This window comes from Mercenaria mercenaria, chromosome 7 (genome assembly GCF_021730395.1).
Source record: "Mercenaria mercenaria strain notata chromosome 7, MADL_Memer_1, whole genome shotgun sequence".
Taxonomy (NCBI): domain Eukaryota; kingdom Metazoa; phylum Mollusca; class Bivalvia; order Venerida; family Veneridae; genus Mercenaria; species Mercenaria mercenaria.
The window spans coordinates 27,808,481-27,880,569 of record NC_069367.1 but is presented as its reverse complement, the minus strand read 5'-3'; the positions used below and the strand labels follow the sequence as shown (position 1 = coordinate 27,880,569).

Sequence of the window (72,089 nt, the reverse complement as noted above, 5' to 3'; positions counted from 1 at the left end):
AAGCGTACTAGGTTGATACGATAGTTCCGCTCTGTGAACCGGCCTCATTTTTCATTGTTTATTGACATACGAAATGAGAATTCAATCCTGATTGATCAAGATTTGTCCAGTGTTTCGCAACATGTGCGTTTTATTACTATCGATATACGATGTCAGTGTATTGTTCTGTTACATTGACATTTATCACGGCGACTATTTGTCTGATTGATGGACCGTTGTTTTGATATATGCATTAAAATGAGTAATTCACCCTAAATATAAGATTATAGATTTCCATTTTATTTTATATACAATGCTTTGTTTGTCTTAACTGAACTACATGTATTATGTTTATAAGAAAGCACAGTTAACCAGATACCACAGACTTGGAAATTTTAAAATATATTGATTTTACTGTTTATTATTTCAGACGATAGGTAACTTACAAACTGTATAAATATCGTTAAGGAGTTTAATAAAAGTAAATATACTGTGACCGTGTCAAGGGAAGCAAAACAAATTGTATGTAATATTTTTACCAAATATTTACTTTAGCAATATTATTACAAAAATATTTCCTAAAAGCAAGGTATTGTTTTAACAGCGGACGAAGGTAAAGTAGCTGAATGTTATTCTTTCTTGCATTACGAACACTTAAAAGTAAGTCCTTTAGAACAAGTATAAAACGTATCTGTAATCAGAAAATCAACTTGTCGTAAAGCTTAAATAAACATGTTGATATTTTGTTATAGACTTTTGTTAAACGAATGAGACATGATATAATTCAAACTGCGTTTATTTATCTACCCTAACATACACTTTTTTAAATCTATGTCCAGATTTCCTAATTTCATTTGAACGTTGTTTGTCATCCATTCAGCTAAAGATCGGCGCACACGTATAATGTAAAAAATAAAAAGACATACTTTAAGTGCGTAACTTTACATATTAACTGATATAATTTTAATTGGCTGCATACAAAGATCGTAACAAAAAGTTGCATCATTCTTCATCGTTCATGCCAGTGGGTATTTATTATTCAATCAAGATATCTCAGTGTTATAAGAAGGATGGTGGACGGTAAAAGACAGTTATCAGTGCGTAACTTAAAACGCTGTTGGCATATAAAAATGCTAAACGATAAGTGAGTTTTAAATGAATGTCAACGCTAGTAGCTTCTAGACGTAAAACAAAGTTTAAAGATTACAGTATTTTTTGTGAAAACTCAGCCGTTTCAGAAATATTTAACGGCAACAGATACTTATGAAAGCGATATTGTCTGATCAGAAATTTATAAACACTTATAATAATAAAAAGTATCGTTTTATGGTAATAAATTGTTCCATAAGATGATACTGTCTATATTCTTCGATGATGGAAGTTTTATTACAGAAGTAAATCTGATTAATTAAATGCAACTTGCAATTGTTTTCATCATTTGTCTAAGTTAATATAAGATAACTCAAATCTGTTCTATGTAATATTTCAATAATGCCTAATAAAAAGTTCAATGACTGGTGCAGTGGCTTCCTAAGGGTTCAAAAAGGCGTCTGTCTGACCTACAATTGAATGTTTATTGCTCTGATATTATTCAATAACACAAGAAAAGCTACATAATTTATAATGTTGTACAGAGAAATGTCCAATACTAATTGAATTGTAAATGTTTCATTATTAATAATTATAGTACATGCATTTTACTAACTAATAAAATCTGTAAGAAAATGCCTACATAATACTAATTGAAGCATACAATTCAACAAGCACTAGTTGTCGGTTATACACACAAGTGGCGTCCGTTGCATCACACGCGCTCATATGTCGGTAGCAACAGCTACCATCAGTGATAAATCACTTGCACGGACTTATGTAGATATCAACACTGAAACGAATTTCTTAACTTGAATTTGAAACTGATTTCGAATCACATCTATGGGACGCGTACATTGAACGCGACATGAAATTGTACAATGTACATGTTCAGCTAGCTATTTTGTGTTCATTTTTATTCTAACACTGTATTTTTTCTCCAGCTGATGCACATGGGAATTGAGTGGTATCACAAACAAACAAATAGCTATTTGTCATTAAATTTAGATAATCAATTACGTTAATAATGAAACTTTTTAAGCTCAAGGTTATAGCCAAATTTACTATGTCATCCATGTTTTACGTTTGTAAAAATCTTTAACGCGAAAATTTCTTTTTTTGTAAAGAATGACATATGAGCTGTACATAAAATTAATGTTTTATAATACATATATATTGCCTGTTATGTACTACTGTTGTACGATATGGTGTTTAAGCAACAACAATGTTAAACAAGGTTTTCAAATTATAAAAATGAGTGCTATAGTCATTTTAGACAAACCTCAAAGATATCCGTCAACTTAGCTATATAAATCACTTAACTGGTTACCTCTCCTCCGCACGGCAGTACTACATAATGTAGTTTTCGAAACAATATATAATATGGTACCGAGTTATATATTGGAATTGATGACTGCTCCAAACAATAAGATGCACAATTTGAGGTCAAGTTCACGGGATGTACAAGGCCTAAGACGAACTATCTTAAAAATACATTTTCTTATTATAGTGTAAACGTTCGGTATACTGTACCTTTTGCTATTCGCAACGTAAACATTCTTAAATGTTTTAAAGAGACGTACAAGCCATATCCTAATAGTATTGTAAAGAATAAGTGATTGTTCCTTTTTTTAATATCAGTAGAACGAATTTGTTACACAAAGTGTTTTTCGTTTTTCGGCTTGAAATACGAGTTTCTGTCATTAATTATATGCAAGAGTCATCATTTGACATGATCATAACATGTCTAAATGATGGATGTAGTATCTGTTCAGTGACTATACATACTTTATCTTTGATGGTACATGTATAACTGTTGTTGTTGTTGCTTTATTTTAATATCAGATGGCTCCATTTGAAATATGATGTGTATAACATTTTGTATATTTCTTAATTTGTTACCTCCTTTAAAGATATTATTATTTTTATCATTATTATTACTATTATTGTTATTATTATTATTATCAGTATTATTATTGGAGTCAATATAGGATATTTAGGTTTGCTAATTGTACTGTGCTTGTGCTTGTGCGAAATAAAATTCGTATACTTTTAGAGACTCGCGTTATGTAATGTTCTACAATTTTTCAGCTGATCTGCATTGAAACAACACTCATTTTGTAAATATACTCTATATCTATAACTAGTCGCCGTGCCCGACCTTCAATTAAAAGTAACCTTTTGAGTCAGTCTATGTAGTCGTTATGACAAGTCAATCAAATTGACATATTTGTTAGCTTTTACGAATGTAAATGCAACTTCCGCATATAAACACCTACATGGTACAAATGTACGATATCACTACCTATATTGTATACTTTTTTCAATGTCAAATTTTTAAGTGGTACTGTTACGCTTAATTAGTACAGAGCATATCATCTGTACTCGCTGCCGTTTTACGAGTGCGTGCACATTAGCAATAAATTATCTTTATTCCAATGTATCAAAGACGGCGAAAAATAACATAATAATGGATGTTATGACGTTCAAGTTATTTTGCTCGACTTTACAAATACATATTCAATTTAGGACGTCAAATGTTTTATTTGTTCCTAATATGTTCCTATATGTTCCATATCGTTCACACTGAAGTCAAAAATTAAATATTGATCATCGAAATTTGTAAATTGTATAATTATTTAATTAACAATACTATTTTCAAGCGAATAATTCTATTCCCTGAATAGTTTATTTTGGTACTGAGGTTTAGTGTTCTACTTAGTATAACAAATTACAAATGTATACTATTCTTTGAACCTGTAGAACAACTACGGACGGTATGAGGTATATAATTTAAAAAAAAAGTGATGTAAGACTGGTCATTTATAGAGCCAATTGAAAAAGGAAAAGGTACATCGTCTTTTCTTCTTAAAATACTGTGAAATCATTAATATTCGTGGGGGACTAATTTTCGTGGATTTCGTGGTTGAGTCAATCCACGAAATTAAATCCCAACGAACATGTGAAATTCCCATTCATTTTATGTTCAAAAGTTCCGCGAATTCATATCCCCACGAAATTGCCGTTTAGACCAAAACCAAGAAATTTCATGCCCACGAAATTAAGTGATTTTACAATTTACAGTATTGTATTTATACAAACGTTACATCTTCAGATTTTCGTTTCTTGTCTTCATGGTTTTTCACATTAGTATTATTTGAATAAGTGACCCAGTTACAATGACAAAAGCTTCCAGCTTGTTTTACTTTATGCTTTGATAACTGAGCTTCTCAATTTCAACATGCTCAACACGTTGAAAGACTTATTTCGACATCTCCTTTATCATCTTCCATTTTATTTTTCCTCATTTTGACAGCGTTTTGTGTTTCGTACACATTCACACACAATGTTAATTATAAAATTTCAATAGTTTAGGCAAATGTTTACTAATCAACAGTTTCTCTTTTAATTTGTGCAATGTCTGCAGTATAAATTCTCCAATGTTTTCAGTATTAGAACACAAATAAATTGTCTTGTAAGACAGTTGTCAACCTTAAAAGAAATAATGCCAGTCTCAAATGATAGTGTTCTCCTTCAGCTGGAATATTTGTTGTCCCTAGCAAAGCAATGTCACATAAACAATCAAGAGGTCATATAAATGGGTGCGTTAAGATGGTTTGCCGATAAGAAGGAAAGACGATTAGTTATAGATTTGTTCCTTAACACCCTGTGTTTAATCACTTTGACAGCTCATCGAAGCTTTAACAGATTATACTCTTTTCGTGGCAATGCGGCCAAGCAAAAATCAAATTAGAATGTAAGAAATGTTTCAAATGTAACTTAATTTATTTCGAAATTAATTTAATCACTTGAGTTACATAGCATGAATTTAATTTAGAACTGAACATACAAGGTGGTCACGAGAATTAATCGGTTTTTTTTCTGTACAAGCTAAATATATAGAATGAATATTGAACGTTAGTAGTAAATGGGTTTTCAGTGTTTCGATAGCAGACAGATTGTTTAAATCACATATTACATATATTGTCAGACACATATGAAGCATAGTTTTCTTGCCAACAGTATTGCTACGCAATAACGATAATTATACTTGCTAAACGTAAATAAGAGACCACCTTTTGAATATAAGACATTTAAAAGAACATATAGCAAGTATTGCAAGCTATAAATGTGTAAATAAAAACTTGTTTAAAACAATAATTGCAGAATTTAGAATTAAAAATGTATAGATCATCAATTTTGAAGCGATGTGTTACGGTTTATTCTTCATATCATTCTACTAATGAAAACGAAAGAACTTCGTTTTTCAACATATTTTGTTGTTTTTTTTTCATAATATTAAAAACTGCTTGCTTTTTGAACAACTTACATCTCGAGAAATCAACAAAAGAAATATACTTAACAAAGGTAAAATAACATATTTTCTAAAGGCAACTAGAGCAAAACTGGGTAGTATTTATATTGTAAGTCCAGATAATAAGGTACCTAATCTGTGCATTTAACATAACTTGTACCTAAAATACATGTTCATGAATGAGTTCATTAGAACGTCAGTTGGATGTTTGCGAAAAGAAAGAAATGAAAAAGCACATTTGGTGTGTACATTTCAAAGTATCTAACTAAGGACTTAATGTTACTTTTTCTGCGTTTAGACGGGTATAACCCATATCAAGACTTCTTGCAAATTCATAAATAGTTCTAGAGACTTTTTTTACTACTCCGCCAGAAGATCCAATACAGATTATTCTCTTCTAAATGCGAAATATTACATACAGTCCTTACTTCAAATTCTCGTTCAAATCAATGTCAGACCATCGATCTTTGCTACATCGAGATAGAACAGCCGAAAAGATCATTTTCACGTCGAATCGTAATTTGCCTTCCAATAACATGACAGGTCCAGATTTATATCAACATTATTCTACCCTCCTCCCCACTCCCTCCCCCTCCCCACACACACACACCTACCTCCCCAAAAAATCAAAAGAAAACAAAAAAAAAATCATTACAAAAGAAAAACAGACTGAATCTAGAGAACTAGAGAACTGCGCGAGTAAAAAAAGATTTCATGAATAGACCGCGCATCAAAATTCAATATCTGTATGTCGGATGCAAATTTTGTGACGGAACCTATACTTCAATCATATAGCTTGACAAAACAATCGCTTGTATTTAAGTTAAAATTCAAATTTCCATGAAATATTCATTTTTTTTGTGTGTAATATCTCTCAGATAAGAGCTGTTTGTCTGGAAGATTTGCATACATTTGTTAATACACTTAATGTTATAAAACGCAAGTTTAATATTCAAATGTGTCATTATGGTGATATTTAAGAGGAATTATTTCACGTCGCTGCAAATGATATTCCACTTAATTCATCGATATTTCAGATAACTTGTTTGATAGTTATATAAACATTTTACATTATGTTTTATTTGTTTTCTTTTTTAAAATATGACAGCAAAAACAATAGGAATTAAAAGCAATATTTAAACAGGATGCTTTTTATGCTGTACGTTCAATTTTCTATGCACACGTTAAGTATAAATAATCAGCTGATATTAACATTTCATATCCCGGAGCATTCTGTTACACTATGACTTTGTATTTTCGAGCCTGCTATATCTATTTCCGACGTTTCGAATTATTTAAACATTTATTTTCATATTCTATATTTTATTCATGATAAATAATGGACTGAAGCTTCTGCAAACATAAGAAAAACACCAAACTATTCACAGTAGGGAGAAATACGACTGTCATCATGCAAATACATTTATTTTACTCTAAGTCAACAACTATTTAAATTTCCGAACATCAAATTTTAGTACATCAAAACATAAAGATCAAGTAACGACATGCTATTCACACATTGCAATTTTGACATTCGATTTAGGGCCGTAAAAGTCAGACGACCTGTTTAGCAATTTGTTTTCCAGGAACGCCGCTTCTCCAAGGTCTACCATATCAGTCTCTTGTTAGCTTTTTACAATATTGAAATTCAATATAAAAGAAACAGGATTTAGACATCCTTTTTATTTAATCTAGATACGTTAAAGATCCGTCAATCAAAGTGATTGAGGGGATATTCTCTGTAAGCTGATTCTTGAATAAAAATAATTTGTACAAAGCTAGTAGCATTGGCCATTCAATCAATGTCCAACGTGGTACAAGTAGAAGGTAATATGTAAAATCTGAAAGTTATTTCGATCTTTTATGTAAAATTAAAACAATGTCCATTTCAGGCCTTTTAAATGGAACTAAAGAATTCTGCATTATTTTTCAATTACAGTACATCGTTTCCCAAAACTTTCAAGCAGCTAGTTACGGCATTATCGAAATAAGGCGACGATGTAGCGGTTAGGTCAGCCTCAACAAGTATATCAAAGAAGATTATTCCTGTTAATTGTACTGTGCCAGGCCTTTGTTCATGGGTCTTGATAGTTGTAGTGTTAACCATATACTTTATGTTACATGTAGTGGTATGTTGACATCTATCTGAAGCAGTGACAAAGTTCAGGCAAAAATCAAATCTAAATCCAACTAAGTAAGTGATTTCAAGAAAAACTAAAATGATTCTTATCAAAGTCTTGACTTGCTCCTGTTTTATTATTCTCCCTTACCTTACCATCTACTGTTAGGTGGTTGTAATTGTTACCATTCTAAACAGATTACTGATGGAGAGCAATTATGATTATACTGTATAAATCTCTGTTTGAATATAGTTAATGTACGATTCGTTCCTTTGAGCTCTTATCAAAACACAACAAGATGGTATCACATGTTGATAACAAAAATGGATGGAAAATATAAAAAGAATTGTAGGGGGTCGCATGATCGTGGTGGTTGGGGAGACCGGGTGGAGGAACGAGGTGGGTGGAAGGATACATCTTTGCGTGATAAATATGCATGGAAGGTTTAAGGTTAAAAAAAAAAACGAAATTCATTTTGTGGGGTGATGGTGTGGAGGGGAAGGGGGTGTGACCAGGGCGATGGGGGTGAACGGGTGTGGGTACGAACTTCACATGTTGATAATAAATGTTCATGGAAAAAAATGAAAGAAGGTCTACCAATTGGTTTAACTTAGTTTGTAATGTACAAATATGTGGATTTTTAAACAATTTAAGGGCAATTACTCTAATGTTACTTAAGACATCCTGTCGAAATTTTGTATGCACTACAACATTAAAGTGATCTAAATTCAATTTAAGATACATAGTTCTAGGTCAACTATGTCAGTAGTTATGAAGCAGAAATTGCCATATTTGTAGCAGCATATTAAACTATTAAGATTTACTAACTCTGGTGTGTCTTTTGTTTAATCTGACTCAAACTTGACGGGCCGCATTCCCTATAGTGGTGAACATGCAAACAGAGTTTTATTTTCACTTCCTAGATATGGCTCCGGACAGAAGGACGGACGGACAACGCCAAAACTAAGGCAAAATCTGATTGTTCAATTTATACTTTTGCTAAAATAACGCGAACTTGGCTGGACAACCAGGATAGGAAAATCAATATTGGCACGCATTGTCAAAACGAAGGCGTTGATCTTTCTCAATCCTTTGAAATTGGAGATACCAAATATTCGACTGTTACATATTATAACGCTTGAGGATATAAATAAAATAGTTAAAAAAAAAAACATTTCCGTTATTACGTTCAAATTATTATTACTCACACTATGATGTATATTAAATAATATGGGTAAATAATAAAGAAAACATTTACCAGCATAATTTAGATAATGAAACAGTAGCAAGTATAAATGATCAAGTGGATAATCTATGTAGACAGGAAAATGTTTTCCAAGAACAAACAGAAAAATGCCTAGATCCAATTTAATTATTATTTAATATACTAGTATCATGTGAAATAACATTTGGAGAGTCTAAACAATTATGTAAGATGATACAAATATCTAATACCAAAAGCTGCAAAATACCGTGAAAACAAATACCATGTATATAACTAATTTATGATAGGAATAAGAATGGGATAAATACTACAGAAATATATAAGCAAATAATATAATGGTGATATAGATAGTGCATACAGAAATCATAGAAATAACAGAATAGGTAAACTGAGAAATCTAAAAGTACCAATACACGAGCTTATTGGAAAATAATATACCTTAAGATAAACAATAAAAAAAGACAACCGAAGGAAGTCTAGATGATTTATATAAACTTTGCGAAATATAAATAGAGACCTTAGGAAGGAACATACTGAGGACACTAATATTCATGTAGAAATCAATGAAACAATAAATACAGAAATAACATAATTGGGGATAATTAATGCCGTTAGAACTCTTAAGAATAACAAAAAAAACCAAAAAAAAAAAAAAAAAAAAAACAACAACAACAGAAACTGACAATACTATTTATTAAATAAACATATACAAGTAGCACTTGATAAAATGCTCCCAATTATGAAAAGCTATTCAACATCATATTTGACACAGGCCGTATACCATCAAGCTAAACCAAAGGTACGTTATTATCTATATATCTGGGAATAAAAATCTACAGACCAATTACTTTATTATGCTGCCAGGGAAACTATTCACAGCAGATCTAAATAACAGAATCATAAAATATACTGATGAAAATGATGTAATTTCAAATTATCAGGCAGGATTTAGAAAAGAAAATCAGTCCACCATAGATAACCTACTTGTATTACAAAGTTTCATAGATATTTATGACCCCCCCCCCCCCCCCAAAAAAAAAAAAAAAAAAAAAAAAAAAAAAATATATATATATATATATATATATATATATATATTGCGCCTTTATTGATTTCAAACAAGCATTCGACACTGTTTGGCGACAAGGTCTGTGGATTAAACTGACTTAATATTATTCAAGAGGTATTTTTTTAATAATAGTCAAAAGCATGTAAAGTCACTATGAAAATATTATATCCTGTATCAAGACATCTCAAGGAACCACTAAATTCTTCGCAAGTATAATTGGGGCCAGAAAAGGGAAAATCTTGTCTCCAACACTTTTTTCTTAAACGACCTTGAATCTTTCCTAACAGAACACAATGTAACTTGCAACATTAATACGGATCAAGATCTATCCGGCATATACCTGAAATTATGTGTTATATTCTAGGCAGATGACACCATTTTAAAAAATGATACCATAACAAGTTTACAAAATGAATTTTAACTATTTGAGTTATATTGCACTCAATTGAAATTATTTGTAAATACTTCAAAAACATGTACAAAGAGTTACTTTTGGATCAAGACTAAGAAACAACATACTATAGTTTACATAAAAAAAGAATGCGAAATAGTAAATGAACATAAATATTTTGGCATTCAATCATCAAAAACAAGCAGTCATAAAAACAAAGATCATAAAGCCCAACAACCAACTAAAGCAATGTACATGTTACTACAGAAAATAAAAAATTTGGATCTATCTCTTGATATCCAAATAGAGCTATTCAATAAATTAATTAAACCTATCATACTTTATGCAAGTGAACTATTTGTTTAAAACTAGAGCTATCAATAAAGGTGATGAATGTATCCCCAGCACGCACTGACATAGTAAATTGCAATTTGACGCACATAAGATTGCACAATTATGTGGACTGTATGTATATAGACTGTATATATACAGTATAGTAACAAAAAACGTTATTAGGTGAAAATGTGTATCTTTTGCGATTTCAGGGCCATAAAAATAGGGGGTGGAGTCAGCCAAAAAATAGGAGGTGCGTAAGTTTATATCATAATAAAGACTCATGCCAGGTTTAATTAATAAATATGAAATACTTTTTGAGTTAGGTGCGTCACAAGGTGAAAATGTGCATTTTTGACTATTTCAGGGGCCATAACTCTGGTAATAGGGGCTGGACCCAGATGAAAATTAGGAGGTGCGCAAGTTCATATCATAATAAAGACTCATGCCAGGTTTTATTAATTAATATGAAATACGTTTTGAGTTAGGCGCTTCACAAGGTGAAAATGTGCATTTTTGACTATTTCAGGGGGTGGGGGCATAACTCTGGAAATAGGGGCGTAGGCAGTCAAAAATAGGAGGTGCGCAAGCTCATATCCTGATATAGACTCATGTCAGGTTTAATTAATTAATATGAATTACTTTTTGAGTTAGGCGCGTCACAGGGTGAAAATGTGCATTTTTGACTATTTCAGGGGCCATAACTCTGGAAAAAGGGGGCGGACCCAGATGAAAATTAGAAGGTGCGCAAGTTCGTATCATGATTAAGACTCATACAAAGTTTAATCAATTTATTTTAAAGACTTTTTGAGCTAGGCGCTTCACAAGGTGAAAATGTCTATTTCTGACTATTTTAGGGGCCATAACTCTGGAAATAGGGGGCCAGCCAGATGAAAAATAGGAAGTGCGCAAGTTCATATCACGATGAAGACTCATGCAAGGCTTCATGAATCTGTATCAATACTTTTTGAGCTAGGCGTGTCACAAGTTGAAAATGTCCATTTTTGAAAATTTCAGGGGCCATAACTCTGGAAATTGGGGATGGAGTCGGATGAAAAATAGGAGGTACGCAATTTCATATCATGATAAAGACTCATGCAAGGTTTAATCAATTTATATCAAATACTTTTTGAGCTAGGCGCGTCACGAACTTCGGACGGACGGACGCACGGACAAGACCAAATCTATATGCCCCCACCACTCATGGGGAGGGAAGGGACACAAAAACACATGTTCAACAATAGTAAAACATCTCTTGACTGTAACAGAAACCTTTTCCACTCAAGGGCTGATCATGTTCTTGGAACCTCAAACACATTTTCCCCAAGCATTATAATAACTACACAATTAAATGCCTCCTAAATCATATGTTAATTTCACTTACCAATTCTTCTAGTTGTTGTATGTTGAAGAAAAAGCGTGAGAATATGACACTCCTTTTTCCAAAATCACAGACTTAACTAATCCATCCAATATGAATAGTAAATTATGTTATCTACTTGTAAATTCCAACCACTTTTCAAAAATAAAAATTCTGAATTTTATAGAGTACAAAACTGTAAAATTACAACAAAATGACCGTCTTACTTGTCGACCACGTGCAAACGTCTTACAGTCAGTTATCACACCTTTCCGAAATTATTGGTTAATAATGACCTATTTTAATATCTGACATAATTATTTCACACATTTGACCCATTAACATACATATAATAATTTTCACGAATTGTCCAAATAATCTGACCAATCAAATACCTAGGTAGACTATTACATTCTAACCATAGCTTGGGTTTCGGATCTTTAGAAAGCACAGGAATATTGATACTAAATTAAATATTTTCTCAATGACCAGTTATATGTCTTTTCGTTGGCAAAAAAGTGATCATGTGTCTTTTATTCATTATTTGAATTGGTTCTCATGTTTATGTTTAATTGCATACTGAAAAATTGAAAATTAACTCGGAAACTATGCGTTCCATAAATGAACATTTTATGTTCCTCGTCAAAAAGTGTTTTATTATTGTGCGTTTTAATGGATCTGGCGGGGCGGGGTTTTGCGACGGTCCACTGCATTATTGTGTAGAATATGAAGTATATTCTTCATCCTGATTTCTTAGTCAGTGGCCATCTACCTTACATGGTAACCAATGTAGCGTTGAATTCTAGTCGTTGGTTACCGAAAGATTATGGAATTAAACAATTATATTGCTCTACCTATTTTGCTCGTTTTTTGAGATTACCATTATTTGCATATGTCAAAGGTTAACTCCGCCCAGCCAGGTCGAATAAAACGCTCAACAACATTTGAGTGTATTATTAATTTGTTTGTTTACTTAAATATTTTATTACCCTAAACATTTTATAAAAGCGATGTTTATGTAGTTGTTTGGGATATGCTTCAAATTTTGTTGTAACTTTTGGATTTTTTGTTCAATGAATAAGCAAACCGTCAACGGTAAAATTGTTTACATTCGTCATAACTTTAAACAAATTGTTGCATTAATGTAGAGCATTAATTGCTTCGCTTCAGTCATCAACCTGCTTGGTAATGATAGAATACCCCTTCTGTGACAGGTACATCCAATTATCGAAGTGTGCAACATGTCGGTTCAAATGTTATTGCATATCATAGCAATGAGCTTGTCAGTTCGAATTAGATTCCCTCTCTTGTATGTCAAGGGAAAGGGAATTTAGCAGGCATTACAAAAATGATGTTTTTCTACCTTCACTTTTATATATAATGCTTAACCCCTCGGTAGCCTTTTGGCCGCGTCATACCAAAGACGTGAAAGTGATAGTAATAACTTCCTTTTTGGATGATAGTACTACAACTGGTTAGCCCGGTGTTAGTATAATTGACTGATTAGGATTTCATGTCACGTGTCTACGTCTATGTTAGAGTAGGCAACATTAGAAAGTTGAAGAATGTGCTCACTGCTACAAGAAGATCCAAACACGAACACACCTTACAATGCAAATCCGGCCAATCATTTTGACATAATTTAGAATAAGAATGAAATTATCTCAATTTTTTAATCTTGAAATTAATATTCAACACGATTCTTGATACGTGTACGTCTTGACGGGAATGGCTTGTCTTACTGGTCAAAACAGTTTTAAGGCGGTTAAGAACATCATTTCAAAGTGTTCACTGCACAGAATCGTTTCCTGCTATTGCGAATTGAATTGCACATCAGCACATATTTCAGTTGTATAAAACACGTGTAGTAGGTTGAAAACTGTTGTTGATGTTAACATATTTTAATTATACGAGCATTTTCGTCCATTTACATGTAATTTGTTTACGTTGGATTAACTACATTTTGTACACTAGGACTTTGATCAGATAACCTTTTCCTTACATCGACAATCACTGTGGCAATGAAGACCAATCTGATTGTTGTTTGAGATAAATAGTGTCCAATATACCGACAATATACTGTAACAGTTTGTTATACAGAGTTCTTATATGATTGGTATTGATAAGTGCATTCGAGTTTTAAACGCTTATTTAAAATCTAAACTGTAGCTCTGAAAAATCGTATTAATATAGTTAATGTAAACGTCTTAAACCAAATGACTTAATAATCTGTATAAGACGCATGCTATTACATAAATGCCCATATAATGGCTGTACGATTTAGTTACGGTCGTGGTAAAGATATAAAACTGTTCCGCGTTTTCGCTTTGAATGCCAACAAATGTATAAGGTTTTTCAGGAAAAACATTGATTGTGAAATATTATCCTCAACATAGTTGATCGTGTGTTCTTCCTGACACGCATATTAGCTATTTCGAAATGAGACAAGCCTCTAATAAAAAACAGTCTTAAATCAGCCTTAAATCTTGAACGAAAGAACATGTTCAAATGACAAAAAATTCACTTGACCAAAAATGAATTATCAAGTGTCGTTTTGGTTGAAACGCATTTTGCATCATCCACTCAAGAGCGGAAAAAGAGCACATCTGTTTTACTTAATATAAAGAATATTGTATCGCGGTAGATAAAATGAACATTTTGTAAGAGGCAGTAGATGGAACTTCCCGTTCAGGAAACTATATGGTGTTTTACTTACTGTCCGAACGGAAGCTTGATATCAAATATAGTAACTTGCCTCCTGTTCGGGAAGCAAAGTAACCATATTCTCTGTTTTCTTTAATAAGGTCCAGTGTATATTAAGAAGATATATGATACCATTAAATAAAATATACTATTCTGAACCTGAGAGATTGTTCTAAATTGCCACCGTTCAATTTCTTTTTTAAGTCCTAATAGATTTTTATTCAACTTTAGATTTCTAAATTTCAGAACTTCAAGAAAGCTGACTACACAAAATTTAATGGGAAAATGAGAGAAAAATATACAATTACATAGCATGCAAAATTAAGGGAAAAGTCGGTGAAATTAAGACTTCATACATTATGAAACTCTGCTGAATAAAATCACTAGTAAGATGTAGAGAAGCTGTCAAGAAGAGGGGGAAAAAACGGACTTTGTTGATATAGGCTAAGATCAGAGGCTTTGCATAAAGATAGTACCTATTTTTTTCAAAACGTAGGTATGAAGTAACAAAGCTTTGAAATGCATGCAATTTTTCTCAAATTCTTTGTAATACTTTAACCATAAGTGTATAGTTACAATGTATGCACGGGTAATATTTTCATATAAAAGAAAAATTTGTGAAAATATAACTCTTCTTGGACATGTAGAGAAGAAACATCAAAAGGAATAATATATTGGATTTAAGCGTTTTTCATTTACATTGAATTGCTACACAATGATTCATTATACTGTTAGCTAAACATATATAAAAACTTGAATAGTAAAAACACACTTCAGATACTGCAACAGAATGCCAATATTCTAGCTCTGACCTAGACTCGAATCCAGGACATCTAACAACTAATACAGACACTCTTACCACTTCCCTATGGCAGTGTAAATTACGTGAACTGGAACAACTTTGTGACAAGGTCATATTCGAAGTAATTTTCGTGTAAAGAAACATCATAATATAATTTTTCCAATATTTTTAATCAATCTTATTTTCTCTGACTTGTTTTATTTTATAGAGTACGGACTTAATAACGGCCAGTAACATTGAAGTATTTATTACACCAAATATCTGATATTATTTGTTTAGCAGCAGGTGATCAGTGAAGACGGCGAGCCTCGTCCTAATTTCCTAAATAGTTTTACATGTTTCAAGGAGAATCGATAGAAAATAACGGTTACAAACTAAATACCTCTCTGCATCCCAAAGGTCATTAGCATTCGCTGTCAATCAGTATTATGACTAAAATCGACCGTCATTCATTGTTTCCAATGATTCTTAGACATTGCTTTCATTTTTACTCGAAACCGGTGCATGTATAAATTCCATTACATTTACAAAAAAAAAATCAGAGTACGGAAGAACTCTCGTACGGTCTATACTTCGCAATTAGTATTTGATATGTCAAAAAAGTGCGTATACTAAACTATACTGGCACATGTCTTTAAATTCATCTCAGTATATTTTCAGCTACTTACTAACTTAAACATAACGCAACATGTGAATTAGAAATTCGCAAAGCTAAATAAACATGACACATAAACTTTCATTACATTAATCAGTACATAAGGTTTAAAAGTAACGCTAATGAATAGGCGGGCCTAAACGTTGTTTCGAAAGTAAGGCATCTTTTATAGCATCGTTTTATTCCTTTCAAATGGTTCACTTTAATGTGAATGGTAAACTAATATATTTGCAATTTGTGTAAATGTTATTTTGGCATGGATGCAATGACTCTCTTATATTGGCTATGAAACTGATTAAAGCCAGATTTATAATTTGAACAACACTGTAGAGAATGCTTACATGTAACACGAGGTAACTTTCCATGGCATAACCTTCCACAGTATTCTTCAAATAGGCACAGACTATGTTTTTCTATTGTTATTTCTACACACGGTTGCCATACTTAATATTTTAATAAATGATGACGATATAGCATAGTAAAATACCTACCTGTGTTTCTGATATTCGATCCATTTACACAATAATCAAGATGTTTTAAAAACATCCCAATGTTTTTTTTTCTGTTCAGGTTCATTTCGAATTATTCTTCTGTGATTTTTCAATATCGTTTTGAAGCGGTAAAAAAAAACTGATATCAGCATAACACATTTTTAATCCTATTTACACCGAATTCTTTTCTTTTTTCAAATATGTTTGACAAATGAAAATGTTTTTCAGATATTGCCAATGAAGTGGCGTTAAAAATCATCAGACGCAAAAATGGCACATCCGCAACAAAATAATTGCAGATTGATTTGGTTTTATTGAGCGTTCTGTTACATGTAAGTATTATCTGCTTATCTAATACATTATAGTATGTCAGATTGATCTTCATAGAATAGCCTTATGTTAGCCAATTAACTACAAACATCATAGAAATTTAAATTAAATCAACTTCAAAATCTGGAGTTAATAATATCCCATACACAAATCGAATATAATCGCATCATTATGCAAATTATGTTTCTCTAATGCATGAAGATTAGCATAATCTGTATTTCAATATCAGTCTTGATCGAATTAGGAGAAAATAGTAAAAACGAAACTTTTCTTTTAACTATGCATACAATTGTTGACAATAATACATTTCATACATTCTGATAAACCTTGAAATTTAATAAATATAAATTTCATCGATTTATAACAAGGAATTTCCGTGAATTTATATCCCCCGCCGAATAAGTTGTTTTGAAAATGATGAGACTATATTTTGAAAGATATTTAATTTTCAGATACACAGATCATGGGGAAATACTCTGCTTAAGAGTGATGCATGTTTGTATTTAGTGTCATGTAGATTAATCAAAGGGTTACTTTGATTTGAGGAAATATATGAATTTTAAATCAATTTAAGGGCAATAATTCTGCAGTTACTGAAGAGATTCTGATGGAAGATATGCATGTACCGCCACCCTACAGTTATATCTGTTAGACTTCATAAAAATCAATCAATAGACAACTTTGTTATATGGGACTAAATAATGTTAGCTTAATAATGAAGATCAATAACTCTGACGTTAATGAAGTGATATTGTTGCACAACCGCCATTTTTTATCTATATTTGTGTAAAGTTGCATGCAGATCCATCAGAACGTTACCTAGAAGCAGTCAAAAATCCATTTTCCCCAAAATAAAGGGGAAAACTCTGCATTTACTTAGTCAATCGGGACAATACTCTATGTGAACATAGGTCATGTGTTAGTTAATTCTTATGTGAGGTTTGATGATTGTAGTTAAATTTCTTTTTGAATTATAAGCATTTTCAACTATATTTGCCGAATTAAGGGTTCAAACTTAGCTTTTACTAAGTCATGTGAGATAATACAATTTGTGAGCAAAGGTCATGCGCTAATTAATAATTATGTGAGGTTTGGGGATTCTAGCTGAAATACTTTTTTGAATAATGAGCATTTTTAATTTCGGACGCACGAACAGCCAGACGGACAACGCCAGTAGAGGGATAATGATCAACCCTTTGAGCTAAACAACCCATTATGAATGGAAATCATAATATGCTATTATTATGATGTATTATATATTGCGAATGATACGTTTAAGGTCTTGTCGATTTACCGGCAATGTTTCGTGAACTACAAAAATGAAAAGTATATTAAATTAATTACATTTATATACAGTAACACATGCCTAATGAAATTGCTATAGCGTTCTTAATTTTATAAATTGCATGATTGCTGACGACGAACAACATTCGTCGCTAAAACGTCCCTTTAGCTATTTTTACAATAAATACTAAAACTGCTTGACACCAACAATCTGATATTTTTTTATTGAATTTACTAACATGAAAACTCAAATACCATAATCGAACGATTTTCCTTACAAGCATGCTTAAAATGAATCTAATGTTTGTCAACATTCTAATAATTCAAAAAGATATATTAATCGAGAATAAAACGTTTTGACAATATTCCATAGTTCTAGCACATTTAGGCATAAATCAGGACATTAATCATTGACCAACATGACCATTAGTTCACTCGTGAAAAGTATTATACATAAGATTAAATTAATTATGGTCTTTGTTCAGCGGAGCGATTTCTAAAATGCAGCACTTTACTATATTGCACTTAATTTTCGCTCTATGATACTCAACATTCCTTTTTGATAGTTTAAAGCCAAGGTATAGGTGTCTTGTGGTAAATAAGTTTATGACTTGGCGAAGGTCTAGAAAGTAAACCAGAATGAATATGAAGTGACAGATTTTTACATGTACAAAACAAAAAAAAAAACGTACCGATATACAGCCAGATAATTTAATCTTCTATTTTCTCCAGTCGAGATCGGATCGGTAGAGTTACAGTCCAGCCTGATAACCAATGCGTCACTGACTCTCTTTAGTATACAAATACTATAAAGTATAATGTATATGACTTTTCTCCATTAAGTTGTATTTACATTCAAAACGCAAACTATAAAGCTTGTCAATAAATGATCTGTTTTGAAAATATTGTAATAAGGAATGCATAAACAAAACATAAACGCTTCAAAATGCAAATTTTGTTTGTCTGCTGCCATGTTATTCATCTCGTAAACAAGATAAATTAACGATTAAGTCAATGAAAACTTTTAAAAGAGGCGTTCAGCCTTTTTTGTACTATTGTCATAATGCCTCAGCTAAATTTAAACAGACACAAGAATGACCTTTAAAAAATGAAATATTAAATATCTTGAAGTCGTTGATTTAGTTCAAACGACGTTCAAGAAAAGTTGATACGGATCGTTGTTCTAATGTTATATTAAGGTTGGAATAGTTTAAATTATGTTTCCGTTGGGCTTTATGTGACATCAACACAATTATAGGTCATGTGGAATGTGGAGGAAGACATTATGTTAGACACGGATGGGAACCTAAAAAGAACCATCGGCCTGACAGAGGAATGGTTTCCTCATATTATGAAAAATACACCCGAATAGGTCTCGAACATACAGCACTGACAAATAAGTGATTCAAAGACATCATGTGAGATGAAACATTACGACATCTATTTGATAACTTCTCCAAAGATGTGTACCTTTTTATGATATATATATTTTGAAAATCTTACATATTTTAACCGCCTTTTGAGTCTCATCTCTTGTTAGATGTAAGATAAAACAGAACTAGTCATAGGTCTTATGTATACAATAAAGTTTAAGTCAATATTAAAACGAATGCAGAATTATATCCATTATCAATGTTTACTCGGACTAAGCTGGTTGAACATTTGTCTTTTGTTATGTTAAGTATGGCGTCAAAAATATATTATACTGAGAAATTTAGATCTTTAAAATATCTTTTTGAAAGATTGCTCTATTTTCACGTCATGACTAATCAAATGGAAAATATAGCTATTCAAACTGTTAAATATCCCGCATTGGGCTATGAATTTCTTAGGATATAAAGACAGAATTGATTGAGGGATTCCTGTTGAAGGATTTATTAGTTGGTGTGGGAGCATTTCTGAATAAATCATATAGGACCCAGCTATTTACACTTTTCCCGTAATCACACGCTCTTTCAGATGATATATATTGAAAGGCAATTACTCTCGACGGTCACCTTGAAACCGCATCAGATTCTATCGTTACGCTTCATAGACGATGTAGATATGCAATGGACTCATGGTCGGGAATCTTTACAAACATTCCTTGACCATGCAAACAACTTTCATCCATCTATAAAGTTCACCAGCGAGGTTTCAAATGAAAGACACATGTTTCTTGACACAGTATCAAAGCTTGAAGATAACAAAATTGTTGTTGACCTGTATTCAAAACCTACCGACACCCACCAGTATCTTCTCACCACAAGCTGTCATACGAAACACTGTTGCCAAAACATTCCCTATAGTCAGGCACTGCGAATCCGCCGAATATGCTCAGACACAGAAACGGATCAAGAAAGAACAGAGGAGCTATCAAAACACCTTCTAAAAAGAGGCTATTCCTCAGATTGCATTCTCGCTGCTACCGAAAAAAGCACATGCATTCTCAAGGGAAGAACTGCTACAATACAAACACAGAAGAACTGAATCAAACAAACGCACACCTTTTGTGGCCACGTACTATCCAAATCTGCCAAATATACGTGCAACTGTAGACAGACACTGGCCTACAATTGAGTCATCACAGAGGCTCAGTCGAATGTTCCCTGAGAAACCTCTCATTGCATATAGAAGGCCTAAAAGTCTGCGAGACATATTTGTTCGGGCCAAAGTCAAGTCGGCTACAGACACAACCAGTTCAGGCCAGTCAGGTCCTTGTGGTGCCCCAAGATGCCAAACATAAACTACCATGCCAAGCACCAGCACCTTCCTTTCCTCCAATGGAAGTAAATCTGCAGTTAAAGGAGTGGCTAATTGCAAAACAGAAACTGCCATATACCTTATGACATGCAAGAAGTGCAACAAAAAGTATGTCGGGGAAACAAAACAGACGCTAGCAAAGCGAATGAACCTCCACAGATCTAACTGGAAAACACGCAAATTCAATCGGTCGCCGGTAGCTGAACATTTTAACATGGAGGGTCACACCTTTGTGGATATCCTACTATGTTGCATTGAATTTAATGACAGATGGACGGATAGCAAAGAAAGGAAAGAGAAACCTACTGGATCCGTCGTCTCAACACCTTACAACCTATAGGCATCAATAAGGAAGAATAGATCAGCCTGCTAAAGCATTATTTTCCCTACAGAGATTAAATAACACAGATACTAGTATTTCATTTTAGCAGATATATAAATCTCTTTCATCACTTCAGGCAATTTGACATAGTTTTTAATTAACCTCGACCATAACATAGATTTTCTTTTTCCACTGCTTTCTCTGTTGAAAACGGCGTTAAACACAAAACAAAAAAAACAAAATCCTCAGGAAAAATGCAGGGAACCAATCAAAAACGCTCTATTTTTATAAAACCGCTATTTTCATCTATCATTCAACCTGTTATCAATTCACCTGATCTGATCGATATGTTCATTTAGCATTTATATATCGAACTACACAGGCGGTATTTACGCCGTCATTGTGTTGTTTTGATTTATGCTACCCTTGAAAAAGGCTTTTTTAAAAAGCCGAAAGCGCTCGGGTTTATAATTAAACTTTTGACACTGATTGAACATATATTTTCTCATACTCTCTCTCTCTCTCTCTCTCTCTCTCTCTATTTAATGTTTAAAAAACTGGTGAGATACACTGTATCGAGTAAATAAATAGGACAATATTACAAATGAGTATAAATAAGTTTCTTAAAGATGAGTACTTGAGTTTTAAGTCAGAAGTATTAACGTTGTTGATTTTCATCTTCGTACTATATATGTATTATATAATATGTCGTTTAGGCTTGGATTTTCGTCTAAGTCAAGAAATTGAAATTTGTAGTTATAACTTAGATATTTTAATTGAAAAATCCCTTAAAATCCATAAAGATGTGAGTACTCTGAAAGTGACTAGTGGTACAAACTTACTGGCATACGATATTTGAAAGGTATTCTTAAATATAACCACAAATATTGCACAGAAGGTAGTAAACCGTTGCAACGCGTATGAATTAATGCAGAAATTTACATTTTTCTTTCATTTTCAATAATATCTAAAGTCTGTTTTCACCTAGTTTATCATCTTTAGTGTCTTAATATATAAATCCTATGCCAAACCTGGTGGAAATGAAAATTTCACTCAAACTGTGGGCGTTTAGCTTTACGTTATTCTTGTTTTGAAAAAAAAATTACTTCCGTACAATTATTATCGTAACAAATACATTACTTATTTGTAAATTAACACTGAAAACAAAGGTAATTTTTGGGAGGGAATGTATAATGAATCAAACATGAAGAGCTATTATGCAGTATTTTATTGGAATGCCTTGCCCATAAAACTTAACATGTTAATTTGTAAATATTGTTTGTTGTTTCTTTGGGTTTTACGCAGTCTTTCAACAGTATTTCAGTTATGTAACGGCGGGCAGTTAATCTAGCCAGTGTTTCTGATTCTGTACCAGTACAAACCTGTTCTCCGCAAGTACCTGCCAACTTCCCCACATGAATCAGAGGTGGAGGACAAAAGATTTCAGACATATTGTCTTTTATCAAATCGTCACACAGAACATACGCCCCGCCCGAGGATCGAACTCACGACCCCGAGATCCGTAGATCTGCGCCCTCCCTATTGAGCTAAGCGGGCGGGTCTGTTAATATTGGAAGGCACTTAAGTCATATAATAAATGATAATGCATACGAAATTCAGACTGTTTGTGGGAAATGTGAATGACAAATGAGGGTTGGATTTAATTCATCCCGGTATTTACTGGAAGAGTGAGACAACGGAATAAAACTTTATATTGCTTTGAATTTAAATATTAAAGATTATTTTACCATCAAAAATTTAAATAAATCAGTTCCGTAAAGTATTACATTTATCGACAAAACAATTGATCATTTATTCTAATACAAATGCGTTCTGTCAATGTTTCGATAAATGGTATCTCGTGTATAAAACATCGGTGATACTCAGCTGAAACAGGTTATTGAAATTAATAAATGAGATAAGCGTGCCTGACTGGTTTAGCGGCTGTTCAATTTATGTGATTTGCCAAACCTTCCTTCTTAACGTTATTTCGCTTCCGTTTATCTTTTGCAGGCAATATGGACCCCGAAACTTATATAGGGAAGCTGTAATAATATCATTACGCATTTCGTGTACTACAAATGCAAGCCCAGTTCTACTGTGGTGGAGCTTGGGCGATTTCTTGGTTACGAAACACGACATTGAATGCGGTCTCTCATAGTCATGCAAATGCACTAGTTCTGGTCAAAAACGTAAAACCAGTCACTGTTCGCAGTATATATGAGTCTAAAGAACTTCATCCTCAGTCGATTTTAAATAAAGGTTAATTTTGAAACAAGAGGGTCATGATGACCCTGGATCGCTCACATGAGTAATATGAGCCACATGTTTCAAATGGCAAACTGATGCTAAAATATTAAGAAGGTAGATCAGTAGGTCACATTCATGGTAACTAAAAGTCAGTTTTAAGATTGGTGAGCAAAACTGTACATGTCATGCAAATTTCAGGGCTGTATCTTAAAAAACAAGGAAGTAGGTCGGTAGGTCAAGGTCACAGTCAAGTGATCCCTAATCACTTGGGGTCATCAGGTAATTATGATTAAACTGTCTTGGAAATATGATCTGATAATTTCTGAAGTATATTTTCCTACATAACTCATAATTATAACAAGTGACCCCTAGGGCGGGGGCTCTTTTCACCCAAGGGGCATAATTTGAACAAACTTGTGAGAGATCTACCAGGCAATGCTACATACCAAATATCAAAGGCCTAGGTCTTGTGGTTTTAGACAAGAAGATTTTAAAAAAAATTTACTATATAAATCTATGTAACACCTGTGACCCCCGGGTCCTCTTTACACCCCTGGGACACAATTTGAACAATCTTGATAGAGGACCATAAGATGATGTCACATGCCAAATATTAAGGCTCTACGCCTTGCGGTTTTGGACAAGATTTTAAAAAATTTCCCTTTCGGTTGCCATGGCAACCAGAGTTCTGCATGGAATTAAATTGTTTGAGCAATTTTGAAAGGGGGCCACCCAAGGATAATTCATGTGATGTTTGGTGTAATTCGGCCCAGTGGTTTTCAAGAAGAAGATTTATTTAGAAAATGTTGACGGACGGACGACGCACGACACACGACGGACATTAAGCGGTCACAAAAGCTCACCATGAGCCTTTGGCTAAGCTAAAAATCCAAACCGGTAGTGCCAATGTATTGATTTTTATTTAATATGTGGCATTTATTATAAATCTTGACAATCTCATCATATACTCTGTAAAAACCGTCGTTCCGTATTCATTATTTTAATATCACATAATATTAGCAAGAGTTATTCTATTATCTTTATTCAGTTACATGTTTTTTGTATGATATAGTTTTCATAGCTTGATTTTTCGACGGTATATCAAAGAGTTAGTAGTGTTTTGAGTTGAGTGAGTAATTCAAATGCATGCATTGACATGTAATTTTCATATAAAAAAACATCTGATATAGAAAAGTAACAACAGAGAATTAAAACCGACATTAAAGTTTTATAATGGTGATTATATAGCACATTCCAGAAGCTTTTGAGATAATTTAACTGTCTAAAATTAAATTTTCTGGAATAATGCTTATACATGTACCAAATAATATTTTACGTACATGTTTTACGAGGAATATGGATATGATAACAGGAAGTCGTTAAAAATGCACGGATCGCTTTAAAAGATTGACTGTAAAACAATGTTTCCGTGTAGACAATTTAAACAGCATAAAAAACAGCAGTTTCTATACAGTTATGACTTTTCAAATGATATGTTGTTACGATCGCTTACAAATAGCTTGTACGTTTAAAGTCAATCTCTGACATCTGCGTCATAGAGGCGACTCTTTGTTATGGTCGCTTACGCATAGCCTGTACATTTAAAGCCAATCTCTGAAAGCTGCGTCTGGCAGTCGACCCTTTGGCTGAGTTGTTAGAGCATTAAATTAGCACCCTGAGTGACCTAGGCTCGACTCCCGCCAAAGGCAGTTGGGATTTTTCGTCATAAAATGCTATGCTGTTAGATTTGTTATGGCTTAAAGTCGTAAGAATGTGCACCAAATGACATAAGCGTGATAAATAATAATGCGTAGACTAGGAATATTCGTTATTTCAAAAGAAAAACCTTAACTTGTTTTGCCAAGACATAAATTGTTATACACAGCCTTTGAAGAAACGTTAATTGTTGGTTAACAGCGTTTACGAGTATTTGATTGGCGTAATTATGGAGATTACCTATAAGTAAGCGATAATGACTTTTAAAAATTAAGACCTATTAGTTCCTTTAATTTGATTACTTTGGAATAGTTATTGCCATTTTGGATGTCGAGGCTACATGCTTGCAACTAAAATGAATATTACTGTGTTGCAAGAATGTATCTTACATATACCCTCTGGTAAGTAGTGAAACATACATCAGTTTGAACTGAACCCCGATATGTAATTTATCTTATACTAGTTCATTCCATAGCATTATCAAATCAGGGAAATATACTTAAGTTTCAACGCTTCTTTGAGGATTACAAAAGATTTATTTTATGAAAATTACTATAAATTAACGTTTTACTTTAATATTTCGCTTTTTGAATTCAATTTGTCGTAACTAGAGAACTGATGTTAAAAGGTTGAATATCTATTACTTTTTATACGCCCGTCTAAATGACGTATTATTGAAACGCCCGGTGGCGTCCAGAAACTTTATCCGTAGCATTTCTTCTTCATACATGGAGGTATTTTGATGTAACTTGGCACAAAATTTAATGTTCACCAGCATGAGTCGGAGTGTCATGCGCAAGAAACAGGTACCTAGGTCTAAGGCCAAGGTCACACTTACAGGTCAAATGTCAAATTCAAAAATGACATTGTCCAGAGCATTTTCTTCTTCACGCACAGAGGGATTTTGATGTAACTTCGCATCATTATGAAACGGAGTGTATTGCGCAAGATCCAGGTCCCCAGGTCTAAGGTCAATGTCACAGTCAATGTCACATTTCCTCTTCATACATGGAATAGAGGATTTTGATGTTATTTGGCACAATTGTTCACTATCATAAGAGTGTCACGCGCAAGCAACAGGTCCCTAGTTTAGAATTGCTTCCCTTTGTTGTTACTATAGATAGCTTATAAGGTAATATTTTTATTACTTGCCGTAGGGAAATATCAAGACCAGTAGTACTACATGCATATTATATCCAATTTATAGGTGTATTTTGACCTATCGCTACCTGGTAAGGATTTTTGTGAGGACTAAGATTTGTTTTTATTAACTTCCCTTTGTTGTTATTATGAATACTCTATATTATACCTTTTTTATTTCTGACCGTAGGGAAAACCCAAGACCACTTTTACTTTGGAACAACAGAGATGTTACTTTCAAATTTTAGGTGTATTTTAAGGTATCTCTACCTGGTAAGGGGTATTGTCGTGGTCTTAGAAAAACAAAATATACATTTCTTGTGGACTTACTCCCCTTTGTTTCTACTATAAATAGCTTATTCTTGAAAAATGTCAACCTGGTTGTTAGATTTGGATATTTCATTGTTTGGGCTTACTGTCTACCAAACTTATACAGAAGATGTTTTACTGTAACATCTACATGACGGGCGTATATTGTGACATTCTGACACTCTTGTTTATTATGGACTTTCGGACAAAATACATCCATTACGACACATTGTTAAAGCAGGCAAATTCTTAACTTACGAAAATTCCGTTTGAAGTTTAGGATATCGCTTAGCTATATTCTGCTCTCTGTGTTTGTAACTTTAGAGATGACGACATTCTTATAAATAAAATGACAGTTCTTTAGCAGCAGAATTAACAGATCGAAGAACAGGGCCGTGAGTTCGATCTCCAAAAATAACTGAAATTCGACTGAAGTACTGTTGAAAAACGGCGTAAAAACAAAACAGACAAACAAACAACCGACTTAACAATCTTACATTTTGCTGGTGCTTTTCAGTAAAGTTATTGCCGTAGCACCATACATATGTACAGAGAATGCATAGTAATTTGAAATTCATTTTGTTTATAGTTTTAATGTATTTTATATATGACGGACGGAACTTCAAATTTACTTTGACGCAACTGAAAAAGCTGTATGTGGAATGTGACGGTGTGAATGTAATTTCACGAGACTTTCAAAATGCTTCAAGATAGCCAGAATTTCAAGTCAAGCAAGTTTGGTAAACTGAATGTTGACTGTATTTCAAATTTAAACAGAAATTGTAATAAACACATATAAGGTCACCAATGACGATATTCTTAAGAACAGTATCCGACAGACAGCTTCTTTGTGCACCAGTGTAAAGTTATTTGTAATCAATAGAATCTGAGACTAATGGTAATTGTAATAAACAACTGTTATCGTCAGTTATGATTTAATTACACCTAATACAAAATATAAAAAAAATGCTGTGTTTTAATAATTTCCCATGTCAAACAAGTGGTATTTGCATTCACCACGCAAACAAGAAAAGCCGAACTGGTTTAAATAATCTCTTTTAAACATTAGTTATGCATAATCCAAATCCAAGCGCATCAAAATGCAAATTGTGTCTGATGCCATGTTATCAAAATAACTTAGTCTCAAACGCACTAAAACGATTCGATCAAGAGAAATTTTGAATTGAAATTCTGCGCATTTTACTGATTATTGTCTGCTTGTTGCTCTAGCAGAATTGTAACGAAAATAAAAGCCTACTGGAAATCTAACAAAACTTGTAACAGTATTTCAATTTGTAAAGTTTGATATATTGATAAATCTCGTCATTGCATTGTAGTACAACTAAGTTAAGACAGAAACCTACTAATCTATATATACATTGATGTAAAACTTCACCTTTTAACATAGTCCGTATTTTGATAATTGTTGTTTTTGTTGAGTTTAACGTCACATCGACATATATATATGACATAAGCCTTCTCTCCAGGTTTTTGTAATGGTACAGGAAGACCAAAAGTGCCCCTCTAGGCATTTTTTCAACAAGGACGGGTACCTGGGTAGAACCATCGACCTTCCGTAAGGAAGCAGGATGGCTTCCTCTCATGAAGAATTCTATGCCCAAAGCGAGGCTCGATTCAACATCTGTGAATTATTTAAGTGATTTAAGTCATCGTCCGTAACCACTTAGCCACGGAGACAACTGCATCTCGATAAATTCTCCATGATAGGAATTTCTACAGTTTATTGTAACAGTTAATAATTCCGCCTCACCTATGTCAACACAGAGCTAATATTTACTCGTTATTGAAGGATCAAAGAATGATATTTGTCGTTATATGATATATGATTAAAGCAGTTTTAGAAAAATATATTTGTAATGAAGTTGATGCTAAAAGATAGAGATCGTTTACGTTTAAGTAATGGTTATTTAAAACTTGTCTTACGACTGAATCCAAATTGACTGCAATTTCCTTCTTTTTCTGTAAATGTGTTAATTTGATAAAAAATGCAAGATAAATTGGTTACAATTACAATTTTGTGTCCTACGTGTATTCTGTGCATTCTTAATCATGTCACCTTTTTGAAATATCGACATCATTAACTATTGATTTTTAGAAATTTGTTACTATTTTGTCCGCGAGAAATATCCTATATGAAGGAACATGTCCTTGTACAAGTCTTATACAAGTGATGTTAAAAAATAACGCAGACTTTGTCTCTAGCTTTAATATACTTTCATGAAGTAAAACAAGAAATATGTCATTATAAGTCGTAATCTTTCTACTAACTGCACTGCAAATTTGACGTGATCATGATTATATAGTCAGGAGTTACACCACCTCAAAAACTGTCACTTACACGAACCCGGCGCACGGGGATCATATTTCAACGACGTTAACGACGTCTTGCCATCATCGAGATGCTTTCTTTAAGTTTACATAAATTTATGTAATACTATGTAAATTTCTTTTATCTATTATGATAAACATTGCCTAAGTCATAGTGAGCTGTTTGGTTAGAATACTGAAAAAGCACGAACAATTACGCAAAGCATCTCAGACAGGGTGCTGCATCGTGAGAAATTGGTCTTTATCCGAGGCATCATATTACTGTTTAATCGCGGATCATTTGTTTGCTTTATCCATTTCCGCAGCCTTGGAGCAATTCTATGTCATTTGGGAATCGTTTGTAAGGTCATATAACGAATAATGATACAAACTATAACAATTATTTTACTTATAGACTGTGACGGTGAAAAATATATGTATACTTTATACACAACAGTATACCATCAAAATGCATTTTTATATCGAGACTTATGTTTAGAAGTAATCTAACTTAATAATATAAGAAATAACAACTGAATTTAATCTATGTTATTTGATACTCCGTCAAGCTATATTTGCATTCGGCATGCGAACAAGAAAACCTACTTATCAGTTAAACAATTTGATTTGAATACTATCCTATGTCTAAACCGAATGTCAGCGATCAAAGTGCTTGTTGCAGAATATCGCCTTACCTTGTAGTTCAGTCTTAAAGCTACTACGCTTAAGGTTTTTACCTGGAGAAAATCTAAACGGAAATATTTGTAAAATGTAATATGCATTTGCAAATCATTAACATTTGCTGTATTTTCAACAATGATAAATTCATTAATCATTTTAACGTAAAAGTCGTGTTTTGGATTTACATCGAAACGAAACTCAATAACTTCAAATTAGGCGCATTTCACCTTAATTAAGGGCCATATATTCACATCAGCGTCGAAATATGTTTCTGTAGTGATGCTTAAAAAGTTCTTTTAGCCACAAAACGGCACGGTAAAACTTTCTGTTTTTTACTGTATATTTACGGGACGTATTAGTGTAAAACATATTCAGTTTTGATAAAAAAAATTACGGATGGATATTTTTTAATGCTGAGCGAAGCTATTTTTGTGTGGAAAATTTAAGTAAAAAGAAAACTCGTTTTTTGGCGCTCGTTTTATTAAGCGAAAAGGTAGAGCAATTCCGATTAAATCATCGTCTGGAGATTCATGTCAGCTTTCATTTCATGTATAATTTATGAATTTACGTTAAAAGATATTGCCGGTACAATAATTTCAAGGCAGATTTTGTCCCCCTATATCTGACGTCAAAAGTGCGCGAAGTGGTCAAGTTTGCGACGTCATGGAAACGTCACTGATGCATTAAACGTAAAAATATACACAGATCTAAATCAGAAATATCTTCCAGTTTTTGTTGGTACCAGTCAATAACGTGGGCTCTGAAAATAAGTTATAGTGTGGTTCCTCCTTAACAGAATCTGCTAAATTAAATTTAAAAAAATGTTCCGAAGACTTATATAAAACTTCACAACAGGGACCTTTAGAAGTTGACTGGAAAGGCCAGTAAGTAGTGTTCTTATATTGTACTACTATTTCTGATCGTTTTTAATCAAGAAATTAAATAAAAGACTAATACAGTAGTGCCTTTCCACATTTATGACATTCTTTTAAATTTCGTTGGTATAAAACAGTTTAATAATTTTGTAAAGGGAAGACATACATATTTCACATTGACGATTTTCCTGTTGAAACATCTTTTATTTTTTGCTTTCACTTGAAGCTTTCATTTTGCTTGCTTACTTTCTACGCTTCCAGACATCCAAGTGCATGCAAACAATTCTAAAAATATATAATTTGATATAATTGTTCCTCCGTTTCAATTAACTTTGTTCCTCTGTACCAATTAACAAAGCTAATTTATGCTTGTTTTTGGGTAATCACAACAACAAAAACGGATGTTTTACGGGGGAACTTATAATTAATCTAATATATCAAGATATTACGCAATAACCTTTTGCGACAAAAACTTGACATGGCAATTTGTTAATTTTGTAAGACGCTACATTTTATGATAAATGCTTATGCAAATAACGTGCAGAAATATTTGTGTGAAACATGAATGACTAATGATATAAAATAACAAAATCCTGGCATGATATCACCAAGAGAGATGCGAGTGAAGAAAAGTTTCATATTAATTCTATCATTGACCTTCAAGTGTTAGATTTAGTCTAATATTTATATTATTCTTATATTTACTTTCCATTCTAGTATTAGTTTCATAAAACAGATTTATAAGAACTGAAAATAATCATTGTGATACAGACTTTTCCGTCCAAATGTTTACCTATTTCAAAAAGATGGCATAAATGGGAATGCACAGAATATATGTGATACATAAAATGTAATTGTAACAGATTTATCTTGCAAGTTTATTTATCAAATGAACACAATTACAGAATAAGAAAGAAATCTCAATTCAGCTCCAATTGAGTGGTAAGAAGTGTCAGATAAATATTACTTTAACGTAAATGATCTCTATAACTAAGTATCAACTTTATAGACACTTTGGCTTTGACGAAAACAGAACCAGCGTACAAGTTATAAGAAATTGCTTTCAGCTGTTCAAATATCTTTTTTTTTCTCTAAATCTTTCCCTCTCTAAACTGCTTTAATCGTATCATATAACTACAAATATCATTCTTTGATCTTTCAGTAACGAGTAAAGATTTTCCGTGTTATGACATAGAAGAGGAGGAAGTATTAGCAATAAACTGTAGAAATTATCACGGAAAACTGAACGAGATACAGGGGCCTCCGTGGCGGAGTGGTTATGATCAATTATTTCAATCACTTGCCACTCGGTAAGAGTAGATAATAGCCTCACTTGGAACATAGAATTCTTCATATGAGGATGCCATCCTGCTGGCTCACGGAAGATTATACCCAGGTACCTGCCTCTGTTGAAACGATGTCCGGAGGGAAATCTGGGGTCTTCATTCACCATCAAAAGCTGGAAAGTCGCAATATGACCTATGCATGTGTCGATGTGACGTAAAACCCTACAAAAACGAAACAAAATTGTCGAGATACGCACTCTGCTAAAAAGTGAACTGTACATAAATTAGAATATCTTCGTGGCTGTAATACAATGACATAACGAGTTTATCAATATATCAAACAGTAAAACTTAAAAAGAAAATGTCTCTGAAAATGTTGTACTTTATATTTTATTACTCTTTAAGGCACTTGCCTCCAGATTGTTCGAAAAAAAAAGAAAAAAAAAAAAAGAACAACAACAAAAGTTATTGTTTTAGAAATTAGATATCTTGGAATTAACGCTTTATTCCTTAAGAATGCTTTGAAACTTTACTGACAGACTATATGTAACGGAAACACATGAGAATGGGTTGATTTTACTACTTTTTACAATAAAAATCGAAAAGCGTTTGTAACGCTTTACTCGAGGTTTATTATCTCGATTATAAATATATATATTTAACGCACATTGAACACTAAATCCTTTATAGCGTTATTGGTAACGACAGCGGAAAAGAGGCGGCCCGGGTTCGATTCCTGACGCGGTCAACTTTTTTTTTTCTTTATTTGGCATTTTTAAAACATTTTAGAGCCATTTGCCCCTCATCGATGTGGGTTCGAAACCTCATTTGGGGCGTAGAATTCTTCACGCGAGGAAGCCATCCAGCTGGCTTACGGAAGGTCGGTGGTTCTACCCAGGTGCCCGCTCGTGATGAAATTATGCACGGAGGGGCACCTGGGGTCTTCCTCCACCATTAAAGCTGGAAAGTCGCCATATGACCTAAAATTGTGTCGGTGCGACGTTAAACCCAACACAAAAAAAAAAAAAAAAAAAAAAAAAAAAAAAAAAACATTTTAGAAACAAAAACTCATATTTTAATGTTCTAATATGACCAAACTTAGATTTGAAAGAAAGATCATAATTGTTTATCCAAAATCTTAGGGTCAGTGCCTTTAATTCAAGCACCTGGATGGAACCACTATCCTTTCGTAAGCTAGTCGAATGTTTTTCTCCCATGAAAGAATTCTACTCCTAAAAACAGCGTTGAGGGGCAAGACATTCGAAGCCAGCATCCTACATGCGCACCAGTCGGCCACGGAAGCCCCACGTTTCATCATGTACTTTCAAAAGTCAAGTGGACTCCTACAGTACGTTTTGTTTATCGTTACGATTGAAGTAGTCAAAACAGTTTGCCCCCTAAACATTCAGAACGAATCGATATTCTGAGTTTTGTTTTTGTATCTGTCCTTGCAGTTTGTTAGGTATGTACTATTTACAAATATTTTTATCAAATCTATTCTGGTTAATATTGTTATAGAAATAATACATTTTCTTAATTTATCGACAAAAATCCATTTCAGCTCTTATAATATTGCACAAAAAGGACATACCTGTGTAGAAATTATTACAGCTTCAAAAATTCAGACCATGTCAACCCCCAAAGAAAGAAAGTTTATCTAAGAGGGCCAAAATAAAAGAGTTTGTATATGTCAACGTCATGCATGTGAGGAAAGTTATTCCGTACCAATCAGTCTGTCTGTTGGGGCTACTATACAAAAAAAGCAAATAATATAATCCATGTAAATGGACATTGGAAAATAGTGATTAATAGTTTATTTATATTTACTGCGCATCCTGGTTTTCAGCCGTTACTGTAGATCTCCCGGCAATATTGTCGGTTGCTTGCTCTTAATTGAAATCTGTAGAAAATCAACATTAAAGTCAACAATGGTGTTTTAATTTTCTTCAGAAATCATTGTCGTATCATAATGTTGTCGTATATAAATGTAACAAAACGTTGATAATTTCACGCGACAGTGGAATTAGAATCAATTTCATTGCTCAGTCAATATATGCCACAATTTATTGAACAGTGCATGTCGAGGTATTTTGCAAGCTTAAATTTCTTAACGTATCTTTATGCGCGTTTTATCTGCAACTGTAAGTTTGTTAAACTTTCTCGAACGCACAATTTTAATGGAAAATGTCAGCTTTAAATATTTTATTGGCTGTTGAACACGATATGACAATTAAAATCCCTCAAAATTTTAAGCATACTCAGACTAAACTCAGCGTGAGTTGTTGCCCTACATGCAATTTTGAATTTTAATTATATCGTTCTTAATGGTCTTGCGACACGGAGGCCCCTTGCATCGATGTACTGCTTATAACATTATATATATATATTTTTTATTGTCTCTTATGCACTTTATGTCAATTTATTTATCACTCAATTTAACCCAATTCCGAACGATAGATACATAAATATAACTGTCCCGTAAATTCCATTAATAATGTTAAGACCAAATTTTAGTAAAGTGTCGTTGGTTCTCAGAATAAGGTACAATTAATCGACAATTTTGTAGTATAATTAATATATCTCGACGGATCGTGAAATGTATTGTCGGTAAACGTATTATAAAACTGTTAAAATTATTAATAAATGATTACATTTTTAGAGTATGAAAATGACTTATCTTGCGATGGTTATACACATATCTAAATATAAGTTACTGGTAAAGTATATTGACGTCAGCAAGAATTTGTTTCAAGAAAAAGTTGTTATTTTCAAAGTTAATCCTATGAATTTCAAAGAAGCTAACATTTATTCATCGGCAAATAAATCCTTCGAAATCATTATTCAATTATCTTTATCTTACTGATTGCTATTTTTGCGTTACTGTTGTGCAAACTGGATGACATATTAGAATGATGCTACTCAAGAAATTATATCAATACAGAAGTAATTCTTTGAAGTTGAATATTTTACATGGAGGTTAAGTCTGTAAGTATTTTCAGCATCGCTTATTATTATTTAGTCGACACGTCGACAATACACAGCCTGCAGTACATTGCAGATTGTACGCAATACACTTGTAATTATAGCTCCCATACAGTAATTTATAACAGTTTTGGTACATCGTTGGAAATGGAACGATGCAATGCATGAACAACAATTATTATGAAATATCATCATTGTCTAAGACAGAAATAAGAGGTGGATTTAGAATAATTTCATGTTAGAAAGCCATCCAGCTTGTTTATGGAAGGTCAGCTGTTATACCCAGGTTCTCGCTCATGCCTGAAGGTATACCTACAGGGGCACTTTTAATGTTTACAAAATGGCATTTGCATGGTATATTGTTACAGCTGACCATGCTTCGCGCTGTGTTGCAAAATTTTAAAAACTTTTACCGTGCCGTTTTTTATAAATTTTGTGTAATTTATAGTATTTCCTCAAGCTAAAGTAGAGAGAAATTTCAAAGTGATGACCTTTATCCAAAACGTTTGCAGAGAATTCATTTTACCATTATTTTTCATAAAAGAAACATCAGACTATTGGTAATCAATTATAAAACTAAAAATAAAACTGTCAATATAATTTTTTCTAGGATGCCTCAAGTAAACGGATTTAATGAGACAGAATTCTAACTTCAACAGTGAAAAATTAAGGTCGAATCCTGCAGGTCTGTTTTGAATATTGCTCACTTCATTCAAAAATAACCTTGGAGCAGAAGTAAAAACCTACCTACATTTCTTCCACAATATGTAATCTAAAGAATGAAGGCAAAATAAAGAACTTTTACCGCATGTAACTCGGTATTTTTTAAAGATGTCTAACTCTACCCGTTCTGTTTCAGAGGTAAATTCACTTTGAACAGCAAGTAATCGCTTGTCAAAAGATTTTTTCCACTTGTGTAAATAATAAGTCTTGAAAGAAGTTAAAAGTTACCAGAAAAAAGGAAAACAAGGGAAAAAACTGGTCCCAGTGGGGCTTGAACCTACGCCCCCTAAAAATTGCAGTCAAAGTAGGTTTATGTTAGGAATTGAATACTCTTCAATAAGGAGGTACTCTATAACGGGCCTAATACCTTAAAATGTAATGTACAAATCGATAGAAACTGAAATTCTAAATTATGTTTCAGTATTGTTAGATTTTCAGTAAGCACTTAATTGTTTTCGTTTCAGTTTTGCTGGAGCAGCGCTTGATTGAATCGTTAGATTTATTGTGTTTGAGACTGCAAAATACGCACTGTCGATAACATGGCATCAGGCAATCGCAATTTGCATTTTGATGCGATTTTATTTGGTTTATGCATAAAATACCGTTTAAAAGAAATTGTTTAACCAGCAGTTTGGCTTTTCTAGTTTGCGTGTTGAATGCAAATACCACTTGATGGACATGGGAAATTGTTTCAACTCCGCATTTTTATATTGTTTTGGGTATAATTAAATCATGTTACGATTTGACGTTGAATGTTACGATTCCCATCAGTCACAGACTGTATTGGATACAAATAACTGCATACTGGTACACTTAGCCACTGTCTGTCACATACTGTTCCTTTGAATATATTCACTGGTGACATTTTGTACATTGTATGTGCTTTTTACCATTTCTGTTTGATCTTAAAATAAGTTGACATTCCGTATCCTTGGAACTCCGGCTATCCTGAAGCCTTTTGCAAGTCTTGTGAAACTACAAGCACACCGTCAAATGCAACATACTGCATGCGTGAATGTGTCAAAGTAACTTAAAAGTTCCGTCAGTCAAATGTAAAATATATTTAAAAAATCACAAAACTATGCATTCGTAGAAAGTATACATTATTTACATGTATATGCCATGTTTACACGCACATATGCATGGTACTACGGCAACACTTTACAGTAAAAGCGCTAGCACAATGTAAGATTGTTTAGTCGAATTTCAGTTATCTCAAAGTGAAATATTTGGTCGGTTGGAAATAACAGTACCGAGTTCGAACTGTATATTCATGTCTCCGTCGTACGTTTACAAAATAGAATTACAATGTTGTTGTCTCAACTTTAATAGAAAAGGTAATTTTTCAATGCCATCGGTTGCCGAAAGCTTAACCGAAAGTTTCAATCTGAATGTTTTATGGTTGGCAAAAGGCATCTGTTTTAGATGAGAAATAAGTAAACATTTTGTTGCTTAATATAAAATTACAAATTGAATCGCCATATTTAAAGATCTGACTTTTTGTCAAGAATACATTGTATAAAGAAATATTATTAGTTATATAAGTTAAGTTAAAAGCTTCTTTTATTCTTGTCCTTCTGCAAAAATGTATTCTCTAGTCTAGAACACCTAAAAAATCTTTTTCTATACATACGAAAAATGTCAGCATTTTCCCCCTAAACAGCAGAGTTTATATAATAAGTAAAACGCTTGTAGAACACTTTCATTTTCCTTCGACTTAAATTATATTCATTTCAAAGGACACTACAGCGGCACGCTTTCTTTTTTAGACTGAAGGATGCCGCTTGATTATGCAGCTGACAAAATCAAACAGAAGTCACCCACGGTGACCATAACCTTTGATAAATTTTGCGATTTCGAGGATGTCTCCTAATTTGATCCGGTCATAAAAGTTTTGACTTTTGCCCTTCAGACAGACGCCAATGACATAACTTAACATGAAGCACGCACTAGAATACTCTTTCGGTTTGTGTGATATTCAAACAATCAGTCTTCTTAGTTCTGAACTAAAACGACTGTAGGTTGCAAAAGAAGCTCGAAAGTTCAAATATACTGTTTCCTTTGAGAGCTCATTTAGTACAGATCGATAAGAAAATAATGCACAAGCCTTTTAAAATCTAAATTTCATGGAAATAGAGAGTGGAATAATTGATTCCCATAGGTACTGATATCATCTAAAATGAATTATAAACATTGTTTGGGATATATTATTAAATCATACGATTAGAAACAATATATTGACGTTCTCTTCATAGGAATCAGTTCTGATGAATATGGCTGGAAAACAAACTCGTATCTTGTTTCAAATTGTTTGTTTTGTGTTAAGAGCATGTTCTCAACAGTATTACAGTTATGTGACGTAAGGCAGTTAACTTATCTAGTTTTCCTGGATCTGTACAAGTACGTAGTGATTGCAAACCCTCCCAGGCATGTGAATCAGAGGTTGAGCTTCAACGATTTCAGCCATCTATCAATAGTCATGGAGAACATACGCCTCGCCCGGGACGCCGCGATCCACGGATCTGCGCTCTATCATGATTATGCTGCTGCTGAATAATTCATTTTATTGACATATGCCTTCTAGTCTGGAAAGAAAGAGTCACACTTCCTGGTCCTTTGAAGGTTTTAATATTACACAGTAGTAGAGATAGTATAGACTTAGAAATGTAAAACTGGTACATTTTTATGTATTGGCAATGATTTACGACCTTTTAAATAAACGACAAGTCAAATGGTTTATCGCGGTCAGAAATTTGTACAAACCGGACAGAAGTTGCGAAATTGTCATTTGTGCAGGAAAGAAGCGTTTACCATAATGTCCAGTACTGGACAGGTATAGTGACCATGCAAGAACACAGCCTATTTTCTCAGAGGGGTCCGATTCCCTCTCCCACCCCCTGGAAATTTTGAAATTTAGCACTTCATTTTTTTGCATTCTGGGGCAGTTTTATGGACTAACCTGTTAAATTTGGGAAAAATGATAAAATCAAGCTTTCTTGAAGGTAAAATTCTAGTTTCTTTTAGATAAATAATATGAATTATGTCGGGTCGTATGTAGCAGCAGCCGCATATACTTTACATGCAGTCCTAATGTTGCCTTTTTCGAAAAACATTTTCTTTCCTTCTTGTCTTCTTTCCTCTTTTAAAGGTCCGGACCCCCGGTCCCCATCCTTCTGGATCCGCGCATGGTGACATATCACGCTTTCTGTTTATGCAGGTAAACTTGTGTTTGGTTAAATTTCAACAGAGCACAATTGTCTGAACAGTGTACAAACTCATTACTGTTTTTTTCAGGCAAGAGTGGAAAAAAGTGGTAGAAAATGAAAGCAGTAACATTTTTATTAAAAAAAATAAACAATGAGACAAACATTTCCAACATCTTTGGACGGTTAAAAAATCCCATGTTAAACATACGATAAAGCCCGAAACGCGTGAAAATGTTCCGAATGTAAATCGGGTGAAGTAAGCGCTCTATGTATGCGTCTAGATTGATTAAACTGGGCGAGTCTACTTACTTATTACTTGAGGATGAAAAAAAAACGTGTTTTTTAAATGTTGCTCTTAAACAAGGGTGGCGGTTGAACTACTAAAAGTACAACAACAGTTAATTCACAACAAACCGTACGGTATGTTTTATAATCAGTAGAAGCTAGTTGTATTTACGCTTATGAGACCTGTTTCACCCAAAAGTAAAGAATTCACAGGTCCATCATGAAATATTTTCCCCAGCACGTATATACTTGTCCTATTCAAAATGATCGCGGCCTCGATCAATAAGCAAGTTGTACGCTGTTTCAATCGGTTTTTCTATGACACCGCCATATGAAATTTCTGACAGGTTGTCATTTGCAAATAAATCTAACAGAAGCAGCTATTTTAAAGACTTCCATGAAGTAAACCTTTCTTTATTTCAAAAGTTCTCTGGACTCTATATATGTTGCGAAAAGTGACCGATTTCAAGGTTTTAAACAAAACTAGTGCATTTGTAAGATTTAGGCATAGTACCTAATTTAAAGAACATATAAAAATGGAATAAAAATGTGTATATTGTTATATATGATCTAATTGCATGATACAACAACTGTTGTTTTCAATGTTCTGTCATCAGTAATGAAATAATGTTGAAAAGATGATCAACAACAAATAGTCCTACCTGTGTAAAGGGAATGTAACTGTGCAACTAAATATTGGTTACTTAAGACAGTACTAGTTATCTCCCTTATCAATTTGCATATAAAGTGTCAGAATTGACCCTAAATTGACCTATGGTCTGTTTCATGTAGCAATCGAAGAAAACACTGATGTTCTGAAATATTTATTTAATTCTGTTTATATGAAATATAATGATTTATATAAAGTTTTATGAAAATAACACAAGTATGTAAATGAAAGTGATAAGTATGTGGTATTGCACTTTAGTCATTTTCATGAAATAAAGAACATAGCTACAATTCATTAAAAACATAAGATCATCAAAAATAAGCCAACCAATTTCTAGGAAAAGGCTATTTCATAGTAACAGAGAAAATAAAAATGTACTGGAAAAGAGGTCAAATGTTGCCTTATAGTACTACTTCTTAATGTCTGAATAATGCCAGTTCAAATTAAAAAAAACAACATTTTTGGAAAATTTTATGAAAGTTTTAGGAAGGGTACTAAATACCAGTAGCCTGTAAAGTGATATAAAATCTGAAATACAAAACGTTTGGCTAGTGCAGTGGTGACATCACTTTAGAGTTTCTAAAGTAACCATGCCACTATCAAAGTTGACAGGGAACTTAGGGAAATTAACCTGCGAACTTTCGTGAAGACTAATCAATAATATATTGTCCAGACAAACTAATCAGGACAAGCACACCATTTGGACAGCTAAGTCTTCATTTCCGCAAACTGGCACAACAAAAAGTAATGACAATATAAAATACTGAAAGCATACACATGACAAGTACTAAAGGGCCAACATTTCTGAGTCATAGAATTTTCTGATATTATGATGCTTAATGAGGTAACATGTTACACAAAATATTGCTATGGTAAGAAAAGGGCAATGATTATGTAAAACAAGAGAACCATGATGGTCCTGAATCGCTCACCTCTTCCCACATGACCCAGTTTTGAGTATGACGTCGTTTTTTCTATTATTTTTTGAACTTGACCTAGATATTATCAAGATAAAAATTCTGACCAATTTTCATGAAGATCCATTGAAAAATATGATCTCTAGAGAGGTCACAAGGTTTTTCTATTATTTGACCTACTGACCTAGTTTTTGAAGGCACGTGACCCACTTTCGAACTTTGTCTAGATATCATCAAGATGAACATTCAAACCAACTTTCATACAGATCCCATGAAAAATTTGGCCTCTAGAGAGGTCACAAGGATTTTCTATTATTTGACCTACTGACCTAATTTTTGAAGGCACGTGACCCAGATTCGAACTTGACCTAGATATTGTCAAGGTCAACGTTCTTACCAATTTTCATGAAGTTCTTATGAAATATATGGCCTCTAGAGAGGTCACAAGGTTTTTTCTATTTTTAGACCTACTGACCTAGTTTTTGATGGCACGTGACCCAGTTTCGAACTTGACCTAGATATTACCAAGATAAACATTCTGACCAATTTTCATGAAGATCTTATGAAATATATGGCCTCTAGAGAGGTCACAAGGTTTTTCTATTTTTAGACCTACTGACCTAGTTTTTGAAGGCACGTGACCCAGTTTCGAACCTGACCTAGATATCATCAAGATGAACATTCTGACCAGCTTTCATACAGATCCCATGAAAATGTGACCTCTAGAGTGGTCACTAGCAAAAGTTTACGGACACACGCACGCACGGACGACGGACACCGCGCGATCACAAAAGCTCACCTTGTCACTTTGTGACAGGTGAGCTAAAAACAAATGCAGTTATGGAACTAGTGTATTTAATGTCAAATTATTACAGTTTGCAATAATTTTTTGTAAGAAGTTTGATACATTTTTCATTAACAAAGTGGAAGGTGTTTTAAGTATTTTTATGAGAAAACATGTCTCCCACCTATGTATACCTTTAGTTTTGGCGGCTATTGTGTGCAGCAAAATGGAAAGTGCCGGTGAAATGCGAAAATATACTTGGTACTGATCACTCCTGTGAAGTTTCATCAAAATCTGTTATGTAATTCTGACCTATGAAAGCCGACAAGATTTTTTCTATTTTTAGCTCTAGCTGCAATTTAGTGCAGCGAAACGAAACATGCAAGCGCTATGCACAACACTATGCTTGGTACTGATCAGTCCTCTGAAGTTTCATCAAAATCTGGCCAGCAGCTTGTCCTCTTAAAGCCGGACAGGCTTAATGCGGACAGACGAGAAGGCATAAACACATAAACAATACTTCTGCCCACCTTTAGATGAGACATAATTCTGAGATAAAACCTTACATACAGCACTTTACAAAATCAGGATGCTAAAAAATGGATGTGCAATACCTCTACCTATTCTTCAGTGAAACTAAAAAGGACAAAACACAAGTAATATGGAGGAGTTATGGGCCATGACACGTACGATAAACAAATGTTTTAAGACTGAAGAAAATGCATTGACCAGTTCAAAAATTTACATTAGTGTTTTAGTTCAATATAAACTTTGTCATACTAAAATGATATTGCAATTACAATGACCAATCACTTTTTAGATTGATGAAGGAGAAAAACAATTTATGCCAACATTAAACTCACAACTTTAAAAGCGAAAATTATCAAACGTTTTACTGTGGTATTTCATGAAATTAAATTTTGTCACCATACAAATAATAAATGATTTTAATAATACTGATCATTATGATCTTAAGTTTGATTTGTGAACATACTGAGCAAAACTGAGACAAAACAGTACTGATACACTACTCGACACAGTATTTTGAAAATTATATCAGTGTAATGTTTACATATTCTCAGAGTTTTTGAATCACATTTACATGCACGACTGGACAGGACTTGCTGCTCTCTACATGTGTGTCCTATAATAACAGCAAACATGTAACAAAATTGATTCAGTAGGCTCCTCTATACTAAACTGTGCAAGCTGCAGACACTGATCTCGAACAACAGCTGAACGGTGACACTGAAGATTTCACAGGTACATATCTGAAGAAAGAAATGCATAATGTAGTATTCGAGGTGTCTGCAGCTCTTTAATATTCAAAATATGTATATTTCTGAATATAAGGTAGAATAAAAGTGTTACTGGATTAATAAAACTTCAAATTATCGTATGCATAAGACCCATTTTAATAGATATCAAGAGGCCAATAGTGACCCTAAGTCACTCACTTGACCTTACTATTTGACCTAAAATGTATGTATGATACACTTTGTATTTTGGAATATTACGATGGCAGGCTGTATTGTATTCTCTATCTTAAATTCTTTTTAAGCATATAACAATAGAATTGTGTTTAGCTTTTGATTTAATTTCTGGAGAAAAATGTAAGATATTTGGAAAGATAAATTCATGTAGGTAATTATTTGGTACTGTATCATTTCTTATTGTAAGTGTATATTTTATATTATATATTATCATACTTTATCCTTGGTCTCATGTGAAACAAACTTTACACAAGCCTCTTGAAGTGATATATACTAAATCAATAACTGAATTACATTGTAACTCTTTGAATATTGTAAACAATTACCTGAAGGTATCACTATTTGTGTTTAATTAAGTCATACACATCAACCCTGGCATTCTCATCATATGAATCCACAGAACATTTTACACTGAAATAAAGAAACAACTTCCTACAAATTTTGTGCTTCCATTTTGTAATGCTGAAAAATACAGACTTTACATTAAATTAGGACTCTAATCCATTGAAAACACCAAGTGACAGATATCAAGAAAACATTGAATTAAAAAGATATTTAAACAAAATGGTTATTGCTATAGTGTGTTTAAAAACTTTGAAACATGGTTAGTGGCTGACAATTATAGTTCTTGTATCCCTGTATCATCTGAAGGGCTAAGAGTTAAGAAGTCTGAATAGATATCTTAACCTAAGTCAAAATTTCTTGATTCAAAATGGTTGGCTGTACCTACTTTCATGAAACTTCATAAACTTCATAAAATCATTTTAATTACATTAAATTTTACAATGTGTATCTGTTAAATGTTTAGGGGAATGTAATTTTAATAACTGGCATTTATGAATATATTACCTTTGACATGTTAAACTTGTTACAGAGTATCATCTGCACATCATTGTACCATCAGACCATATTCCACTTCTGTCAACCTGACTGGACATGTTGGACATCCTGAAATATATAAATGATAAAATATGTGAAAAGACTCAACATGCAAAAAGCATAACACCATTTTTTATAAAGTCACCTTAACATTTTGATCTTAAAAAATATTATTATTTCAAATTATCATTGTCCATTAACCTATAATGTATCCCAACCATAATCATTATATGACTCCTTATATAATTTACCAGTTCATAGCTTAGAATGGCTTCCAGTCTAAATCCAGAAGTTGAAGAAAAACAAATTATGAAAGTTTATTTATGGTGTCATTTAAAAGAATGACCTGCCTGTTAATTGTCAACTGATTGCTCTTTTTAATACTGATAGACAAACCGTTCAATAACTGCATTTTATCAAAAGCTGTCTAATATATATATATATATATCAACTGTCAATAGTTTACAAGTGTTAATAAGATGTCACTGACTTGTATACTCTCAACATCATAAACAGAGATAAAACTACATGTAAATTGTAAAACATTGTATGAGATACCATTCCATCCTGAATAAATTGCCTTTAAAAAGAAATTACATAGAAGTATTATCCAACTGTTTTGACTGCCCCAGCTCTATCTAACTTTTAAAGCTTCTGCAGCCACTTTAATGTGTCATCTGTTCGCTTGTACTTCTGTCTGAAATAAGGCAATTATAATAATTCAGTAACTTATAATAAATATAGTATGTTATTCTTTTCCTACAATTTACAACAGTTTATTTTGAAAATTCATTTTATCTAAATTTAATTCTGTTCTGACTACAGCTAAAATACATAGAACAGACTATAAGCTATTATAAGGTCAAAGGTCACTCTAAAAGGAAAAATCGGTAAACTTAGGTCCAGTTAATCACAGATGTTTTAAATAAGCTGTCATTTCACACAATAATTTGCTATAGGATTATGTATCTATAAACAAAAAACAAGAAAAAACAAATTAATGGAAAGAACATTTTTGGGTAATTTAAAAAGCGACAATGAAAGTGAAAGTAGAAAGTCAGTATTTTCTTATCGACTTTTCTTTCATAATTTCCATTTAAAGCGTAACTATTTACTTTCATACTGTATTGAATAATCCATACAGATTATACTTACCGTTTAAATGCATGAAAAATCCTCATGGTACCCGTAAACTTATAATTTGTTGATAACCTCTCAGTTTTCGGCTGTTTTCACGTGAAAATACGAAACCGGTGTTGACATAAATGTTCTACTTCCGGCGGTATTCGATTGCGTAAATCGGCTCTAGTATTATGTCTATAAGATTAGGAGAGGTCGCGTACAATGTCGTGTTTCGTAACTAGGCAAACCGCCTAATGCTCCACCAAAGTAACAACTGTGCTTCAATTTGTAATACAATTAATGTGTGATGATATGTGACATCGCTTTTCTATGAAAGTTCCGGGTGTCATGTTGCTTGCAAAAGATAAATAGAAGTATACTACCTTAAATAATATTTTGGCCAATCACATAAATTGAATATCCTCAAAACCAATAAGGCACGGTAACCTACTTTATGAGTTTTAATACACTGTTTAAGCCGAGTAGCGCCGACGTTTTAAACACGAGAAACCATTTATCGGAAATGTGACAGAACGCATTTGTATCACAATAAATGATAAATTGTTTTGTCGATGAATTTAATACGTTATGGAACTGATTTACGTAAATTTATGATGGCAAAGTAATAGTAAATTCGATAACTTTAATATTTAAATTTGAACCTTAAATTAGTTTCAAGTTATTTTCCATTCGTCTCACTGTTCCTGTAAATACCGGGGTGAATTGCCATTTGTCATTCACGTTTCCCACAAACACTCTGCATTGCATATTCATTAGCGTTTATTGCATGACTAAAGTGCCTTCCAAATTTAACGAATTAACATGTTTAGCTTAACTGACAAGGCATTCCAATGTAATGCATAATACCTCTATATATTTGATTCATTGTAATTCCCTGTAAAGAATTACCCTAAGGCTTGTTTCCTGTGTTAATTTACAAAAAAAGTTATATACAGGAATACACTATGTTATAACTAAATATAATTTCAATATATTTGTTATAATAATTGTGCGGAAATACAATTCCTTCGAAACAAGAATAACTTAAGTTATAACTACATATTATTTGAATTTCTTGCACTTAGAAGAAAAAACAAGCCTAAACTACTTTTTAAATAATACATATATACAGAAATAGAAATAAACAAGCTGTGTGAAGTTGGCTAAGCAAACGATATTTGACATTTAAAAAAAATGTGTATGTAATTCAGTACGCGACATACGCCATTCGAAAAAATGTTAAATGTCGTGCAAAAAATGACATTAGACAAAAAATGAACGTCGTTCAGCACGCGATATACGACGTAAGACATTCGGAAAAAAAAAACATTGAATGTCGTGCAAAAATAAACGACATTGGACATTTTTGAGTATAATTATATACTTTGAACGACTCCCAGAACAACACTGTAAATACTAACTGAATATTTCAATGTTGCGTAATGTTCGTCAGAGTAATTCGTGTTTGTGTTCTATTTCGGCTGATATCTGATATAAACAGTACGAAAAGGCTGAATGCTGTAAACGGTCGACGTTATGCATCATCTCTTTAAACTGTTGTCCATGGCTTCATCGTTATAATTCATCTTGATCGCCATTGAAATGCAGGTGATGTCAATAACATGGCAGGAGACAAGCAAAATTTGCATTCCGAAGCGATCATATTGGTTTATGCATACTTTATTACAATATTGTTCAAAACAGATTGTTTTATTAACACGTTTTCTAGTTTGCATGTTGAATGCAAATACAACTTGATGGAGAAATCCAATGTTTTAAACTCGGTAGTGTTTTTTTTTTTAATCTGAGAGTCCGTGGCGCATTGGTTATCAGGACGGACCACACCTCTAATGATCAGGTCAGGACTAGAGCAAACAGATTCAATTATATGGCTATATATCAGTGTGTGTGTGTTTTTTTTTCTTTTATTTAAAACTCTTGTCACTTCATATCCATATAGGTTTACTTTTTAGACCTTAACAGTCCAAAATTGAAAATGCTTTTAATTCAAAAAGTATTTCAGCTAGAATTACCAAACCTTCCATAATTATTAATAAGTACATGACCTTTTGACTGATTCTAGGTTCTTTGTATTATTTTGATGAATCTATATGAAATGTTACACAAATATATATCACATTATGGCGGTGGTACACAAGCAATTTCGCCGAGATCACTTTATTAACTTTAAGTTATTGCCCTTTAATCATTTGACAATCCGTAATTCCCACATTACAAAGTTGTCATTTGATTTATCTGAATAGATCACTATAGGACGGTGATGCAAGCATATGTTCCTTCAGGGTATCTTCAGTAACTACAGAATTATTGTCGTAAAACTGTTTAAATTAATAAATTTCCATTAAACTAAGTAACCAATTGATTGCTCGTCATACAACTAAATACAAATAGAGATCACTTATGGACAGAGTATTTCCCTATGATTCTATTTAAAATAGAACGGTCTCTACTTGTGTATATACAAAAATTAATTTTAAAATATATTTCAAAATATAGTCCCTTTCGTTCACAGAACAACATATAAATTTACTGAATATTCTGTTATAAGTTTGCTGTATGCACTCGTTGAAATATATGTAGTTATTACAATGTCACTAGAGTTTGTTTGAGAAATGTATCAAATGTATTATTTTCAACTATTTTATAAATGCAATTTACAACAAAATTTCAAATTTCATACCACTTCTGATTTGAGCAAGACTGAGACAAAAAATACAGATTATGCCACTTTTCATGCATCAGAGAAACATAATTTGCACAATGATGCGATTATATTCGATTTGTGTACGTGATATTCTTTACTCCAGATTGTGAAATTGATTATTATGCGTTTCCAGTTTGCATGCTGAATGCAAATATAAGTAATTAATTTAAAGTTCCATGATGTTTGTAGTTAATTACCTAACATTAGGTTAGTCTATAAACTTTAAGATCGATTTGGGATATTATAATGTATGAAATAAGCATACATACACTTAACGGAAGGCTGCATAAAACCAAATCTGCAAATATTTTGTTTAGGTCGAGCTTTTTGTGCGTCCGAAGATTTTTAACGCCCCTTTTTAGGTTGGCTATATCTAACAAACATTTATATTAAAAAAACGAACTGACCTACATAAGATGATAAAAGCAAAATCCTAATATCACGTGATTTATTTTACGACTTCAACCCAATATTTAAAAAGACACACAGGAATAATATGAAATAAACTAATCAGTAAGGACTTTGGAACGTTTGTAAAAAAACTTAAAGATTATTGTGTATTTAATTAGATCAAACATTAGAAACACTGAGGAATATTTTACACATTTCTATGGTGGCTGATTTCTGTAAGTGTCGTTCTGTCGTTCTGGCGCCCCCGCCATAACGAAAGAACGATGTTTTCCTCTTTTGGCGTTGTCTCCTTCCCTCGCCGAAATGACAACACTGCGCATGCTCTAAGGGAACGCACCAGAACGCCAGAACGATATTGTGGCGGGGGCGCCAGAACGACAGAGCGCCAAGACGACGTTTTTTTAGGACGTCGTTTATAAGTGTCGTTCTTTTGTTTTGTCGCGTTGCATTCTTCGTTATATCGTTTTTGCGGGGGCGCCAGAACGTGGGAACGAAACAACACCAAAAGAGGAAAACGCCGTTCTGTCGTTCTGGCGAGGGCGCCAGAACGAGGGAACGAGACAACGCCAAAAGAGGAAAACGTCGTTCTTTCGTTATCCATGGCAGGGTTGCCAGAACGACACTTGCAGAAATCAGCCACCATATATTTCAGGAATATTTCATTCTCGCATACCATGGTTGAATTTCTGGTACATTTCGCCAATTTATTTAGTCTAGTAACATTACAGGTAAAACATTTTAGCCAATCGGTGCCGTTTCGCGACGATTCCTTGAGAACTAATCGGAATTGGATGTGAAAAGCATGACTATGTCCTTTTCAATATCGATAATGAATGACGAGGATTATTCATATTTTCAAGTAAATTGCTAGACATCCGACTAGAGGAATTAATCTTTACCAATCTCTGTCATGCAGAATAGTCTTAATTCGCTTTGAGCAAGTATTGTGCTAAGATAATGTTTAATTTTAAATTCGGCGCGCCGAAGAATGACGAACATGAATTAGCTGAATCCAACCCCGGAAGTAATTACCAGTGCGCTCACCAGATAAACGTAAGAAATAAATCAGGGGTTCATTTCGGGATTTTGACGAACCACTGATGGATAGAAATGGATAGAAATGGGAACATTTAACCTACAACTTATGTGTTTATATGCTATGTTTTTTTTTCGACAAATCACTCGCTGAAATAATACATTTTGTAACCGTTTGTAGGAATTACAAAAAGAACATAGACTAGTGTCTATTTGAAAAAAATACTACGGGAGGTTAATTAGGCCATGGGAAGTTACTCCGTGCTTAATATCCTCTACGGTGTTTTGCAAATTATAACTCTGGATTTAGTCCATTTTAACAGCCCATACTAGAGAGATTGCATTCATGCCAAACCAGCATTAGAATAAATTGCAAATATATTAGTTTACCTTTCACATTAAAATTGATTATTCGGCAGGAATAAAGACGCTATTAAAGATGCATTGATTTCAAAACAACCTTTATTCCCGTCTTTTGATTAACTTTGATTTAGAACTGATGTACTGATCGAGGTAATGATATTTTATTTGCCATGTTTAGCTTAGCAAATTTCCAGCTTACATGCTGTTTCAAGTGTAAAACCAGTTAAGTTGTTGAAAACATTCCTAGACGTTAGCAGTATTGTTTAGTATACGTACGCACTCTTTTGACATACCACATACTAATGACGTGCGAAGTAGAGACTGCACAGGAGGTATTCGCGCGCATCGGTAATGAATAAAAATGAAAAAAACAATGATCTTTATGTCTAAGAAGCACATATATGGACATTTGCATGTATTGCTCAGATTTTAAACCTCGTATCTATGGTTTGAAAAAATAAGGTACTATATCTATGCAAAGCCACTGATCCCTGTCTGTATCAATAGCATGAAATATGAATATTTCAGTTCACCGGTTTCCCATAATTTTACATGCTACTACTGATAAAATTAATCTATATCACATTTCCCCAAATTTGTAGTCAGGTTTCCATTTCAGGAAGTTCTGAAATTTAAAACTGAATAAAAATCTATCAGGACATAAAAAGAAATTGAACGGTCGCAATTTAGAAAAAAATCTTTCAGGTTCAAAATGGTGATTTTTATCCAGTGGTGCCATATGTCGTCTTAGTATTCAAGGTACCTTATGAAGAAAGAAAACAGTAAAACATTGGGTAGATTACTTCCCGAGCATGAAGCAATTTATTATAATTTAAAATCAAGCTTCCGTTCGGACATTAGGTAAAATCCCAATGGCTTACAGTTTCCTGAACGGGAATTTTCCACTACAGCCTCTTACAAGAAGTTCATTTATGATCACACCGTGAGATATACAAACTTTTGTAAGTAGAACGATTTTGGTCTTTTTTCTCTCTACATAAAACATCCGCTAAATCAGCATTTATGTGAGCCGCGCCATGACAAAACCAACACAGTGGGTTTGCGACCAGCATGGATCCAGACCAGCGTGATGCGCAGGCCGGTCTGGATCCATGCTGGTCGCAGAGCGACTATGTTGGTTTTCCCATGGCACGTACGGTTCATGTAATGACAGACGTCTCATAAGATTACTCATTCATTTGGTTTAAGACGTTTACATTTATATTTCCGAGCAACGATTAAGATTTCAATTAAGAGTTTAATAAAATCAAAATAATTATTTAATGAAGATCGTATAAGCCGTCAAAGCTACAGTCTATCACTAGGCTACAGAGATGGTTAAGCGTTATATATATAACAGTGAAATAGAATAAACATCAGTTTTGTAATGCCTTCGTGATTTCATTTCCTTTGACATGCAAAAGATAAAAACATTGAAGGGAACCTAATTCGAATCGACAAGTTCCTTGCTATGATAAGCAATAACATTTTGAATCGACATGTTGCACGCTTCGATAATTGGATGTACCTGTTGTGTAAGAGGCATTTCATCATTATGACGCAAGTTGATGACAGAGGCATAGCAATTAAGGCTTCCGCAATTACACAACAAGATGGTTTAAACTTATTACGAGTGTACATTTTTTACCTGGGACGGTTTAACGTTGTTCGCGTTTTTATTCATTACAAAAAAAATATTACACGTTATTACATATACGCAAAGTTTCAATAATAATATTTTAAATGTAATAAAACATGCATTTCTTAAAGATGCTTTATCTGATTTTGGTCAACTGATTAATTTGTTCAACCTAACCATCTGATCATTTACAGTTATGTGTTTCTGAGAGTTGTTAATAAACATACCATATTTTGACTGGAAATATTTTTCTATCCTGGTTGCTGAACCGTTATTTTATGATATGTATAAATTGACTAAGATCAATATAAGTTCTATTGCATTTATTTTGTTTGTTGGATTTAACGTCGCACCGACACATGATAGGTCATATGGCGACTTTCCAGCTTTAATGGTGGAGGAAGTACATATTAAGCCTGAATGAGTTAGAAAAACAAGATTATAACATTATAATTACCTCCCTTTATCTCGGTTGCGCAACAGGATAGATTGAACAAAAATTAATTCGAAAGTTACACGTTGTTTTAAAGGGAATGGCCTCCAGATCATTTAATATTTTTTTAGATACCTGTAAATAAATGCTATATTTCTTATGAAGGCTTTAAAACTTAATTACTGACAAACTTTGTGTTAAGGAAACACATGAGATTTGCTGTTTTTACTACTTTTAAACTTTTTTTACGATAAAAATTGTTTGTAACGCTTTACTCCAGGTAAACTGTCTCGATTATAGATATCTATATTTTCAAGACATTATTCACTTTCGCTTTAGCGCTATTGGTTACGGCGACGGGAAAAATGTCTTTAATGCAGCGGCGGTCAGGGGTTCGATTTCCGACGTAGTCATCTTTTTATTCTTGATTTGGGATTTCTAAAATATTTTAGAAACAAAACCTCATATTCTAATGTTCCAAATGTTCACAGTTTTTAAAGTAGCGTCAATCGCAATTGAGCCTATTCGTTTCCCAGTTACGGCTCACATCTTATCGCCGCTGGCAACTGGCTAGGCATTCGTTTGGCTTCACCGAACTACTTAGGTCTGTCCGTTCTTGTGAGATAAGCGGCAAATAATCTATTTTCGCGATATAAATTCGGAAAGACATTTGGAAATTGGTGGTTATTAACCGTTAAAAAAGGAAACATATCAAAAGAACAAAATTACTGACTTATTTGGAACATGTCACACTAAAAAATCATTTGTTACGGTTGACTTGCAGCTCACTTGTCTACGTACGCCAGAGTGTTCGTTCATTCGAACACCAGCGAGAATTGTTTACTTGCTTCTCACATGATTGGCGTATCCCGGGTTGGGTGAAACGGATTGGCAAGGAACTCAAAGGAGCAAATAGTACAGTAACTACCTTAAACAGAGATTTATATAGCATAACTATAAATGTACTACTTCAGTAACCGGTTATGAATGATAAACATTAAATACACATAGCTGTAGGTAGTATAGTAAAAGAGTGTGATATAACTTAAATTAGAAAGAACAAGTCATCAAGAATCACGTTATTTATCAATTTGAAATCATTAACTAACTTGGATGAAAATTTAATATTTGCGAGAACTTGGTCACAGCTTCATTCACATGAAAGTCAACATACCACTTTATATAGCATAAAGGATGATGTTAAGACTGCCAGTATCGAGGCCAACAAACAGAGGCATAGCACCGTACACATAAAAGAAATAAACTCGTTACGTCAAATTAAGATATATTTGTGGAGGCTGTCCTAAGAGCAACATGTCGGGGATATGAAAACTGTCGAAAAGCATCGGCAAATGCAACAATATCTAATAACGATATGACATTGTGTGTGACGTAGCAGGTTGTGAATGACAGTGCGATTGAAAAATAATCTAGAATCATATAATCCCATTTGAAAGGCTTGAAATAAAATGGACATTGTTTAAATTTTACATATAAGATCTCAATAACTTTCCAATTGTACATATTCTCTTCTGCTTGCACCACTTTGGACATTGATTAAATGACAAATGCTACTAACTTTGTACAAATTATATTTATTCAAGAATCAGCTTACAGAGAATATCCCCTCAATCACTTTGATTGACGGATCTTTAACGTATCTAGATTAAATAAAAAGGATGTCTAAATCCTGTCTCTTTGATATTGATTTGCAATATTGTACAAAGCTAACAAGAAACTGATATGGGTAGACCTTGGAGAAGCGGCATTTCTGGAAAACAAATTGCTTTAACAGATCACCTGAGTTTTACGGCACTAAATCGAAAGTCAAAATTTGAATATGTGCATGCCGGTATTTCATGTTATAATTTGATGTACTAACATTTGATGTTAGCAAATTTAAATGGTTGTTTACTTTAACTTCTAGACATAGAGTACAATATTTAAAGAATAAAATAAAAATACATTCGTAATTACCATGATACTGTGAATATTCTGGTGTTTTTCTTATTTCTGTAGACGCTTCAAGTTATTATTTATCATGAATATAATATAGAATAATAAAAGTGATATTAAATACTTCGAGACATCTGAAATAGATAGAACAAGCACGAAAAAATAACTGATACCTGTAAGTCACAAATAATAGAATATTCTGCTTGATGTGACATTTTAATATCAGTGGGCATATTTTACATGTGTTAAGAAAATGATACGTTCGGCATTAAACACATTGCTTTTTTTTTATATTGCTATTAATTTTATATCCCTTTTGCTGTCATTTTCTTGTAAAAATAATGTCCAATATTGATATTACTATATCAAAAAAAAAAAAAAATAAAAAAATAAAATATCGATGGATTGAGTGGCATATCATGTACAGTGACGTGAAATAATTCCTCTTAACTATCACCATAATGACACATTTGAATATTAAACTTGGGTTTCATAACATTAAATGTATTAACAAATGTATGCAAATCTTCCAGACAAACAGCTCTTATCTGAGAGATATTACACAAAATGCAGTTCTCTGGATTCAATCTGTTCTTCTTTTCTTTTTCTATTTTGGTGGATGGTTGTATTTAGGGCTTTTTTATATAAATCTGGACATTTCATGTTTTGGAAGGCAAAGTACGATTCGACATGAAAAGGATATTTTCCGCTATTCTATCTAGATATCTAGAGGTAGCAAAGATCGATGGTCTGACATTGATTTGAATTGTTTGAAATTTATGGAAATGTTAAATTAAGTTCTGCGTGTTAAGTTTCGCATTTAGGCGAGAACAATCCGCTATTCGCAGAGTAGCAACAGATCGCCAGCGCCAGAAGTCTTAATATAGTTTTTACCCGTCTAAACGCACTAAAAGTAACATTAAGTTCTTATTTAGATACATTAAAATGAAATAATACACTAATTGTATGTTTTTCATTTCTTTATTCTCATTACAAACCAAATGACGTTATAATGAACTCTTTAATGAACATGTATTTTAAATAAAAAATGTGTAAATACACTTATTAGTAGCCTGATTATTTGGATTTACATTTTGTGCAGTATTAATATTGAAAATTTTGCTCTAGCAGCCTTTAGTTTGTTAAGTTCATCTCTAGTCTGATTTCTCAACATGTTGTTCAAATAGCAAGCAGATTTTTAATATCTTTAAAAAACATGATGTAAACCGAAGTACTTTCGTTTACATCGATATAGAATTAATAAGATATTTGAAATATCTTACATTAAAAACGTGTACTCTCATTTACCTTTAACAAGTCTAATTCTAACTATTGTTGCTTTACAATACTGTTAGCAAGCAAACTGTGCTTCATATTTGTCTGACAATATATGTACTTTGTGATTAAAACAATATGTCTGTTATCGAATAATAGAAAGCCCTTTTACGGCTTACGTTCTATATTCCTTCCAAATATTTAGCTCGTTTAAAAATACAATTTATTTTCGTGACCATGTCGTACGATGTTCAGTTCTAAATTAAATTCACGCTATGTAACTCAAGTGATTAAACTGATTTTAAACTAAATTAAGTTACATCTGACACATTTCTTACATTCTAATTTGATTTTTGCTTGGCCGCATTGCTACGAAAAGCATATAATCTGGTAAAGCTTCGATGGGCTGTCAAAGTGATTAAACACTGGGTGTTAAGGAACAAATCTATAACTAATCGTCTTTCCTACTTATCGGCAAACCATCTTAGCGCACCCATTTATAGCGTTGAAGAAATCCTTCCATTTCCAATACTAAACTGACGTGTTACCACATTTACTAGTTTTATACGAGGACTTTCGTTACCACTTGATTGTTTATTTGATTATATCAATATCACATTGCTTTGCTAGGGACAGCAAATATTCCCAGCTGAAGGAGAACACTATCATTTGAGACTGACATCATTTCTTTTAATGTTGACAATTGTATTACAAAAAAAAATTATTTGTTTTCTAATACTTAAAACATTGGGGAATTTATACTGCACACATTTAAAAGAGAAACTGTTACAGTTGATTAGTAAGCAAGGCGAATTGTCTTAACTTTTAAAATTTTACAATTAGCATTGTGTGCGAATGCATACAAAATTACAAACGCTGTCAAAATGATGTAGATTAAAATGGAAGAAGATAAAGGAGCTGTCAAAATAAGTCTTTCAACGTGTTGAACATGTTAAAATTGAGATGCTTAGTTGTCAAAGCATGAAGTAGAAACGGCTGGAAATTTTTGTTTTCGTAACTGGGTCACTTATTCAGATAATGCTAGTTGCAAAATAACCAGGACGACAAGAAACGAAAACTGAAGATACACTGGTTGTGCAAATCCTGTCACACTGCAAGATAAACTATCAATAGCTGTTAACAGTTCCTGAAATCAGTTTTGTACTCTCTGTATTTCATATAGAGAATGCTCTCAATCATTTTGATTGACGGATCTTTACCATATTTACATTGAACAAAAGACTGCAAAACTTGTTGCTATTGATTTGCAATATTGTTAAGCAAATTAATCTTACAAACGCCGGCTACAAAGAAGGACTTTCCAAAATATTTTAGCTGGGAATATCAGAATAACACTGATATTAATTGTAAACAATGTACGTTGTCTTCAGAAATATGTGCAACGAATGTTCATAAAGAGCACAATGACGCAAAATTCGACAATATTGTTGACAATGTAAAGATTAGTACTATTTATCATTTAAAACCACAACCAATGCGCAATAATGTTATATTTTCAAGGAAATTTTCCACAGACGAACACGTATGTACTATTGCATGTTTATTTAATCTAGGGAAATATGTTGAGAAACAGATTGCATGAAGTTGAGCATGCAGCTCAGTCATATCTTGTCTGCAACTGTTCATCACCATTAAAAAGAACTGATATATGTTTGATATAGACATTGAATGACATAACTATAAAGGAAAATTATCAAATGTACTTGTTTCGTGAATACAATTAATAGATGTCTAGCCTTGATTAGGCATGATTGCATTTGATATAATAGGGTTATTATAGTAGCTTTATTCGGAACGAGCGGAGTTAGTCAGGTCGGCTTACACGAGGGCGCGCATGCGCCGAGTTTGAGCCAACCTAGCAAAATCCATGAAGGCCAAAAATAAAATCCCAGATCTAGCTACTGTTTTAATAACCCTTTTATTATATATACCTCCACCTTTCTGGTTGTTGTTTTGTTATTGAGCACAATCCTCATCGATGTAAAAATATACAATACAAGAGGTACAAAACGGATGTTTTTTCTGCCTGTTCGTATTTCCTTGTGCCATTAAAGCCATATTTTTACATAATTTATACAGGTAAATAATGAAAAAAATCAGTTCTGTAAATGAAACCGATCATGACCCATATAAAGACTCCAGCCTACAAGATAAGTATTGTCTTTAGGGAACAGAATTACAATCACAGGTACACGAGTTTTTGTAATGCAACTAAATGTCAGATTTATTATGTATTATGTTGTTATGCAGGATCTATGCAGTGGAAGTGAGTGGAGTTGCATATTTCATAACCACTCATGAACAATCTCAGTCAACCGATCCGCTGTTAAAGGCTTGAATTCATTCTGTACTGTCTTCCAAAGTATCCTAGCACAGATCTTAGTTGCTATTATTACATGCACTACAGTAACTATTATTTTTATTAATGAAACAGTTTAATAATTAGTACTGAATAAACATTTCTCGGTAAAACCATTTGCAAAGCTTTTATTGTTTTTATTTATTTGAATAACATCAGAGCAATCTACGTGCAACTGTAGGTCGGACAGACGCCTTTGGGTACTACTAGGAAGGCAATTTATCAGTCATTGAACCTTTGATTAGACATTATAGACATATAGCATAGAAGTGCTGTAGAAATTTATTTGCGTTATGCAATATTAACTTAGACAAATGCTGTAATCAATTGCAAGGTAAAATCAATATATCATATACTTAAGTTCTTACATTTCCATCACTGAAGAATGTAGACTATTTCATATTGAACAATTTTCCCTGTTAAGCGTTTTTAAATTCATGACTAGACAAATATACCGTCAATATTTACTAAATGGTGCCATGACGACTTCGCGTTCACTAAATAATTATTCCTTTTCATTAAGCTATAATCGTTTAACGTCCAGAAGCAACTATCATTGACATGCAGGTAAAATTCTCTTCCTTTTTATATTTCTATATGCCAGCACTACTTTAAATTACTCGCTTATAACAGCCATTTACTTAAAGTCCTATTGGGCTTTAAATTTTATATTAAAAACAAATGATAAAGTTGTGCAAAGAGATGTTACGCATAATAACGTGATTAGAAAGGAACTACAGCTGAAATACTGCACATAAACTTATAAAGTTAGAGCTGTAAAAGGAGGTAATCATAAATAGTGCATTCAATAAGACTTTGTTCAGTCTATGTTAATCAAAATTCAAACTTTTGACAAAAATTAGAGAAAACAATTATTGAAAATATGATTTAACAAGAAGTTGGTATATTTCATACTCAGAATAAAAAATGATGCAGTCGCACTATAAACAACGGCATTATGAGCCTTTAACAAAAACTCTGATTCAGTTTATAACCCGAGTTTACGGAATCCTGTTTCCGCCATCGACTTTTCGACTAGACAGAAACGCGAAAACTTGAAATTAAGCATCTAATTTATACTTTTCGTGCTATAAATTTACCGCGAAAAGTCGAAATCTTGAAGTTTTTGACCCGACAATTGTCGTGCAAACGTCAACTTTTCGACCTAGAATCAAGCGCGAAAAGTAGAAATTAAGAGAGCTAATTTCAACTTCTCGTGCTAAGATATTTCCTCGAAAAGTTGAAAAGTCGAAGTTTGTAACGCGACAATTGTCGTGCAAATTTCAACTTATCGACTGAATTTGTAGGGCGAAAAGTATAAATTAAAGTCTTAACTTCTACTTTTCGTGCCAGTTCTTTGGCCGATAATTTCGCGATATTATCGCTTAAATTTCGACTTTTCGTTGTAGGACTAATTTACCAGGGTAGGCATAGAGTCTTGATATGTGACATTATCTAATGGTCCTCTATGAAAATTGTTCAAATTGTGCCCCTGGGGTGAATAGAGGCCCCGCCCCGGGGGTCCCAAGTTTTACATAAACTTGTATAGGAAAATCTTCTTGTCTGATACCGCAAGACCTAGGACTTTGATATTTGATATCAAGCATTGCCTTGTACTCCTCTACCAAGATTGTTAAAATTATGCCCCTGGGGTGAAAAGAGGCCCCGCCCCGGGGGGTCCCAATTTTTACATAGACTTATATAAGAAAAAAATTAAAAATCTTCGTGTCTGGAAGTTCAAGGCCTTTGATATTTGGTGTGTAGCATTGCCTAGTGGATCTCTAACAATGTTGTTCAAATTATGACCCTGGGATGAAAAGAGGCCCCGCCCTGGGTTCATTTGTTATATGAGTTATATAGGAATAAATACTTCGAATATTATCAGATTATATTTCCTAGACTGTTTAATTAAAATTACCTGATGACCCTAAGCAATTAGGAGTCACTTGACTGTGACCTTGGCCTTCTTTCTTGTTTTTTAAGATACAGCCATGAAATTTGGATGACATGTACAGTTTTGTACACCAATCTTAAAACTGACTTTCAGTGACCATGAATGTGACCTACTTTATAATATTTTAGAATCAGTTTGCCATTTGAAACATGTGGCTCATATTACTCAGGTGAGCGATTCAGGGTCATTATGACCCTTTTGTTGAATTACTTCCCTTTTATGTTACGATAAATAGCTTATTGTGTAACTATTCTATTATTGGTCATAGTGAAAAACCGAGACCACTTTTCTGTGGTACAACATGGATGGTATCTCCAATTTTTAGGTGTATTTTGACATATCTATACCTGGTAAGGATTTTTTGTGGACTTATAGTTTTTGCTGTTGACTTAGAATTTTTTTTGAATTTCTTCTTTTTGTTCTTCCTTTCCTTTGGGCTTCAACAGTTAAGTTCGATAAATTTTACTCCAATCCTCCTCTGATATAACCCTTCGGGTGTATATTGCCCCGCTTGGCGGAGCTCTTGTTTAGAATGGCATTCTGCCCCCCCCCCCCCCCCCCCACCACCCCCACACACTCCATGCCTTTTTTCCTAGACAGCCCTAAGTGTACCATACTTAAGCTGTCGGTTACTCATTTATTTCAGTATAAATGTTGTGTAGGCCTACTTTGGAAAATTAATTTTCATACTAAATGTTGCTCTTGAAGTCTTGATTTTGATGTTCTCTGAAGGGCGGGTATAATTATATACTAGTCAAAAGTTCCAACGCCCATATGTACATAATTTTCGATATTTTATTTAATATTAAACCAAATACAATGAAATTTGACATGAGTAACACAAAACTATCCTGTAACAGAATGAAAAACAAGAACTTAACAGAAAAACACAGTAGATAACAATAAAATGCATTAATTGATTGAATGGTACATTTTTAAAGTTCGCAGGATCAGTCAAAAGCGGGTGTGGCCACCAGCAGCATTCACCACAGCTAAACATCTTCTTCGCGTTGATGCGATCAAACGACGCACAAAGTTAATTGGAATGTTACGCCACTCCTGGATAATCGCATTGGTTAGTTCTTGTAGGTTTCTAGGCTGTCTATGACGCTGGCGGATCGCCTTGTCGAGCGCGTCTCACAAGTGCTCAATTGGCGACATGTCGGAAGATAACGCAGGCCAATCAAGAATGTTGACGCCGTTCTGCTGCAGGTATGCCATATTTATACGAGCCACGTGCGGACGTGCGTTGTCCTGTTGGAAAATGAGATTGTACGCCGGATGTGCGTTGATGTAAGGTACCACCGCAGCACGCAAGATGTCCTTTTGGTATCGCTGACCGTTCATGTTACCGTTACGCGCTTCTGACCTATCCTGCAAACTTTAAAAATGCCCTCTACAATCAATTAATGCATTTTATCGCAGTCTACTGTGGTATTTGATAAGTTTTTGGTTTTTATTCTGTTACAGAATAGTTATGTGATACTCATGTCAAATTTCAGTGTATTTGGTATAATATTAAACGAAATATTGATACTTATGTACATATGGGCGTTTGAACTTTTGACTAGTATAGTTACATAAAATTTTGATCATATAAGGATAAGGCATATCCTTTGCAATAAAACTAAAAAAGACAGTGTTTCTTTTAATGTTTTTGTAACACATTGGAGCAATTGTCTCCAGCTACAAGGTGAAAAGCATGGATATTTGATAAGCGACGTCGCCTATGAAAAGCTCAAATTATGCCCATCAGCCCATAGTATGAAAAAGGAGGGTTAATCATCGTGAATAGTCTTACTCTTGTGTAACTGACCCACTTTTTAGCTTGACTATTCGAAGAATAAGTAGAGCTATCCTACTCACCACGGCGTCGGCGTCACACCTTGGTTAAGTTTTTCGTACCAGTCCACATTTTGAGAAAGTCTTTTGAGATAAAGCTTTGAAACTTTCAACACTTTTTTAATTTCACCATGGCCAGTTATAGGCAAGAGCACATAACTCCATCAACAATTTGGCTGAATTATGGCCCCTTTCAACTTAGAATTCTTGGTTTAGTTTTTCGTACCAGTTTGTATTTTGACAAAGTCTTTTGAGATAAAGCTTTGAAACTTTCAACACCTGTTTACCATCACCATATCCAGGTATAGGCAATAGTACATAACTCCATCAAGGATTTTTGTTGAATTATGGCCCCTTTTGACTTAGAAGTCTTGGTTAAGTTTTCCGTACCAGTTCATATTTTTTGTGAAGTGTTTGACATATGGCTTTGAAACTTTTATCACTTGTTCAGTATAATAGTCTCTATCTGTAGGAAAGAGTATATAACTCTGTCATCTATTTTGGCTGAATTATGGCATTATTTGGACTTTGAAATTGGTTCTGTTTTCATACAAGTCCACGTTTTGTCAAAACTATTTGACATATGGTTTTTAAACTTTGAACACTTGTTTATCATTATGATTTCCATCTGTAGGCAAGAGTACATAACTATTTTGACTGAATTATTGCCCTTTTTGGACTTTGAAATTGGTTCATACATTGCCATTTAGTGCAAGACTTATCGAAATCAAAGAAATACAGGAACATTGTTTGTCTAATCTATTTATTTCTTTTGTCTGAATATCTGTGGAAACATTTTGACCCCATTCTTCAATCTATTCTTCGAATAGTCGTGCGCGCTGTCATCAGACAGCTCTTGTTTTTTAACAAGATCACAGATCCTGAACACCTGCATGATTTTTTCAGTAATTACCTTGAATAATCTTTACCATGACCTACATGTACTTACCTAGTATTAGCTCACCTGTTGCAAAGTGGCAAGTTGAGCTTTTGTGATTATCCGTTGGCCATGCATGCATAAACATTTGCTTGTGATCACTCACTGCAAATGCCACATTTTTCAAGGGTAATTAGTTCAGAATGTTTATCTCGATATCTAGGTCGAGTTTGAATCTAGGTCAAGTGGGGTCAATACCTACGTAACCAAATACGAAAACACTGTGACCAATCTAGAGGCTATGTTTTTCAATGGATCTTCATGAAACTTTGTCAGAATGTTTATCTTAATGATACCTAGGTCAAGTTTGAATCTGTGTCAAGTAGGGTTAGGCTATAATTTTTAGTGGATTTTCATGAATCTTGGTCATAATGTTTCTCTTGATGATATGTAGATCCAGTTTATATATGGGTCAACTGGGGTCAAAAATTAGGTCACTATGTCAAATTTGAGGAAAACCTTGCAACCATTTCAAAGGCCACATTTTTTATCAGAGTTTCACGAAACATGGTCAGAATGTTCATTTTAAGCCTTGTGACTACTTTACATGCAACATTTTACAGTGCATCATCATGTAGACAGTAGTGACAAGTTTATCAAAGATATTACCAGAATTCTATGTCGTTATTTACCTTTGTGACTTTTCAGAATACATCTATTATTACCTGTTCTTAAACACCATTGAAAAATCTTACTGTTAATTCTATAATCATGTTAATGTAAACAATGGTTCTAGTGATAACATATATTTTTCCAATTTTCAACAATAATAGGTTGCAAACCCATGTCACCTTGTATAGCAGCATTGGGTGTATATTTGCCGGTGCCTAGGAAAAATCTCATAGCCCTGTGGTGTATTGCATTGATACAGGAAAATCTTCTTGCACCCCAAACAGCGGCTCCATAGCGTATAATTGGTACCACATTTGAATAATACAATTTTGTATAAACATCATAAGGTAACCCAACAAAGCTTTTGTTCTTGGCAATGAGTAGTCCCAGGGCACGGCCAGCACTCTGAGCGACCATTTTGGCTGTAATGTTTAAATCAAGATGTTCAGTTAAGGTTAAAGCAAGGTATGTATATCTAATAGAACAGAACAATGATATACCTCTATATGACATAGGGTTTCTAGGATCATTAGACGATGACTTTGGTATTGGGTTTATAATAGTTTTTGACCAGAGTGCTAGAACCTGACCAGTTTTAAAACATATATTGAAAAGACTATGCAAAATAAAAATTGAAATATCATTCTTTAAAACCTCTCATGGTAACATATCAAAACCAGACGCTGTTCTGCTTTCTTTACTTTTAAAACACATATCAGTATCTAAAACATTGTCAGTTACAATATCAGCTACCTGCATAGGTATAGTCTTACTTTTTTCATTTGCAATACCTGTTTTGCCCATTGTTTTCCAAAACTGGTTACTATCACAACGTAGATCAGATAAAATATTATTTTATGTTTTATACCAATTAAACCTTATAGAACGTTGTACCTCTCTATCAAATTGTTCTTTAACATTAATATATACATGCTTAAAATCATTTTTCAAAGATTTGGAAGAACAATTTAACCAATTTCTTTCTGCTGTATGAACATTTCGCCACAGATCAGACGCTTTATCATTCCACCAAGGTTTAAACGTTCTATATCTGGAACAAGATAAAATGTTATTACTATAAATGGTTTTAAAAGGTATTTTCTCATACATTTCTGACTTAACAATATCACACCATTGGTTATATGCAACATCTATGTCCGACTGCATTCTCAGGCTAGTTACTAGTTTAGCTATTAGGTCATTTAACTGTGTAACTATACTTTGGTCAGACAGAAAATTTCCTGGGATATTACTGAAGTTGGAATTGTCATAACTTTGCGATGGCATGCAGTGAGCCTGTGAATGCTATCCAACATTTACATTGATTTTCCAAAGAAGAAAAAGAGTGATCTGGTATATTTCTAGCAATTACATTTCCAATATTTATGCTACTAGTATCTAAAATGTATGACAATGTTGTTGCTCTTTTCATGAGCTATAAAGTTTGCTTTACTTAGCTCTTGATCTTTGTTACATATCCTCCTCAAACTCAAGCCATGCTTGCAGGACAAAGATTACAATTTCAGATTTGTTGTATTAACCATAAATAAAGGGTTATAGCTTCATGACAGGTTTCTGGCATTTCCTTTCCATTCCTTTCAAGAAGGATTTGAAATTCTTCAACATACTCATCAAGACAACCATACTGTGGTGTCCTAACAGTGAATCTTTCTAGAGCATCAATATCCTCAAACTCTACTGGAAATTTGTAGTCTCTTGCACCTTAAAATAAAAAAAAAACAACAACCTTGAATGAGTGGCAAAATTGCCATCAATACTTGTTGCACAGTGACACAATATAAAGACCTTCAGAAGCTTGCTAACAGTGTGTGCCCAGATCACTTTGTAAAAACTGTATCTCTTACGCAATTAAGGACTTTTCAATTACTTGGCACAAATGCTCACCGAAATGAGACCATGTGTCTTGCTTAAGTCCTAGGTCCATACTTCAAATGCACATATAGAGGTTATAGGTCAATTTTGCATTAAACAGAACTTGTCTAGACTGTCACAAATTATGAAATAACTTGGTTCAATTGTCCACCATCATCAGACATGTATATTCCAGGCTAAATTTATCCCTAAGACAACTTATCTAGCGATATATTAAAAGTAATGAACTATGTCCTATTAGATCTCAAAAAAATAAAGCAATAATTACTATGATTATTGGACAGTGAAGTTGAGATATGGTAAAAAAATCTGCTAATTATAATTAAGTATGTACAGTACTGCTTCTTTATGTTTCATTCTGTTCATGTAGGAACGAAGGAACTGAACAACTAACCAAAAAGTTCTGGGTGGTGATAGAGCAGGTTTGGCTTTCCAGCAAAACTTGACGAAGTTCTAACACGATGCAAGTTCCATTGTTCTCTCAATTCATCAAGTTCTTTCTGAAGCAACTTCGTAAAACAAAACCTCAGACACTCCCTGAAAAAAATGGGTAACAAAACAAGAGGGTCATCATAGATGATCTTAAGGTCGCTCACCTGTTGAAGTAGACTGTTTCATTTTTTCAATGTACTAAGTAACCATGTGTCCGATTTTTTGACACTTGATCGATCTACGTATCACCTAGATGTCGCATTTAAACAAGTTTGGTGAAAATCCACCGGAAATTGTAGCCGCTAGAGCGTTCACAGGCTATTTTATAATGTACATAGTAAACCTGTGACCTAGTTTTAGACCCAACATGAACCATATTTGAACTTTACCTAGAGATCATCTAGAAGCAATTTATGAGCAGGTTTGGTGAAATTCCAATGAAAATTGTAGCTGCTAGAGTGTTTAAAGGCTTTTTTTTAAATGTACTAAGTGACTCCATGACCTAGTTTTTGACAAGACATGACAAATATTTAAACAAAGACCTAGAACTCACCTAGAAGCAACTTCTGACCAGGTTTGTTGAAAATCTAATCAAAATTGTAGCCGCTACAGCATTAAAAAGCTAATTTTCAATGTACTTCGTGACCGTGTGACCTAGTTTTTTTTTACCCCATCTGACCCATATTCAAACTTGACCTAGATATCATCCAGACACCACTTCTGACCAGGTTTGGTGAAAATTGAAGAAGAATTGTGGCCACTAGAGCGCAGACATCGATTGTTGACGCACGGACGCACACACGGACGGAGGAACGACAAAATTTGATCACAAAGGCTTACCTTGTCACTGTGTGACAGGTGAGCTAAAACACCCATTAATTGTATTAATTTATACAATCAGTTCAAAAATTTATGAATATGTGTGTGTATATATATAAACAAGAGCTGTCAGTTGACAGCGCGCTCGACTATTCTCAGTGCTTGATAGTATAATATAAGCTATGAGTAAAACTTCAACATTACAATAAGCATATTCTAAGTCGAAAAGGGGCCATAATTCAGTCAAAATACTTGATAAAGTTGTCTGCTCCTGTTTACAGAATGGGGTCATAATGGAAAACAAGTATGCAAAATATGAAAGCAATATCTCAATGGACTTTGAAAATATTTGGATATACTAGTAGATAGATCTATAAAACATTACTATTTCTTAATATAAAAAATGCATTCCTCATATCTACTACTGTACTACTGTTTACATGAATTCGATATCAATTTTATTCAAATAATTCAATGGTGTTGAATTGTTTGCACCCGACAGCATTTATCATTTTAAACTAATTAAATATCATGGCATGCACGGCTGGTGGACATGTGGGCTTTTAAGCTTGGTGTGTGAGTCTTGTTTGTTATCAGTTAGCTACGGAATCCCGTTAGTGCCATGTGAAATGTCGTCCCTCGCCCCTCAAAGGCGATGCACGACATTGCGATACCACATCACGACAATGCGATACAACACGGGACAATGCGATACGACACACAACAATGAGATACGACGAGAGACAATGCAATATGACATTCGTCAAAATGTCGCGATCTCGCTTCGCAGTGTCGTGCGTTGAGTTGGCAATTTTGCATGATATGTCGCAGTACGTTGTTGTCCGTCGTATCGCATTGTCGCGCTTCGTATCGCATTGTCGCGACATCGTATCGCATTGTAGCGCATCGTGTCCTGCATTTTAGCGACGCACGACAATGCGATACGACACATGACATTCTTACGGAAACGTTTATGGACCTTGCAATGTCGCTTTAGATAACGCAAATATCGACATAATATCGCGAGAAATCAACATATTATCACAACAAGTCGATATATTTTATTGACATATTGCATTCATTTTTCCAATGTTTAACCATTTTTTCTCGTGATCCGCGTAAACTATAAAAATATTTCGACATATAATGACGATATGAAACGACCATTTCTTGATTTACTAAAGTGAGTTCTCGTAATATATAGTAATTGCTCTCTTTAGAAATATGGAATTTGGGTTTACAGGCCCGTACGAAGTATTTTCATATTGGGTGGACATTTCCAATACCATGCTAGTAAGACAAATGAACTAGCTGGAAGTTCAATCAGTAGAATAAACGCAGTTTTGGAAATTATTTCGGGAATTGTTGCACTGACCCTGTTCCTAGAAGCCTGGCTTACCGTCAATATAAAGTGACCGTAGGGCAGGTTAGACTGTACTTTTACAATTATAAATCAGCACTTAGTTTGCAATTTCTGGGAGCGGGATGTGTTAAAAAAGCGGTTCCTAAAAACAACAGTAACGTTACCATAATTCCTTTGAATTCTGACAACACACAAAAGATATATGAATGTACACAAAAAAAAAAGCAAGTTCCATATTTCCTGTCATGAATAAAACATGTAGAAATTATCGATGGAAAAGTATACACTATTCAAGCTGACCACTTATAGTATGTAAGTTCCTAATCCATGTGAGATGACAGAGATAGCAGATAGTGTTACAAACACATTGGTCCGCCAAATGCTATGCAACAGATATTTAGGAAACCCAAGCAGTCTTAATCTACTTAATAAAAAACTCAACATTTTATTTATTGATTTCCCTTAATCATCTTTTTAAAGAAATCCGACTGTATTCTAGATGTACTTCATAAAAATATTAAAACTTGTTTATATTTTTAGTTTAAGAAAGTGTTGTTATTTTCGAACGTTCTTTAATAAAATACATTCATGAAACATAATCATTGTATTTTTTTTTTAATTTGAATATTTACTTTTTATTACGAAATCCATGTTTAACCTAGATCTACTTTATGAAAAACATTTTTGTTATTTGATATAAAAGTGTCTTGGTGTTCATTTATGAAATCCATAAAAATAGAAAAAAAATCAAAGAATTGTCTCACTTTTACAACACCTGACGGACGTCTGTTGTGAAAGTCTAATTTTCTTTATCTGTTTAATTTGTTAGTTGTTGCTGTTTTTGAAAGAACATGCACTCAGAAAAGGTTGATAAAAATGTGTTATGTGCTAGTGATATGTTATTTGTTCACAGACAAACCAAACTGTATATGCAGTTATTCTCTGCTTCATACTATCTGTCAACGAGTAGCATTAAGGCACTTACAAATTGCAGTAAACCAGAAATAAATTTTTAGTCTTGCTATTACAAGCAGCTCTGCCGAGTCTCTTTATAGAAAGGCAAATGATCCGCCGAGTGAAAATTTGGTGCCTAAATACTCGTAAACTGCCTATACTGTGAATCCACATTTTTGTCTAGAGATACTACACGTTTTTATTTTATGTTTATGTTCATTGTGTATTCGTATAATCTGCTTGACGAGTCCCCTGATCCACGCATACATACTGAATCCTAACCAAACACACCTTTCCTACATCCCTGCTCACTGTCATTGAAGTGACTTTGTATACATATAGTCGGGTTAAGTCGAGAACTTGCGTTAGAAAATCAAGAAATGGATTATATCGACATAATATGTCGAGGTATCATTACAGCTTACGCGGATCTCGAGAAAAAATGATTAAACATTGAAAAAATGAATGCAATATGTCAATAAAATATAACGACTTGTTATGATAATATGTTGATTTCTCGCGAAAATATGTCGATATTTGCGTTATCTTACACGACATTGCGAGACCCATAAACGTTTCCGTACATTCTCAAACGACATTGTCGCGATGTCGTGTCGCATTGTCGTCAATAGCACGATGCGACATCGCAATACAAAACACGACAATGCAATACGACATTACTACGGAAGCTTAGAAGGGCCTTCAGTTGTGAGAAAATGTTTTCATAAGTACAGAAAACTAAGACGAGATGTCTAAAACTTTATGGTTTTCTCGCATTAAAATGTTCGCACTGTAGTATATTTTTCCATCAACACGATTTAAATTTAGTTGCAAAGTAAAAATCTTTTGTCATTTCGTATATTGTTATATCGACAATTAGCTCTGAATAAATATGTTGGAATAATTTTCATGAGATGGCTAGATATGTTTTGGTGATGACGTCTTAAATATTTCACGATGCCGAAAAAAAAACCTTTTTGCATTTCGCGTATTTTTGTCGATATTATTTTTGGAAGTGGCATACTTCTTTGAAAGTAACTGCGAAGACGTTATACGGTACATAACCACGTGCCTAAGACTGTTTTCTCAGAATGTATGTTTTAGCTGCCTCTCAACAAAGTGTACTACATCAATTAGTTTCAGAGAATAGATAGGGTTCTTACAATCATCCATTTGTCTGCATCTACGTCGGCTTCCTTATTTGTATACGTTTTATCTATCTTACTCGATCCGGCCCTTCCGCAAACACACCTTGGTTAAAGTTTTAATGTACTTTCTTTTTTATCTCTATAATTACTTGATGGAATAATTCAACCATAAAATAGTTATTTCTCATCATCACCCACATCATATGGCAAAAAGGTCATATCTCTCGCACCAATAGTTCATAAATTACTCCCCTTTTTACTCAGAATTTCTGTTTAAAGTTTTTTGTGCACTTTCTCTCTATCTAAATTATAATAAAAACGATCTGATTCAAACTTAAAACAATTGTTCCACATCATCACCCATTTCATATTCACCCACATCATATGACACAAGGTCAATAACTCTGGCACACATTTTTCGTGAAACATGCCCGCTTTTTACTAAGGATTTTTGGTTGATTTTGATGCATTTCCATCGTATCTTTGTTATCATAGAAAGAGTTTGATTAAAAACACTAACAACAATTGTTCCACATCATTATCCACATCATTTAACACAACGGCCATAACACTTGCGCCAATGATTTATGAATGATCTCTACCTTTATACTTAAAATTTCAGGTTAAAGTTTTGATGCACTGTCATTCTATCTCTGTTAGTACCAAACGTATTTGATTCAAACTTAAAATAGTTGATTCACATCATCACCAACATCATATCACATAAGGGCCATAACCATTACACCAATATTTCATAAATTATGCCCCCATTTTGTTTAGAACTTTAGTTTAATTTTAAAGCTTTTTCATCATATCTCTATTGTTACTAAATGGATTTGATTCAAACTTAAAATGGTTGTTCCACATCATCACCTACATCATATGTCATAAGGTCAATAGCATTTACACCAGTCTATTATGAGTTATGCCCCCTTTTTACTTAGAATTTCAGGTTAAAGTTGTGATGCACTTTTGCTCTATCTCAGTGATTCAAACTTAAAGTAGTTATTCCACATTATTAGTCACATGATATGACACATGGGGCATTACTCTTGCAGAAATATTCCAAGAATTATGTTTCTTTTTTATACTTATCTAATGTTTTGATACACTATCTCTATATCTTTTATTACTAAATACATATGACACAAGCTTAAGCTTCATCCGGATTAGAGTCATTAAACACTCCAGTGACAGCTCCAGCTTCCTCAAATTTGCTCAATGTCACTATCAAGCATCGAAATTAGCAAGAGCGCTGTCTCCTGTGACGGCTCTTGTTTTATAATATGTTAATTATAATAATCAGGTCAAAGATTTTTCAGGACTGGTTTAATGAAAATCGAGAATTTGGGCTTTACAGCGTAGATTTCCATGCTTCCAATTTTTGACTGAATTCTTTGCCTATAATTTAGTAACAGTGACCTTGACCCAAGGTACCAAATTCCACTCAAATATACGTTGCTCTTTTTTAAGGCTACACAGCTAGCAGATTTGGTTCACTTATCTCATTTTTGTGAGAAAACAAGTTTTCTATATTTAGTAACGGTGACATTGTCATTGACCCCAGTGATCAGAACGCGTACCTCAGTCAAGAAAATTTGATATGTACAAAACTTGGTTGCAACATACGGGCACTATTCTGGTGCAGTGCCGCATTTACCAATGACAGTCAAAATTATTACCACGTTTTATTGAAATACCCCTTACAATGTTTTAGATATGGTTTCAGGTGGATAGAAAGACAATAAAACTCTACATAAGTAATATATGTATATAAGTACAAGGGGCATTAACTCGTTTCATCTGACTGAAACTTGCATGATCGCATTTCCTTACCTCAGTTTACATTGCTACCATGTTTCATAAAAATAGTCTAAAACATGTCTTGGTATGGATTTGGACGGACGGAAATTGGAATAAAAACACTAAATTTATACTATATATAGATGTACTAAGGGCGATAAACATTGTCTTTCACAGACAATATGACTGAAACTTGCAAGGTGGCATTTCCTTCTAGCAATTAACATTTCTACCATATTTTATTTTAAATACTCCAAACAGTGACATGTCTCTGATAAGGCTCCAACCGGACTGAAAAAACGGACGACGGACGGACGGACAACGCAAATTTATCCATACCCCTGTGGAAAGGATAAAAAGCAAATGTAATATTAAGGTATAGAGACACTCAATAGGAACGTGTGACTTATTTTGAAAGATGAATAGGAAACCATGTCAAAAAAATGTACGAAATGTTAAAAGTGTTTTTCATTGCAATAAGCTGAAGTCGAGATGTAGAAATAAATTACTCCAATGCGAGTATTTTTGGCGAAAAGGCAAATATCTTATCAATATCGCGCAAAGACTTTTCCGCAATGTAATTAAGTACAACTTCTCGACAATAATAATACAAAAATAAAATCTTTCTGTCTTTGTACGAAGATTCAAATCAAGTTTTTTTTGAAAAGTTCGAACCAATGTGGAAATTTCAACGCGAAAAAACCTTAAAGTTTTAGGATCCCCGCCTTAAATTTTCGGCACTTGTTGAAAACATTTCTCCAAACATGAAGGCCCTACTAAGCTCCGACAATATGATACACGCGCGAAATGCGAACGGACGAACGGACATTGTCGCATGTCGTATCGCATTGTCTGCGTCACTGGTGTTCACAAGATAAATAGCAGTGTTCACTAAAAAATAAGACACTAATCATTGGACTGGACATTTTTTTTAAACAATCATCATTTCAATTATAAACAAGCGGTAAAAGTAAGTTACGAAACTGAAATTCTTTTAAGAAGTAAGTATGTCAAATCGAATTTAAAAACAAATTCTTCCCATGCACCTGTCGAGAACATTTGCGAACTTTGCATTTTACGGAAGCTTATTAGGGCCTCCACTTATCTAAAAGTTTCGCGTCAAGTCAACTTGTGTCTTTTCGTTTTGAATAAAAACATCTGATGAGGCGTGATAATTAATACGATTATACGTAAATGTTTTTATCATTACGCATACTTTTTTATCGAATTGCGTGAAATATTTGTCAATGCGATCAACTTCT

At 33.4% G+C, this 72,089-nt stretch overlaps 1 long non-coding RNA gene across 1 annotated transcript; it reads right to left on the bottom strand.

Annotated features, from left to right (window-relative positions):
- Nucleotides 1-39,796: 39,796 nt before the first annotated feature.
- LOC128558476 (uncharacterized) lies at nt 39,797-45,159 on the bottom strand. Its single transcript, XR_008371656.1, has 5 exons — nt 44,887-45,159; nt 44,329-44,428; nt 43,702-43,800; nt 43,179-43,263; nt 39,797-42,630 (listed from the first exon to the last, which is right to left on the bottom strand). It is a non-coding gene; the product is annotated as an uncharacterized LOC128558476 (long non-coding RNA).
- Between the last annotated feature and the right edge of the window lie 26,930 nt (nt 45,160-72,089).